The 66,330-nt window shown below is 42.6% G+C and overlaps 3 protein-coding genes across 4 annotated transcripts; 1 reads left to right on the forward strand and 2 right to left on the reverse strand.

The window, feature by feature from the left end:
- The first annotated feature begins 5,377 nt into the window (after positions 1-5,377).
- On the forward strand, positions 5,378-22,638 carry LOC138771170 (Fc receptor-like protein 6). 2 transcript variants are annotated; one of them, XM_069950703.1, is made up of 6 exons: positions 5,378-5,446; positions 14,045-14,323; positions 15,574-15,852; positions 17,998-18,276; positions 20,724-21,002; positions 22,280-22,638. In XM_069950703.1, exons 2-6 carry the CDS (start codon positions 14,065-14,067, stop codon positions 22,294-22,296), a joined length of 1,113 nt encoding a protein of 370 aa, XP_069806804.1. In that variant the 5' UTR covers positions 5,378-5,446; positions 14,045-14,064; the 3' UTR covers positions 22,297-22,638. The 2 variants fall into 2 exon arrangements, with proteins under 2 accessions (XP_069806804.1, XP_069806805.1); XM_069950704.1 differs by lacking the exon at positions 22,280-22,638 and adding an exon at positions 21,270-21,352.
- Positions 22,639-35,132: 12,494 nt separating this feature from the next.
- On the reverse strand, positions 35,133-43,702 carry LOC138770943 (SLAM family member 5-like). The gene is made up of 7 exons (XM_069950273.1): positions 43,633-43,702; positions 41,700-42,011; positions 40,786-41,034; positions 39,831-39,945; positions 38,446-38,542; positions 36,981-37,058; positions 35,133-36,792 (listed from the first exon to the last, which is right to left on the reverse strand). The coding sequence occupies exons 1-6, from the start codon at positions 43,679-43,681 to the stop codon at positions 36,987-36,989; spliced, it is 894 nt and encodes a 297-aa protein (XP_069806374.1). The 5' UTR covers positions 43,682-43,702; the 3' UTR covers positions 35,133-36,792; positions 36,981-36,986.
- Positions 43,703-51,585: 7,883 nt separating this feature from the next.
- LOC138770876 (SLAM family member 5-like) lies at positions 51,586-57,501 on the reverse strand. The gene is made up of 5 exons (XM_069950158.1): positions 57,423-57,501; positions 56,653-56,958; positions 53,970-54,227; positions 52,754-52,873; positions 51,586-51,679 (listed from the first exon to the last, which is right to left on the reverse strand). The coding sequence occupies exons 1-5, from the start codon at positions 57,484-57,486 to the stop codon at positions 51,624-51,626; spliced, it is 804 nt and encodes a 267-aa protein (XP_069806259.1). The 5' UTR covers positions 57,487-57,501; the 3' UTR covers positions 51,586-51,623.
- Between the last annotated feature and the right edge of the window lie 8,829 nt (positions 57,502-66,330).

Below are 66,330 nucleotides of genomic sequence, written 5' to 3' on the forward strand. Positions count from 1 at the left end.
ATGTGATATTATTATAAGTTACTGTACAGTAATGGAGAGGATGGGAAACACAAGGGCGGACAGAGACTGCAGGGAGCATGAAGGAATGAGCAGGACAGATGTGGGCACATACATGCAGCACTCTGTCCGGGGAGAGAGGGGTTACAGCTATGGAGAGATTACCCCCCCACACACAGTCCTGTCCCCTGATGCAAGCCCCAGCCTGAGATGGATCTGCTATGATTTAGAAGGTGAGGGAGACTTCCTGGGTCAGAGTACAGGGCCGTAGACCCCGCTATGCAGACCATGCCCCTCCCCCACTCCCCTCCTACCCAGTACAGGGAGCTCTTAAACAAAGTAACAATTTTGAAAAACTGTGAGCTCTTAAACCAAAACGCTCTCAATCCAAGTTACTCTTAAACCAAGGTTTCATGATATATATCTATGACAGCATGTATTAGCTTCCTGTCAGTATACTCTATCCTGTCTCTCTGTCTTCAAATTTTGTAGCCTTCAGCCTGAGTTCTAACAAACAATAACCTTGTCCTGTGTATTTGTTCTTTGTGTTTTCTAGCACCCATTCCAATGATTCTTGTGAATCATCTGACTGTATTTGAAGGGGATGCCTTACAGTTTTCATGTACCTACATATCCTACAGAGCCCCATTCTTACAGTTTGCCTTCTACAAATTTTCACGTTCCCTAAGACCATTCCGTCGTTTTAATGAATTCACAATTTCCTCTGCCAGTCTGATGGATTCTGGAGATTATCACTGTGAAGTCTGTGAATGTTTTCCATTTTGTACTGGGACAATACAAAGCTATGTGCAACATGTCCAAGTTCATGGTAAGTTCAAGTACCATCTGAAACTCATATTACAAATGTTTACCTGATTCTTGTCTAATGTTTTTATTCAGCCTTTTAACCCCTAGTTACACACACAGGTTTGGGATAAGGGAACGGGGTAATCTAACAACTTCAGCTGCAGTACCACCCTGCACCACCAGATGTCACCTTATCAATAAAAACAACCCACACTAAATTTTATTCAAACAAACACTGGGCTTAGTTCATAAAAAATATATACAGTTTTTATTATCTATAAATAGGTACCAAATACATATTACATTTCATCTGAATAAAGTAAAAAAATGACCACAATAATTTAAAAAAACTGTATAAAAAGATGGTGTCAGCAGCTATAGTTCATCATGGATGCTGCAGTTATAATAATGTCTTATGTCTTAACCTCTATCTTAATCTGATGTAAAGGATATATGTATATATCAGAGAGCTCAGAAGTCTCCCACTAACCCCTATACTCCCATTCAGTTACAAAAAGACTATTACTATCGTTGCGGTACAGTACTGTTGCACCCACCCATGCAACCCCTAGACAACCCTGGACGTACCTGTACGCCCTGGCCGCCTGTCACCAGACGACCCTGGGTGTACAGGTACATCCAGGGCACATATCCTGCTGGGAAGTACTCTCAGGGGGCCGGCTGCAAGCAGCTTTTGTCACTTACCAATCGGGACCCCCGCAGTGTAATTGCGGGGGTTGCAATCACTTTCCTGGAGTTCTTTTACGTTCCTTTGAACGGTCCGGCTGGCATTCTGCTCATAGAGTCTGCCACAGGCAGACTCTAAGTGCAGAGCGCCAATAATACTAATCAATGCTATGCTTATGGCATAGCATTGAACAGTGTATGCAATTTATTGATTGCATGTAAAAGTCACCCAGGGGGCACATATAAAGTGTAAAGAAAAATATCCTGAAGCCCCTCCTCCAATAAAAAAAAATAAATCACCCCCATCCCATTATACAAATAAAACATACAAAAATAATTAAATAAACATATCATATACCGTAGCGTGCGTAATTGTCCGATCTATTAAAATATAATAACAGGGATTCTGTACGGTGAACGGCGTAAACAGAAAAAGGGAAAAAAGCGCCAGGATTGCTGATCTACACAAATATTGTATAAATAAAAACAAGAGATCACGGCACCAAAACTGACACCCCATACAGCTCCAACCAGTAGTTAAAAAATAAAACTGTTATAAGAGTCACAATAGGGCAATTTTACTAATAGCTATTTGCAAAAAAAAAAAAAAAAACTTTAGAAAATCTGTGTAAACTTGCATATCATTGTGTTCGGACTGACCTATAGAATAACAGTACCATGTCACTTTTTAAAATCTATTACGTAGACACAGGAACTCGCCAAAGCTTACAATATTGCATTTCTTTTTCTAATTTCAACAAATTTCCATAAATAATATTTTGGGGGTTCTGTCATTCATGGTTTGGTAGACTGAAAGAAGCCATTACAAAGTACACCTATTCCTGAAAAAAAACAGGCCATTACATGGCTCTGTAGATAGTGTAGATAGCTCTGTAAAATGAAAGTGCTAGAGCGGGGAGGAGGAAAAAACCGAAGCACAAAAATGAAAATTGGCGCCTGGTCATATGGGTCATTTTGGGCATTTTCCACTTGGTGTTCTATGGAAGGCCAGTCCTCAGAATAGGTAGTTAATATCTGATCAGTAGGCATTTAACACCAAAATGAATAGAAATCCTGACTGGGGGCGTTCCTAGTGAGGGGAAGAACTGAAATCTTTGTCTTCCTAAGTCATATCATTGAATCTGATTGATGAAGGGCCCCGAACCTGGGGAATATTACGTCGAACTAGAATAATAGTGCAATGTATTATATGGGCGACCAAAAGATTGCATGGAAAAGAACAATATAGGTCATATTTAATATTGCCATGTCCCTACCAACCCAAGCTATAAAATGATTTTTTATCTCACATGGTAAATGCTGTATAAAAAAACAAACCAAAAAAAACAAAAAACATTTTTATTGTGTCGAACTAGTAAAATTAAAAATAAACAAAAAAAGCTATATAGATTTTGTGTCGTTGTTATTGTACTAACAAAGAGAATAAAATTCCTTTTTTAAGGTCCCCCTAGAAATTAATAAAATCTACTTAGTTATGTATGTTGGAAAAAAAAGCCCTCATATGTCTATGCCAACACAAAAAAAAAAAAAAAGTTGCAGCTCTTAGAATGTGATTATGATTTATAAAAAATGGTCAGTTAGGGTTACAAAAATTTCATGATTTCTTTTTTTGCAACAATAAATAATAATAATAATAATAATAAATACTATGAAAATAAAATAACAAAAATGTCTTTTGTTTATGAATTTTTGGTTTCCATTAGAGCTTTTCTCTACACCAGAATTGAAGGTGACCCCATATCCGGTAGTAGAAGGAGATTTTGTGACCCTGTTATGTGACACAAGACGATACAGAAGGGATATGGAATTACAGTTCCTCTTCTCCAGAGATGGGAGAGGAACGCATAGACCAACATTATTTGCAGAATCTATACTTCCAATGGCTCATCTGAGTGATTCTGGGACTTATACGTGTGAGGCTTCATCAGGAAATGGTGTAAGAAAGTCAAGTCAGGAGAATTACATCCAGGTTGAAGGTGACAACAAAGATCAGATTTCCTACCTAATCTGCATACTTCCTATCTAAACTTTTCTAAAGTGTTCTTACTCTGCACTAGCCCTCTACCTACCTGAGATATTCTCCATACTACTTGTGGACCATAACCCCACAATCTATAAGACCTTATTCATGATCGCAGATTCACTCTGACGGACAACTTTAGGGTCCAACATTAAACACTTTCTATTCAGACATTTTGCGCCATGATCCGTCCCGCGATCTGTCCCAGTTTATTGGTATGGACTGCTCAATAGAAGTCTATGGGCTCTGTATTTTTCATGGATTCCACGGATGTGGCGTCCGTGGAATCCATTAAAACTACAGATCCCATGTCATTTAGATCCCCAAAAACATACATTGCAACCCCGCCCCAGAACCCCCCACCCCCAAGGCCATTTTACCATTACCATTGAGAAGCTTCCCCCAGACTTGGCAGCATCTTTGCAGAGAAGCGCCATCCTATTCCCCTCTACCTGGACCTTGCATCATCATTACAGAGAAACGACACCCCAGCCCTGGCAGCACATCTCAGGCGAACTCAGGTCTAAGGTCAACCAGCGTAGTCCTCCACTGCTTCCTTCTCCCGGCCGCTCGATTGACGGCACTTATGCACTGGGAAGTAGCGAGAATAAATGCTGGGGGACTATGCCAGAGATCTGAGGAAGCAGTGGAGGACTGTGCCGGTTGACCTGAGACCTGAGTTCGCCTGCGGTAATGTGCAGCTGCCCTGGGGTGTTGCTTCTCTATAATGATGGTACCAGGTCCAGGGCTGGGATGTAACGTCTTTGGGGAGGTACTGTTGCTTCTCTGTAATGATGATGACAGGTCTGAGGGGGGGGGGGGGGGAGTTGTGGGGACTTGTGGCATGCATCAGTGAAAAACACGGACACAGATTTAAAGACGGATGCAATTACGGATAGTTTTCCATGGATTACAGATCTAGCTAGCAGGTCTAAATCACGGTCCTTAAAAACCACTAAACATTTGAATGAGGCCTAAGGCCATGTTCCCACGTTGTAAGTTACCGGGCGTTCCGGAACAGCCGGTGTCGGAGATGATCTTCACTTCACTGCTGTAGACGAAGGGGAACTCAAACTACACCCACCGGTAACTGACATTGTGTGTGTATAACATGGAGCGCTCCGCTGCGGAATCCCGTCTTCCTCAGTGTCAGTGTGTCTATGGTAGGGCTTATGCGCCTCTGCTCTCCGTTTAAAGAATTGACATGCCAATTCTTTGAGCAGAGAACGGAGGAGAGCAGAGGCGCACGAACCCTCCCATAGACACACTGTTTGACACTGAGACACTGAATTTTCTCAGTGTGAACATACCCTAAAGATTCAAAGTGAAAGCAAATACTAAGCTTAATTTTACTTTTCTTCATCTTTCCTATTTTTCGATCTTTGACTTTCAAGGGCTCCTCTTTTAAGTGTTCAGTCCGATGTCCGTAGGAAAACACTGCGACAGGTTTCCTTTTAAAATTTTTAAAAAAGGAAAAACATTGGGATTTTACTGTGCTAAAATAGTAAAAAGTAAAAAATAAAAGCCTATAAAAATATATAAACAAAGAGAATAAAATTATTTTTTTATTGTCTTCCTTAGAACAATTGAATCAGTTACTTACTGTATATAAACCCTAAAAATGGTTCTACTGAAAAGGAGAACTTGTCTCTCCAAAAAAACAAAAAGCCCTCATGTGACTATGCCAACAGGGGTTACATTGAAGGATTACAAATATTTTCAGTTTTTTTTCTTTCAATAGTAAATAATAATAATAATAATAACAAACAAAAATAATAATGTCTTTTGTTAATGATTTTTTTGGTTTCCATTAGAGCTTTTCTCTACACCAGAAGTGAAGGTGACCTCATATCAGAGAATAGAAGGGGAGTACCTGTCCCTGACATGTGACACAAGTCGAAGCCAATACAGAAGGTATATGGAATTAAAGTTCACCTTCTATAGAGATGGGAGGAGAATTCAAGGACCAGGATTATCTAACAAATATGAACTTGGAGTGGCTCGTTTGAGTGATTCTGGGACTTATATGTGTCGGGTTTCATCAAGAAGTGGTGTGACCAAGGCAAGCCTGGAGAAATACATCCAGATTAAGGGTAAGATCAAACATTAAGTGACTGACCTAATCTGTATATTTCCTAGCCAAACTTTACTACAGTGTCCTGCACCTGCTCCCTATATACTTTTATGATGTTTTGGTACATGTGGTCACATCCTCTGCATTTGATGCATCTGCATTGTATAAAACGTGGTAAGACAAACATTGTAATGGCGAGACACCAGGATTAGACTCTTTAGGGGAGATTTATCAAACATGGTGTAAAGTAAAACTGGCTCAGTTGCCCCTAGCAACCAATCAGATTCCACCTTTCATTCCTCACAGACTCTTTGAAAAATGAAAGGTGGAATCTGATTGGTTGCTAGGGGCAACTGCAGGGGCACAACTAGAAATGACTGGGCCCCATAGCAAACTTTTGATTGGGGCCCCCCTCCTCTGACCGACCACTACACCATCAACATACCCAGCTCTACATAGGCTCTGTACACCAAATACATTACAGTGCAGTTATATCAGGCGACTCAGAGGGGACGTCTTCTCTCATCAGAGTTCTTCCCTTTTCATCCTCTTCACCATCTGCCCTGGGCCATTATTAGAACTTCTCTGAGCCACGAATCCACAGAATCTGCCAGACAGACATATTAGGCTCCACACTCTGGCACCATCCTCATCTCTATACACACTGCACATCTGTATTGGCTCCTTTAAGCCTATTTTGGTGGGTAGCCCTGACTCTTTTTAGCGTGTGTGTGTGTGTGTGTGTGTGTGTGTGTGTGTGTATATATATATATATATAAATATATATATAAATAGATATCCCTTATAGTATATGCCCCGCTCTGTGTAGACACCTTATAGATGGTCCCTTGTTTAGTCTTCCCATAGATGGCCCCATGTGCATCTACTATAGTAGAGAGCCCCCGAGTGTAGTCCCTTTATAGTAGATGACAACCTCTGTGCACCCCATACACCAGGGGTAGGAGACCTCAGCTCTCCAGCTGTTGCAAAACTACAACTCCCATCATGTGTGGACAGTCAAAGCTAAAGCTGTAGTTTTGCAATAGCTGGAGAGTCAAGGTTCCATATCTCTGCCCTATAGTAGTGTAGTCCCCTTATAGTTGACCCCTCTGTGTAGTTAAAGGACAACTCCCACAAAAATTTTTTTTTGCTCATTTAACACACATTACAAAGTTATATAACTTTGTAATGTGGTTAAATACCCGGCCAGGCCCCCTTCCCCCACTTTCGGACCCCCGACCCCCCACCCCGGAAGTTAAGGAATGTATACATTACCTATTACGATCGTCACGGTCCTCTTCTCCGGGGCGGCATCTGGTGACGACGACGTCAGAGCCGAGGGGCGGTCCGGGTCTTCTTCCTCCTCGGCGTCTTCATGCAAAGTGAATGGGGATGAAAAGGCTGCTGGTGCACATGCGCACCAGCAGCCTTTTCATTGGCTGGAGCGCATCACATGGCTTCCAGCTTGCTCAGCCCTGATTGGCTGAGCTTGCTGGAAGCCATGTGATGCGCTCCAGCCAATGAAAAGGCTGCCGGTGCGCAAGCGCACTGGCAGCCTTTTCCATCCCCTGGACCCGGAAGTTGGAGACATCGCTGGATGGCGGAAGGCGGCGACGGAGAGGCGGACGGCGGGCGAATCGAGTGGCGATCGTCACCGGAGAGATGGTGAGTATGGTGTCTGTGTGTGTCTGTGTTTTTTTTTTTTTTGGGGGTCCCGCGGGAGTTGTCCTTTAACTATAGTAGATGCCCCCCTCTGTGCATTGTATACATACCCCCAGTGTAGTTCCCCTTATAATGCCCCCTAGTCCCCTTCATAGACGGTCCCTCTGTATAGTTCCCCTTTTAGATGCCTCCTCTATGTTGTCCTCCTTATAGATTGCCCCCCTTTGTTGCCCCCCTTATAGATGACCCCCGTGTTTTCCCCCTTACAAATGGCCCCCTTGTGTTATCCACCGCCCATATAGATAGCCCCCTTATATTGCCCATTCCTCATATAGATAGCCCCCAGTGTTCTCCATCCCCCTATAGGTAGCCCCCAGTGTTGTCCATTCCCCTATAGGTAGCCCCCAGTGTTGTCTATGCCCCTATAGGCAGCCCCAGTGTTGTCCATCCCCCTATAGGCAGCCCCCAGTGTTATGCATCCCCCTATAGGCAGCCCCAGTGTTGTCCATCCTCCCTATAGGCAGCCCCCAGTCTTGTGCATTCCATTCCCCATATAGCCCCCAGGGTTGTTCCTCCCCCATATAGCCCCCAGCGTTCCCCTCTGATAAAAAGATGAGCTGCTCCCTGGTCAAGTCCCATGCGGCATGACCACTGAGCTCAGTGTGCGCGGCGGCGGCTGGGACTTCCGGACTGTTTATACAGCATGTTTATTTCGGATTGAGCACCACCACATACCGGACCCAGCCTTAGACAGAGTGCCATCTAGTGGAGAGCCAGGCAGTGCCATCACTTTTTGTCTCTCTTGTTGGACTAAAAGACTTGAGATTTTTAAATAGAAGTAAATTACACATCTATATAACTTTCTGAAACCAGTGTATTTGAAAGAAAAAGTTTTTTTCCAGGAGTTTTAAATGTTTTTATATGCAGTTTGGATCATTGTACACCCCCCATTGCTTAGACCATCATGCTTGAATGTGTTCCAACATCTGACTTGTTACAGCTGTGGTGGCATCCCACACATTCCTCCCGATCCTCAGTGTCGACTGATGCCAGAGCCCATGTGCTAGGGTTCGGCACCGTCTCTCCTTCGGCCTAGCACAGCGTCTTACCTATCCGCACTCCTGCTTCCTGCACCTCTGTGCAGTGCGTGCATCCCTGCCTCCTTGTGCACATCAGCTCTCTGTAATTTAAAGGGGCAGTGCGCCTCTAATTGGTTAGCTGCACCAACACCTGCATATAAATTCCTGCCCCGTCCTGACCCCAACTTTGGAGTCTCTGCATGCTATCCCTTGCATGTGGTCCTATCTCTTCTTACTGCCTTGTGTGACTGTTGTTCTAGTTCCAGCTGTCATTCCTGCTGCAATCCAGCATGCCCGCCTTTGTGTTCCCTGCAGCAGCTCACCCACCTCCGCTAGCAAGCCAAGCCAGGGGTAGCGGCCTGAGAGTTTCCTGCCGCAGCAAATCCGACCCCCCTTGTGGTGGGCGCTGGTGAAAAGTAGCGGCCCCTTAGACGCTGCTCCCTGGTGCAGCTTACACCATCGCTAGAAACGGTTTAGCAGATCCACGACTACTGCTGTTACAACACTTGTCTCCATTTCCTCATCAAGGTTTTCTAAACTCTAATATTCATGTATTTCTATATCGGCTATCTTCACACTGTGTAAAAATCATGACTGGCTTTCATAACAACAGCCATCATTGCGCACATAGTTTTTTTACGTTATTTGCCAGTTTCATAACAACAGTCGTCATTTTTAAGAAAAAAATTAGCCCAGATGAGTATATACAAATCCAAGGTGAGTTTCAGTAAATAGCAAATTAGGTTAAAGGAGGATAATATATTATTACAGAAGAGCAGAATATAATATTATAGAGGGATTTGGAGAAGCTGGGGGCTTGGGCAGATAAATGGCAAATGACGTTAATGTGGATAAATGTAAGGTTATGCACTTAGGCTGTAGTAACAATAAGTACAGTTATGGCTAAATAAGAACACACTGGGTAACACTGCTGCCAAAAAAAGGACCTGGGGGGTATTGGTGGACAGTAAACTCATCTATAGTGCAGCAGCTGCCAAGCCTAAAAATATAATGGGAGGCATCAAAAGAGGGCAAGATGCTTAAGAGGAGAACATAGTTTTGCCTCTTTATAAATCACTGGTCAGGCCTTTACAAGTGGGCGTAGCAGACTTCCTGAGACCTCCCAGGACAGCTATGCGCACATCAGTAAGATACTTCAGCTTTTTCCAGCACTTTGTCTTACTGCAGTCAGTTCCTTGCTTTGGTAACTGTCCTGACTTGTAACGAAGGATCCCTGGTGTGGACAAGGTGTACCCTGCAGGATTTTGACCCCTCCTGTAGGCTTTAGAAGTGCATCTTTAGGGAGGCTGTTCCCATAGAAAATCTCTCTTGGCTCTTTCTGTGTCTCTAGTACTTGACAACACCAACCAACTACCACAAAGGACCTCCCACTAGGAACTAACTGGGTTTGAATAGGGGTGACCGGATCTATCTCTTATTCATAGGTCTGTGTGGAGAAAGGGGAGGAAAGAAGTGTAATTATCTAAGAGCCGTGTGCGGCACCTGCACCTGTGATTGTTCAGAAACTGTGAACAACAGTAGAACAAGTTAACCCATTCCCTTCAGCTGTGCTCATACAGACAGTTTTAGCTAGGGGGAAAGTGAGACACCTAGTGGGGAAAACACAAATAACACCTTCATCCCCTCTTGTGGGACACCTGACTTTACCCAGGTGGTAAAAAGACTTTGTGGACCACCGGTACTGGGACACTACAAATGTAGTAACTGAGACAATACCAGTAACATAGCCAAGGTCCAAACACAGATGGTAGCATGATCAGTCTGAAGCGTTGGGCCTCTCATGATTGGTCCAACTCTCCAGAGCCCCTGATTGACGGTTAGGCCGCCGCACCACTGTCTCTGGTTAGCCTACCACACCCCTTGTTTGTGATTGGTTGTGAGGTTTGAAGCCTGGTTTGGTGCCAGGTTGTTATTATTCAAGATGAATGTGGCCAATCATTACTATAAGCCTTTCATAAATAACCATGTACAGCCTTGATTTTTCTCTTATAAAAATAAGTGACCCTATTCATTCATATGGGCCTTCGGAAGTTGCTCAAGGCTATACTTGGTATTTTCTGAAGGCCCATAGGAAAGAATGGGACAAACATCACTATGACGCCAGACCCTGTAGAAGGGGATCAGATGGCCTTGACTTGAGACATGATCCTTAATCCATATAGACCAACCACAGATTTAATGTTTGCCTTCTACAAAAATGGGAAGGTGGTCCAACAATTTGATTCATCTTATACATATGAAATCCAGTCTGTTCAGGCTGTGAATTCTGGACAATATTCCTATAAAGTTTCGGCAGCCAATACTGCGAAGAAAGACAGCTAAAAGAAATGTGTTCAAGTTCAGGGTAAATACAAACACCAAAATAATAGATACAGTATTGTGAAAGAAACTATAGTTGTATATAATCTGTACAGATGCTGCATACTGTAAGGAGCGGCACAACTGTCAAATTCATTAAAATCTTGACTTGTGGATGTCTATTTTTAGTGAAATAGTCAACAAGGAGTGTGGTTTCATCAGCAGATGAAGCACAGTTACAGTCTGGCTCCCAAGGGTTTAAGTGGGGATGCATAGCCTCATCACTTAACCTCCTTGGGGCCAGACAGTAAGCAGCTATCTGTATACTGTATATGCTGCATCCTGTAAAGGAGCAGAACACCTGTCAAAGTGATGTGTTCTGCTCCTGCCTTTTTTGTAAGGGAATCTGTCGCCTCCAAAACATCAGTAGATTATACATCAGTAGAGTATACAATGCTGATTCTATATCTGCAATTTGTATCTCTCTATGTTCTTGCATTCCTTTTCTATAATCCACAAATAAAGGAGTCTAAGTAGTCCTCTCTATTCATCAACATGACCAGTTTGTAGGCTTACAGAGGGGAAATAGAAGGGGTAGAAATTTGTAATCCGCATCCTTTATCCTACTTATAGATTAATTTAATTTAGGGTTTTAAGGGGGGTGGGTTGGAGGTAACAGAGTCCCTCTTTTAAAGGAAACCTGTCACCCCCCGTGCCGCGGTGACAGGCTCCCGACCCCTTTGGATCCCCCTATACTTACCTCATCGCACTGGGTCCTGCTTCCTGAGCCGGTTGGGTGACTGAGATTTCAGCGCTCGAAGCCCGGCGCACGCGCTCACAGGAGACTCCGATGCCCATAGAGAATGACAGAGCATTGGACTCCCCATTCATTCTCTATGGGCATCTGACTCTCCTGTAAGCGTGCGCGCCAGGCTTCGGGCGCTGAAATCTCAGTCACCCGACCGGCTCAGGAAGCGGGACCCGGTGCGATGAGGTAAGTATAGGGGGATCTAACAGGGGGTCTGGAGCCTGTCACCCTGGTACAGGGGGGTGACAGGTCCTCTTTAAGTATCTTGAGTACTATGTCAGATTCGGTGGACTACAACATTGACCAGCAGTTTTTTATTTGTAATAAAATGGTAAAGGAGGGGTGTGGGGGTGTCTGTATTTGAATTAAAAAAAAATAAAAAAAAACTTAGTAGTGGAAGCCGTCTAATAGATGGTATCCATTACTAATCCAGGACTAATCCACGAATAAAGAGCATAACATGTTGATTCCACACTGTTGAAGGATATAGCATTATCGCATGCTGTCCTCAGTCCTCCTACAAAACATATGCATTTCAGTCTTTACCAGACAAATCACCATTGGTTGCACCACCATCAAATGAGGTCGGCTATTCACTGAGTGTAGCTAGTGGCATAGGGAATCCCTTGCCTCCAGCAATAGATTTTTATTTTTATTTTTTTTCCAGGAATTCTAAACTTTTGACATAGAGGCAGTCCATTCTAACTAGAAATGACTGGGCCCCATAGCAAATTTAATGTCTCCTGCTGTGCTTCCAAATAGTAATAATGCCTCCTGCTGTGCCCCATATAGTAATAATGCCCCCTGCTATGTCTTCATATAATAATAATGTCCCCTGCATTGCCCCACATATACTAATAAAGTCTCCCTGCATTGCCACACATATAGTAATAATGCCCTCTGCTATGTCTTCATATAATAATAATAATGATGTCCCTTTGCTGTGCCCCACATATAGTAATAATGTCCCCCTGAATTGTCCCACATACAGTAATAATAATATCCCCCTGCATTGTCCCATATACTACTAATAATGTCCCCTTGCATTGCCCCATATACTTATAATAATGTCCCCCTGCATTGCCCCCTTATATTTATAATGTCCCCCTACATTGCCTCATATACTTATAATGTCCCCCTGCATTGCCCCCATATACTTATAATGTCCCCCTGCATTGCCCCATATATTTAAAATGTCCCCCTGCATTGCCCCCATATATTTAAAATGTCCCACTGCATTGCCTTATATACTGATAATGTCCCCCTGTATTGCCTCATATACTTATAATGTCCCCATGCATTGTCCCCATATACTTATTATGTCCCCCTGCATTGCCCCAATATACTTATATTAATGTCCCCCTGCATTGTCCCCATATAGTAATAATGTTCCCCCTGCATTGCCCCCATATAGTAATAATGTGCCCCCTGCATTGTTCCCCATATAGTAATAATGTGCCCCCTGCATTGTCCCCCATATAGTAATAATGTTCCCCCTGCATTGTCCCCATATAGTAATAATGTGCCCCCTGCATTGTCCCCCATATAGTAATAATGTGCCCCCTGCATTGTCCCCATATAGTAATAATGTGCCCCCTGCATTGTCCCCCATATAGTAATAATGTGCCCCCTGCATTGTCCCCCATATACTTATAATAATGTCCCCTGCATTGTCCCCCATATACTTATAATAATGTCCCCTGCATTGTCCCCCATATAGTAATAATGTGCCCCCCTGAATTGTCCCCCATATAGTAATAATGTGTCCCCCTACATTGTCCCCCATATAGTAATAATGTGCCCCCTGTATTGTCCCCCCCAAAAAACAAAACAAACAAATAATACTCACCTAATCCTGTTCTGGATCCGGTCTTCCTTTCTTCTGGCCTCTTCTCTCCTCTTCAGCCTGTCAGTTGCCAGAGGGATCCCCCAGCAGGCGCGATGACGTCATCACTGCGTCTGCTGGAGGATCCCTCAGAGATGTGCATGGGTGATCTGTGCGGTGCAGAGGAGGGTGGCACAGACATGTGAGTAAGAAAGGTCCAGGGTCCGTCCATTACACCGCCCTCCGCCGGGGGGGGGGGGGGGCAGGGAGGGGGTTAACCGACCGCGGACCCCGGAGCTGTCTCACTCACATGTCTGCGCCAACTTCCCTCCTCAGCGCCGCACAGATCACCAATGCACATCTCCGAGGGCGCCAATGATGCAGTTAATGTGCGGGGGCCCCTAACTGTCGTCTCCCTGTGCGGTGGCCCGGCCCTAGAAACAGTCATGGGCAGGAGTACAGGTAGTGGCAGAGCATAGAACTTCTAAACAGGGAGGCCGGAGGCATCAGTGCAGGTATGGCCTCTGTGATCTCACTCTGATATTGTCCTGATGCCCCGGACCCCAAAGCAGCTGCTATGTCGACTACTGTGATAGTTAGGCCCCTGCATTCTATAATGTTATGGGCCATCTGGGCAATTATACAGCCTCCACTGTATATGTCTGAGACACACACTTCATCACAACTTTACTCTGTACCTAAAAAATCTATCCCAATGTTTTTATCAACTTTCTGGTTTCCCTAGAGCTTTTTGATGTACCAATAATGAAGGTGGATCCAAAAACGGTAGTAGAAGGAGATGTCATGACCCTGACATGTGACACACGTCCAAGCCGCTATAGAATGACTGCAGAACTGAAGTATAGCTTCTACAGAGATGGCAGGAAGGTTCAGGAGCCTGGTTCATCTAGAAAATATAAAGTTCACCATGTAAACCAGGAACTTTCCGGAAATTATAAGTGTGAGGTTTCTACAACAAATGGTGTGAAGAAGCAAAGCAGAGAACAATATATCCCGGTCCAGGGTAAGTAGAAACACCAACCACCTTTCTTGGTATGTCTCATACAATATCTTCTTTCCTAAAACGATTATGATAAAAATCCAAGACCATGATTTTGTTGTTGTTTTATGGTTGGTGCGTTGCATAGTGACATGGTGCTACTTTCAAAGAAACCAGATCCTATATCCTGATGTGATAACAAGTCATGTCCCCGCTATTCTGAAGCATTTTCCTTCGTTATTTAGCATCTTTCACATTGAATTATTTTGAGGCAGCCACTTTTTTTTTTTTTTTTAAGGTTCAGGGGTTTTAAAAGCAAGAACAACACAGAAAAAAATAGAAAACCTGCACAGAAAGAGTTTAATATATATGGACAGAGCTTCAGTGTATTCTGTGTTCTTTCCCTACTTCTACTTTCTTTTATCCTTTACTCTGTTGGCTCCTTATCGACTTAATAGTTTTTTTTATAAATTCTGATCTAAAGTGTAACTTTCACGATGGACCACTGCCGGATCAGCATTAAGTTGCTGGTCCCATACGCTCCATTCTATGGTCACGCGGATTCCGCCATCGGCCCAAAGAATGGACATATCCATTCTTTGGGCAGACACAGGAATCCGACTGACCATAGAATGGAGTCTACAGTACAGGCGGTGAGTGGAGTGGGAGCGCGAGGACAAGTAACAGAATCTGCGTGATTATCATAGTGTGCATATACACTTAGGCTCCGTGTACACAGAGCAAAACTGGCAGAATTCCGTGGTGGAATTGTCCACTGTGAAATCCCACCAGCTTCCATGTCATAATGACAGTCGATGGGAAGCTTGCGTGTCTCCTCTCTCCGTGCTGAAGAATGACCATGTTCCTTCTTCAAAGTGGAGAGATGCTGAGAGAGGAGGCGCGCAAGCCTCCCATAGACTGACATAGAGCCCGCCGACCCCCTGGTGCAGCCCCCGGATACTTACCCTTTCCGGCGAGTCCCACTCCTGGAGCTGGTCCTGGGACAAAGATATGCCGTGCGCTCGCGCCGCAGAGATGAATCCGATGCCCGTAGAGAATGACGGGCACTGATATCTTCGTCCCGGGACCGGCTCCAGGAGCGGGACTCGCCGGAAAGGGTAAGTATCCGGGGCTGGATCGGGGGGTCGGGCATGCTCTGTGCCCGCATCCCTGGTGACAGGTTCCCTTTATTTCGAAAGTTTGGGTCTCCATGAATATGGAGACTAAAATGAGACTTTAATCTAAAACGACCAAATATTTTTGTTCCCTTTCAGAGCTCTTCTTTCACCCTAACATCACTACAAAGTCAAACCCAGTGGTGGAGGGTGATCATATGATCTTGTCGTGTAACACAACCCTCAGTTCACATAGACCCACTACAGATCTGAAGTTTGCTTTCTACAGAGATGGAGAAAAGGTCCAGGAATATAATTCATCTAATACATATGGAATCCGGTCTGTTCAGGCTGCAAATTCTGGAGAATATTCTTGTAAAGTTTCGGCAGCCAATACTGTGACGAAACACAGTCAGAAGAAATATATTAACGTTCAAGGTAAATACAAACACCAACATAGACATGTGCGGAATACACCTCATGTAAGGAAAGCAGAGTGGACATAGTGCCATGCAGCAACGCCATTAAATCCCATGGGGCAGCTAAGTTTTTTTTCAAGCGTGATATATGAGCAGTAAGAACTATTATGTTTCCAATCTAAAATATGGCGTGCCAGACAAGCAACGTTATAACCTCTCAAGTTAGGGAAGTTAACCCCTTCTTCTTCCTTCTGTAACATGAGTTTTGTGAGGGCGATTCTAGGTTTCTTTCCACCCCATATGAAACTAGAAAAGGTAGAGTTGAGAGTATTTACATTGCTAGCTGGTCTTATTCAATAAGTCCCCCTGAGTATTTTGACCCATCTCCTGTCTTTGTAGCTGCTGCCATTCCGGAGTTACAAGTTTTTATTAAAGCTGATCCAAATCCAAGATGGCGCAAGCTAGAAAACTACATTTCCCATCATGCATCTCCCTGATTGGTTCATTTGTGTACTCGCCCCCTTAGCTTTCTTTCCTCCCCACTGCTGTCATTACTATTGCACAGTAAACACAGGACTGTTTTTTCACTGATTTTGCATCACATCACCCCAATATGTATTCCATACTAGCTGATGATGTAGCAGAGCTGACGCACGCATGGTGTAGTAGAGCTGACGCACACATGATGGAGCTATGTGCTGCATAACTGGCATCTGTTTACCGGGGGTGGGTGTAGTGTAGGTTTAGATCTCTGCTTACTGAATGAATGAAAACATTCTAGTTCCATCCAAACTCTAAGAACATCTATAACACTTACAATATGCAGAACTGTGACACAAAGACAGGTACATATGCCTGCATTGAAAAAAAAAAAAAAGACAAATTTGGTCAGCTCTCCTAGAACCCCATTCACACTAGGCAGGAGCACGTTGCTATGGCTGAAGTTGCAAACACACAAAAACACAGAAAAATGCAACAGCTCACTGCAATGGCAAGATACAGACCCACTACAGACATGAAAATAGTTAAAAGCAGCCCCCCCCCAACTGCCAAAAAAAACCTTCCATAAAAATAATGAGGCTCTTGGTTACCACTTGAAAATGGTATAAACTGCCCCACTGGCCTCATGCTCGGGACAGTCCTACACTGTACTATGGCCTCTTCATGGCATGAAATACGCCTATGCTCTGGGCATGCAAGATCCGTCTAATACCAGCAAGAGTAATTACACCACCTGGGTGGGACAGGTGGAGTGCACGACCAAGTAGAGGCAGCCACTCCCCCATCTGGAACACAGAAAAAAAAAAAGACAAATAGAGATAGAACCATAACTGTCATATTATAGAAACCTAGACTCAGTGACACATGTATGTCTATGGAAGCAGCACAGGTGCATAGAGATGATGCAGATACATTTTTCTGGAAGTTCAGTTACCAAGTCAATAGACAGCTAACCCAGCCCCCAGAGAGAAGATCACATGTCCTGTGATTACAAAGGGAGGGGGGAAGAGGGAGCTGAGCGTGGTCAGAGTGGACCCAGAGTAGAGTATTTTAGACATTTAGAACGGGTAAATGAGAGGAAAAAAAGGGAAAGGGAGCAAGATTATACATGGTTATACCTGTACGTATATTAGACATAGGGTGGTATTGGGAAAGCAGATTGTTTAAAATATTAATTCCCAAATATTTAATGTGAGATTTAGCTAGAGGAATTCCATGTAGAGCAAGACCTTTTAGATACTCCAAGGAGCTATTATGAAAAAATAACAAGTAACAAGATTTGGAAATTTTATATCCTGAGTATATTTCAAAAATGCGTAACGTCCGAATTATGTTTGGGATATAATTCATAGGATCCGATAAGAATAAGATTATGTCAGAGCGTCCTGTGCCTCCCCCCCACCAATCGATCAATTCTTCTATTTAAATTTTGTTGTTTTACATTGTATTTTGAGTATCTGAAAATAGGTTCTAAATGTCTTGCGTGTTGAGTCCAAAACTGTTCTACTGAATCTTCAGGGATACTTGGAGTTCTGGTTTAAATCAAAAGGTTGCATCATGGTCTAGGGTTGTTTTTTTTTTTTTTTCCCCTATTACTCTCAGGTATTATGGTGTAATTAAGAAATCAACCTAATGTTATTACCAATGTTCTGCTTTCCTCTAGAGCTTTTCACTGTTCCACAAATGCAGGTGGAGCCAGATCCGGTAGTAGAAGGAGATACTATGACCCTGACCTGTAACGTAACTCTAAGCCCATACAGAGCGACTACAGAACTGCGGTATACCTTCTACAGAGACGGGAGGACGGTTCAGGAAACCAATTCATCCAGAGAATATAAAGTGCAGCCTGTAAAGCTGAGAGATTCTGGGAATTATAAGTGTGAGGTTTCCACAACAAATGGTGTGAAGAAGCAAAGTCAGGAGCGACACATCCTGGTCAAAGGTGAGATCAAATACCGAGTGTGTCCCTTGATGCTTCTCAAGCTACCGTATTTTCCGGCATATAAGGCGACTGGGCGTATAAGACGACCCCTGACTTTTAAAGAGATTGTCAGGGATTCGCCTTATACGGTGGAAAATGGTAACCCCTGCCTAACCGCAGCCTTGCTGCAGTCAGGCAGGGGTTAACTGCAGCTAAATTAATAAAACAACAAACAGTTAACTCACCTGGGCCCGTTCCCGCCTCCGCACGTCTTCTTCTCCGGTCCCGTTCCCCGGCTCAGGCAATGTGACGTACACTGACTGCGCCGGAGATGCCCGAAGCTCTACCGAGCAGCCGAATGTGTCTAATTGGAGACGCTTGGCTGCTCGGGAGAGCTTCGGCATCCCCAGTGCAGTCAGTGTACGTCACACTGCCTGCGCCGGGGAACGGGACCGGAGAAGAAGACGCGCGGAGGCGGGAACGGGCCCAGGTGAGTTAACTGTTTTTTTTTTTAAATGGTCCCCCCATACGGTGGGGATGCGGCCATTTTTGAGCCCCCCCCATCCCCGGCGTATAAGACAACCACCGACTTCTGACAAGATTTTTCGGGGTTAAAAAGTTGTGTTATACGACGGAAAATATGGTACATAGATTTGTACTTTACTTCCACTTAAAAATCTCCACCCTTCCAGTACTTATCAGTTGCTTTATGTCCTGCAGGAAGTGTTGTTGTGGCAAAGCAGTCTGGGTTGCCTTTGGTGGGGTAGCTTTGGCGGTGTTGTGGCTGCTAGGTAGGTGCAGGGTCACTTGGGCACTTGTCATGGTAGCCTGGACTGGCATTGGAACGCACCCCTGGTTAGACAGGCATTGCTTCCACAGGTTTGGATAACCCAAGTGTAACCTGGTGTGTAGGTGCAGAATGATAGACATCCAGAGTCCAGTAGCTTAACCAGAATAACACAAAACAAAACAAGGCTTTCATAACTGCAGGTGCAGATGAGAGATAGAAAAGGTTGTAACAGCAAAAAGCAAGAGTAGAGGATCATCTTGAGGGCCCTGTCAGAGGAACTGTGTACCCATGCCATAAGCAAGCCCTGCAGCAACGCAGTATGTGGAAAGGCACGTGACCAGGGGAGAATAGCGTAGCTAAGGGGTTGGTTTAAGCTCAGCAGAGGCTAGAGCAGGAAAATAGTAGGAGGAGTTTGGGGGAGCGGGCGGAAGTGATATATGTTTGGGTTGTTGTCACGGCGGCAAAGATGGGAGGGGGATTTGGAGGCACCCTTCGAGCAGTTGGACACGAGCAAAAAGTTACATTTAGTTAACATTGGTGGCATGAGGGAAATAATCCCTCCAAAGTTAAAGATAGTGGTTGGAAGCTGGGGCGCTACCCAGCTTTGCTAAGTTATTCCTGTGGTGGTGGAGGGGGTCATGGCAAGCTTATATGTCCCTCAGTCAATGGTAGTACGAGGCCCCAGGTAGTACGAGGCAGAAGAATATGTAAACTAGTTGGAGCTTTGTTCTACTGGGGTCAGTGCCTAACTGGGTATAGGTCACTGCCCTGTACTGTGCTGAGAATATTCGAGGCGTGGACAAGGTGATCCTCAGGGGACGTCCTTTCCTCCTGAAGAGTCTAGCACTGCATGCTAGCAACATTTCTTGCATAAAGAAATAAGTTAAGTCTCTTGGTCCCTGACAAGGGACCTGGCCTAAGCCAGGCCCTGGCTTCACTGCAGCAGAAACTGTCTCTGTATTGCTTTCTCTCTAGTGACTGTAACTAGAAGGACCCCTCCCACCAGGAACTAACCTCCTTTTATAGAGGTAACTAAGTCTCCTCGGTGGGGCTGTGTATGCAAAAGGAAGAAAGAAGGAGATATGACAGAAAAAAGAGGGAAACAGGACTGCACTTTTGACTGGACATGAGAATAACATGTGCCAGAAAACAGTTTAACCCAGTGTTTCTTTAAGCTGTGCATGATACAAGGCATACAAAGAACACAGTAGTGACACCTAGTGGGGAATACATAGAATACATCCGACCATATCCCACTGTGGGAACCTGACACAAGTTACTTTGCCCAGGTGCTATAGAAAGCTAGTGGCACACCTGTGCTGGGACACTACAGTGTATTCTTTCCAGTCTGACACAGTGCTCTCTGCTGCCACCTCTGTCCATGTCAGGAACTGTCCAGAGCAGTAACAAAGCCCTATAGAAAACCTCTCCTGTTCTGGACAGTTCCTGACATGGGCAGAGGTGGCAGTAGAGAGCACTGTGTCAAGATTGGAAAGAATACTGATAAGTACTGGAAGACTTGAGATTTTTAAATAGAAGTAAATTACAAATCTCTATAACTTTCTGATTTGTTGATTTTAGAACATTCACTGACATGCACTAAAGAATCACCCAGTCACCATACTGTACCTAAACATGTACCCCAATATTATGAACGACTTTCTGTTTTTGTTCATAGACCTTTTCTCTACTCCGGAAATACACGTAAATCCACATTTGGTAGTAGAAGGAAATCGCATGACTCTGACGTGTAACGCAAGTCTAAGCCGAGGTAGAAAAACTACAGATCTGCGGTATACCTTCTACAGAGACGGGAGGACGGTCCAGGAGCTCGGTTTGTTTACAGAATATAAAGTGCAGCCTGTAAAGCCGAGAGATTCCGGGAACTATAAGTGTGCGGTTTCTACAACAAATGGTGTGAAGAAGATCAGTCAGGAGCAACACATTCTAGTCCAAGGTGAGATCCCGGTCCAAGGTGTTTACGGCTGATGTAAACAAGTCTCTGGCAGGCTTTATCTGCAACATTGTAGCTTCTTTGTAATGCTGGGAGGGTTAATCTGAGGTCAAGTTGTTAATAAGCTCACTGTGGTTATCGTTCCAGCATTACACAGTTGCCACAATGTTGCAGATAAGGACTTGTTTACATCAGCTGTCTCAGAAGGGAGGGGGGAGCAGGGGGAGAAAGAGAGAAAGGCTCACTCAAAGATTTCTGTGTCTTCAGCAGAAAGCAGCAGCTGAGAACTGGGGGAAGGAGACTGAATAGATAACAAGTTTGGAAGGAACTGTTATTCTCACCATGGGCAGCCACATATCAAAAGTTATGTATGAGTGGGATACCCCTTTAATATGCTGTATTTAAACAGAGACTTAGAGGGGCCTTTATTAACTCAAGCCCCACCCCCATTCAATCTGCCAAATATAAGGGGTGCATACTTCTTAGTACAACCAGTGGCATCTGCTGCTGGTTTCAGAAAATTATATAGATTTGTAAATTACTTCTATTTAACCCCTAGCTGCACCAGGACGTTACTGAACATCCTGGTGCCACTAGCAGAGTTCTATCATCCCGTTTTTTTATGTGGAGAATTCAGTATGACACGTTACGATACAAGTTGCTCCACCCATTTGTCTCACTCCACATTTGATGATGTGGAGCTCTTCTTCCATTGTTTCTATCACTTAAGTTATTCATTTGCTCAGGAATGTTCTGGATACTGAGAATTTTTAGCCACCTCTAGAGTTTAGCAGCTGTGACACTGTGGTCAGTTTATGAGTTCTGTAATGGAGATTGGGTATAAAAGCTGGGTATCGTTGGAGATACGTTGGATGCAGTTAGCTCACATGGCCACTAGGTGTCAGTAGTACTCTTTGTAGTAGAAGTAGTAGTACACACCTAGAACAAAAACTATACTGAGAGCATATATAGGTGCGTCTAGTCAATACAGAACTTCCCTACAGGTTGTAAATGGTGTAATGTCAAGCCTATTCTAGTTGAATAACATCATCTAACATTTTCCCTCTTTGTAACCCCCCCTCTTTGTAATTTTCCCTAAACCCCCACTCCCTAGCTGGTAAATACAGGTTAAAGTGTCCCCTATTGGCTAAACAAAAGGTGTCAAGTCCCTTCTAAATGCCTTAGCATGTTTTTTACAACTTTTATGACTCACCTTTCCTCTTGAAAAGTTATATACTTTTCTACAATGCCCTGTGATGATCTCCTGTCTTTTTTTTCAGGTTATCAAGCTGTATAAACCTTCTAATGAAGACTAGAACCGACACCTCTAAACAGGTCAACATACTGGACTTTCCTCCTAAATACCAGCGTTTTACATTGCTTGCACTTACATCAATATCTGATAAGAGGAAAAGGAGGCATTTTTCTCTGATAAGAATTATTATAACGGTTTATATATTTATTTGTGCGACTGATTTATGCAAAGTTTATAGAAAGTAAAATGATAAATAAATTGCCAGTATAACCAGATAAAGTAAGTTTAGCCCTGGAATAACTTATTCTGCTTACAATAAAGATTTCCTCCTGTATATTCAGCATACTAATAAATGACCGAAAAGTCCTAGCATATCTTGTTTTCCTATTATTATTATTATTATTATTATTATTATTATTATTATACATGAGTATTTCTTCACCATTTATTGTGCCCAAAAATTCCCAATACCTTAAAACTTGATCTTTACACAACTGTTTATGTCTACAACTGCTCAGAGCGCCCCTATAATGTATACAGCCTGCTGGGCACAGGTACCAATTACTGAGTAAAGGTAAAAGGTGACCTTACAACTTATAGTAGAGTCGGCTCAACCCACGGCTACCAGGGTGATAAAGTTTGCGTGGCGAAACACAGCGTTGGGTGAGTGGTATTACCAGGCAGATCATCTTTATATTAGGAGGTTCAAGTATATACTTTTCATTGCATATTTTTCATTCTTTTTTCTTTTTTTGCAGCTATATGTACCTTTTTTTTACTGCACTTTTGAGTATTTCTCTACCTGTATATATACACCTTTTGTACTTCCCCTGGTTGATTGATATACCATCAACTTGTACCTATTATGCTGACTATACATTATTTATGATCACCTGTATGTACTGTATTGTTTTATTCTTTCTCTTTTTTAAATGTTTAAAAAAAAAAAAAATATATATATATATATATATATATATATATATATATACATATTATATACTGTATGTATATATATATATATATATATATATTAATAATAAAGCATTATTTGATTTATTAATTCAATAGTATTGCCCAGCATTGTCTTGTTTGTAGGATATATATATATATATATATATATATATATATATATATATATATATATATATTTTCTATTGCATATGGATATTGGGTACTAAGAGTCCTTCTTAGGTCACTTAAATTTTAGTGTTATATACATGTATTATATACATATCAACGCCAGATGTCAGCAAACAGGTAAAAAAAAATGTTAACAGACAATAAATAAAAGACATCACAATAAAATCTATTAAATTAATTAAAACAATACTAAAAATAAATAAATGACAATAATCTGCATGTATACTATGTGTTAGGTATATAGTATATACCATTCAACTGGGTCACAATAGTAAATAACACATAAATATCATGAGTTGCATGAACACAAACAATCAATGTATAGTATCGGGAAAATATAGTGTCAGATAATAAGAAAAAAAGAGACATAAGAATATAAAAGAATATGAGAATACAGAGGTCAACATAATAAAATGCAGTAGCAGAGGGAACAAACATGGTGAATGGGTATAGTGAGGAAACAAACAGCTGAAACTGCAAAACATGTCGGCCGGTGAAGAGCAAAGCTAAGCAAAGAGGAGTGGGTGGGAGATCAAGAGCCTAGCTAAGAGGAACAAGAGGATATAGCGACAGGATGCCTGATACAGCAGAGAAAGACAACAGAAGCATATGACATAGAAACATGAAGCATAAAGGAAAACAAGAACTAAATACTACTAAAGTACATAAATAGCTGATATAGAAGGAACATCTGATTAGATCCAGATGGAATGAGGGTGGCGAGATCTATGAACTGGAAATACTATGGATATATCTGCAAATACTATGAAGCATAAACCCGGATTTCATTTTTGATGTATGAGTATAACTAAATAACAAACTGGGAATTACAATCCGTATACTGTACATCTTCATGTGGAGTGTTTTCCCAGATGTGTTGCATACGACAATAGTTCTCCCATCAGTTATAAATTGGCTACATAGACATCACCAATGGCTTTGTTAATATATGAGAACACTGTGTTATAAAGTTGTGTTTATACTTGTAATAAAGTTGTGTTTAATACTTAAAATGTGTGTCTATTCTTACTTTAAAGGGGTATTCCACTTAAACATAACTTTTGATATGTTGCTGCCCATGTTGAGACTAACAATTCCTTCCATACTTGTTATTATCTATTCAGTCTCCTTCCCCCAGTTCTCAGCTGCTGATTTCTGCTCAAGACCCACAATCTGTGTGTGAGCTTTTCTCTCTGTCTCCCCTCCTCCCCCTTTCTGAGGTGGCTGATGTAAAAAAGTCCCTATCTGCAACTTTGTAGCGATTCTGTAATACTAGAGGGGTAATCACATTGAGTTCATCACCAACTTGTCCTCAGATTAACTCTCCGAGCATTACAAAGTTGCAGATACAGCCTGCCAGGGACTTGATTACATCAGCTGTTTCAGTACGGAGAGGACAAGAGGGGGAGATGGAGAGACTTTATCAAAGGCATCTCTAAGTATAGTGAGCCCTAGTAAAGTCCAAAAAGTTGTTCATGATTACTGTTAGGGATGAGCGAGCTTTTAAAAAATTCGGTTCGGTTCGATCCGGCGACATTTCGTGAAGTTCGAACCTAAAACGAACTTTGCAATAACGGCTGAATAATTGCAGCTACAATAGTGGGAGTCTGATAGGGTATAGTTTAGTTTAGTTGCAGGTGCTATTACAATGAAAAAAGTGGAAAACATCAAAGTGCAAAAATAGTGAAAAAATTAGCCAAGGTGTAAGTGATTACACGGGACATAGGACACAAAGTTCCTTGGACCCAGTAGGGTGGAAAACAGACATTTGAAAGTGGAACCAGCAGCAGTAATAGTACTGTATTGGACCCAGTGTGGAGGAGGGGGAGAAGGAGGCAGTAGCACTCAGCCCAGTATAGTTGAAAAGAGACTAAAGGAGGAGGAGGCAGTACCTGTTTGCACTCAGGCTAGTACTATTGAGAACAGACTAGTCATGGAGCAGGAGGATGTTCAGCCTTGGAGTGGAGGCCTGGGAATCCTCGCTGATGATGTTGGTTACCGCACTTTCCAGAATACGCACGATTGTCCTTGATGCCGGCTCACAGAGTCGCGTCCTCAAAAGGGATCAACAATTGGCAGGACATGTTCAAAGATAACTGTGCACTATGAGGTTTATCACATGTGCCATACAAAGTGTATGACTCCCTGCTGCACTGCAGAGAAAAGGTTCCCCCCTTTGTGGGCTACAACACTTCCCACCATTAGTTGACGTGGGGTCAGCCATTCATATATCTCCTTCTCCTCCCTGATGGTCCGGAGGAGCTCCTGCCCACTGTGGCTTTGTTCACCAAGGCTCACAAAATGGAGGACAGCCTGAGAGCGCCGGGCCTGACATCGTTGGTAAGACACCAGGGCAGGTTGGACTGCAGTCAAAGCGGTGGATGGTTGCAAGCTGATGGAGCCAGGACTTGTGCAGAACTGGCCCCCTAAAGCATCGGGGAGGTGACAGTGGCAAGAATGGGCTAACTTTCTGGTGGTCTTCTGGGGGAATATTGACCCAATGGGCAGTAACAGACATGTACTGCCCTTGCCCATAATTAAAGGACCAGACACTGGGGTACACGGTCTTGGACACCAAGAATCCCACCAAGAGTCACCAACATTTTTCTACACAACTGTGCAGTGATGGGACAGCTGAAAGGACTTTTTTTGGACTATTTTTGTTTCTAGGACCGTGATGGGACTTTTTTTTTTGTTTCTGGGACCGTGATGGGACTTTTTTTTGGACTTTTTTTTTAACTTTTTATTGTTGCAGCTAAACGGGGTTCTTCTATTTTTTTGAACCTGATTTTAAAGATATGAACTGATTTTACCTTAATAAATTCGATAAGTTTGAACATTGAAGTTGCTTTCATGTGTCTTGGTTAATACTCACAGACAGCTGTCAAATTACATTTTTAATTAGGCATCACCCAGGTATATCTGAGGAGACTAATTTAAGGTCTCACCCTAACAGGGGTGACGTCACACATCTTGATATTCACAGAAAACCAGGATACAAGGGATTATAGGTGTAATAATCCCTTGTATCCTGGTCTATTCTGTGAAAAAAGGACAGTTTTGCGACACCGTTGTTATTTTTAACAGATTTGTAACGAACTTTTTGCAAAATTCGTAACGGTTAGGTTCGCTCATCCCTAATTACTGTGTTAAAAAAAGGTCACTGTTACATACTCTATTTTAGTTTTAGAATAGTTTGCAGTCAGCTGGTTCCCCAGTTGTCCTCATTAAAAGAATGAATAAATCCCAGAAGTAACCGGCCAGATCAAAAATAAGTCATCAATGTATCTTATAGGATGGATTATTACTAATACACAAAATCTCACATTTCTCCAGGAAGTGGTTGGCATAGCTCAGTGCAAAATGAGTCCCCATGGCTGTGCTCTATTTTTTATATCATACAATGTCCTGAAATGTAGAAAAAAATGAAATGTAAAATGAACGCAATGCTCTGTAAGATAAACTACCTCCGGGGTAGTGGAAGGCAGAATTTCTTATAATACAGACCCGATGGTATGTATCCCATGGTCATGGTAGATGTTCCATGTAATATAGAGCTGTGACATGAAGAGTAACAAGAGATGCCAAGAGATGAATTTTAGTTTCCTAATAAAATCAGAAGACTCCATAAAGTGTACCTGTCGTTATAAAAAAACTTTTTACGTCATATAGACTTGTCAAAAGTTTTGATGTACCTTCTCCATGGAGCGGAGACTAAGGAACCCCCATTTTCCACTGCGGGAAATTCCCAGGTCTCTGCCCTCAGAGAAGGTCCCCAGTGACCACCGACTAAAGAAATGAAGGAGTACTGGAACCAGGACTAGATGCTATTCTTCTGTGGTCAAACCCCAAAATGCATTGGTGATCGTGGCATTGGGCATCCTGATGACCTGGAGGACCACTGTGGTATTGTGTGTTGGGATAGGGGCAGCCAGGATGGGTAGTGTGTGGGGGTGGAGGACAGCCAGTAATGTGGTGGCATGGTTTGCTTTTTGGGGGCCCTGGCAAATTCTTTGCTCAGGGGCCCTATGCAGTCTGTGTCCGCCCCTGCGCTAGTACATTAAACTGTACGGCACCTGATGCACCAAAATGTAAATACACAATATATTATCAGCCCACAATTTTATTACACCTCATAGTAAAAGTAAATGTACCCGGTCTGGTTGGCAGTATACGTGACTCACTGTATTTTTATGTGGTTTTGGCTTTTTTTTATCGCATGTTAGATGTAGCACATATAGATTTATAGCTTCTGCTCTTAGACAAGAAAACCAATGTTCATTGCCCACGTCCGGAGCCAACGTGTGAAGTATGCGTTAAAATTGTGCAGACACTGCAGAGTACTTTGTATATGGCCTATTATATGTTGTCTGTATGGCTTTGTTCTGTAGGTACTCTTTTATCATGTATAGTACAGAGTACTCAGGGCAAAGGCTAACTTTTATGCGGTCCGGGGAGAAAATTGTCCCCCCCCCCCTTGCCCTAAGAAGGGTTTGTATACAGAAAAAATACTGTATACCACTATATAATAGTCATAAAAAATTACTGCATTCCCAGTCCTGACTAAGCATAGGGTCAATGGATGACATGATTTATGGCCACTCCATGCACTTTGCCTTCCTCGCTCTGGTATGATGGGTGCCATTTTCGACCATCACCACTTGAAGTCTCACTCTCCCCTTTTCTAACTGCACAGCTGAAGGTCTGAAGGGTTCTCTCTTAGTTTATACTGTACAATCAATGGCTTGGGTGCCTCACACTTCCTTACCTATCACACTCTCACACTTTACCCTTTCTAGCACTTTCCCCACCAATGGGAGGTTAGTCCCGATCACCCCAAGTTAGAATAGCTAGTTCGTTGTTGGAGGGTCTTCTTGTCTTTGTCTCCTAGTATTCTGTTAGTTGGAGAGAGAGAGAGAGAGAGAGTTAGTTTTTGGTTGGAGTAGTGTGAGAATAAGTATGCAGTGCCAAACCCAAAGGTGGGGTAACTGTCACCTTGTATAAACCTTGCCTATGCCAGGGATAACCATATTGGGTCTAGTCAGGATAATCCAGAAAAAGGGATTACTCTGCATTGGAGCATAGTGCAGAAGATGACAAACTCCATTGATTCCTGCTTGACCTACTCGGGGAACCTTGAGGGGTTAGCTACACCCAGTTTTTCAACCCTGTGACTCGTACTACAAGACCTGAAACTTGGTGGGCTCTTCTGGCAAAAGGCGGCCTTCTTCTTTCTTTTCAGTCTTAACCATGATAACGAGATTCTTCACAATTCATACACACAGTACAAGTTGTACCAGTAGAGTACTGTACTTATTGGGCAAGGCTCCAAGACAGTCCCTTAACCTATTCTACTGAAGTAACTTTTTCTATCCACACTACAAGCAACCGAGTCAAGGCCTCTGTGTTGACATCAATAGAAAGGACATTGTTTTGCGATTATCTTTTGTGCACTTTTACCTTTTCAAGTCTACCATTGTATTGCATTGAATACATTGAAGATTTGCATTGAAGATTTCTTAAAGGGGTACTCCAGCGGGGGGGGGGGGGGGCATTTTCTTGCTGGAACCGGGGAGGAGGTGGCTGAGGGAAAAGACTTCCACTCACCTCCCTGGTTCCAGCGGCGGGTCCCGCATCGCGGCGCTCCGGTGCCCGGTTCCCGGCCGCTTCCGGGTGTCTGACGCGGGCCCGTATCGTCTTGGGCCCACTTCAGACATCAGGAAGCGTCTCTGTCCTCAGCCTCTTGAAAATGCCCCATGATAACACCCTTTGGGGTGAAACATGTTGGGAAGACAGAAAATTATACTTTCAAACAGGCAGGCTGTAGCAATAGAGTGCTAATTTGATGGTTCAATGTAATACTATTGCATTACATTGAATCCTATAAATAATCAAGCAGTTGCTTATAAAAGTTCCCTATGTGGACTAAACAAGTATAAAAGTGAAAATATATTGCATTTTTCAAAATAATGAATAAACATATTTAGTATTGCCACGTACAGAATTCTTAAATTTATTAAAATACAGTAAACAGCATATATAGGGAAAGTTATAATGGTACTAATAAAAGTGACAGGTCAATGGAAAAAAAATTAGCTCCCTAGTTGTAAAAGTAAAAGATTGGAAGGACAATTGTAAAATTATTATTAAAAAAATATATATTTTTTTAATTTTTTAAAACTAGTACTTTACCCCCCCCCCCCCCCCCAAACCACTTGTACCTTCGGATAGCTGCTTTTAATCCAAGATCTGTCCTGGGGTCCGTTCGGCAGGTGATGCAGTTATTGTCCAAAAAAACAACATTTAAACTGGCAGCCCGTGCCTAACGGCCGGGGCTTAGATTGTGTATGCATTAGGCTGGCACAACCTCTCTGTCCCTCCTCCCCACCCTCCTCTCCAGGCAGATTGTCTCCTATTCCCCACCTGTGTGAATAGTGAACATGGGCTGGATCATTAGGGCACCTGTGCAATGTTCAGACAGGAGAAAATGTTCCAGTGGCATTCCTAATGATGAAGAAGAAGGAGAGGAGGGTAGAGGCGTGGTGCAAAGTTAGGACACAGATTCTCTAAGCCCTGGCCGTTGGGCATGGGGCTGCAAGTTAAAAGTTGTTTTTTAGGACAATAACTGCACCCCCTGCCAAACGGACCCCAGGACAGATCTTGGATTAAAAGCAGCTATCCGAAGGTACAAGTGGTTTAGGGGGGGACAGATTGTGGGTACAGAGTCACTTTAATGGTCGGTCATCCCCAGTGTAAAACGTCCGCTGAATCCGTCCCCGGCAGGTCTATTTTTATATGAACTTGGATGGTGACTCATACATGAACAAGTTCTTCTAATCATAAGGCTGATCTGCAGTACACAGAAACACCAGTCATAGCTGTGTCCTCAGTATCATCATCACCGCATCCGACCTGGTCACTTCCTTGTGCTTGGTAGATTAACCCCATAAATGTCACATGTACAGAGATGCCGTTTTACCTATAAGCTTTTAGGTGATATCACCGATGCCGAAGAGTTTTCATGGAAGCCAGCGGCCCTGTGAAGGCTCCCATGGGTGTCTGAGTACCTGACCAAGGTTCCCATGGGCATCCAATAATCTGCCCAAGGCTACAGCATAATATAGTAACTAAAAATGTATTTGTATAGCGCCAACATATTCTGCAGCAATTTCCAATTCTTGAGATACATACGTAGCTCAAACATGAGAAGTTAGAGAAAGAATATGGTGAATTCTGCTGCACCGAAGTAGTAAAAAAAAAAAACACAGACCCAGAGGAGAAATCAAAGCTATAATGTTATTTTTGCTGTACGGTAAAAAGCATAAATTTAAAATGTAAAGGAGTTAACAAAAATGAACACCTGAGGACAGGGTTGGCGCCATTTTCACAATAAATTAGTTGGGTCTTTTTCTAATCCTGTAAAAACTCTTTAACATTAACCCCTTCAAGACAGAGCCCTTTGATGCAAAAAAAAGTCTGGGTCAGATTAATGCAATGTTCCTCCCCGCCTTCTAAGAGCCATAGCGCTTTTATTTTTTCACCTACAGGGCTGGTTGCGGTGTAATTTTCTGCGCTATGATCTCTAGTTTTTATTAATATCATATTGGTGTAACAGAAAAATTTTGATTGCTTTTTATTAATTTTGTGTGATATATAATTTAATAAAATCAGCAATCCCGGTGCGTTTTTTTTTTATTACATTTATTTACGCCGTTCACCGTGCGGGAACAATAATGTTATATTTTAATAAATCGGACAATTCCACACGCTATGATATGTAATATGCTTATTTATTTATTTATATTTTTATTTTTATAATGGGTAAGGGGGTCTTTTAAACTTTTATGGGTGGGAGGTTATAAGGCTTTTTTTATTACACTTTTATTTACTGTAAAAGATGCAATCATTAGATTGCATATACAGATCTATGCTATGCCATAACATAGACAGGACGGAGGTAAGAAGCTTACCCCCACCTGTCAGCACATGCGATCGGGACCCCCGCAGCCCGATCACTTAGTGACAGATGCTTGATCTGTCACTGAGTACCTTCAACGCCACGATCATTGTAGATCACAGACACTGATGTGAGCAGGATCCCTCTCACTGCAGCGCTCCCACTCACATCAGTGACCCTGTCAGTACAGGAACGTATATATACATTCCTACTGAACAGGGTATGTGCAGTAGGAACATATATATATATATATATATATATATATATATATATATATATATATAAATATATTACAGATTACTGACGGGAATGGGTTAAAAAAGAACTCACAGAAATAAAAAAAAAAATGTGTCGGCAGGGGGGTGAGGGGACATAATAAAGAAGCTATACTTAACTATCAAGATGCCCCAGCAGTGCTGCCTTAATGCTCACGGACACCCGCCAGCCCTCAATTTCCCCCCCACTTACGTCATCACGAGCTGTCAGGAACTCTCCGCAGGTATTGCTCAGCCAGGTCATTAGGTCACAGGACCTGGAGGTTGGCAGGTGGGTCAATGATTGGTTTAGTAAGACAGCACTTTGGGGGCACCTGGATAGGTAAGTATAGGTTTTTTATTACGTCCCCCCAAGCCACCCCCCGCCACCTCCCGCCCTTTTTATTTTTGTTGGGTTCTCCTTTAAACTCAGTAAGAGGAATCAGCTCAAATCTAAATAAACAAGTGATGTGAAAGCGGTCATTGTTCCAGTATTTATTAAAGTTACTGAAGGGAGTTTCCAAAAATCAAGGCATTTCTGATAAATACATAAAAATTCAATAACGGGAATAGAAAAATAATAGACAAATGTTTTCGTTTGGTTGAGGACCCCATTAAAGAATCACAGTCAAATGTATTATATGGTTTCAATGAAGTGTCTTCAGTATTGACATCATATAAATTAGTTATATGAAATAGTCATGTGACCACAGTGCCCTATGTATGTGGTGGAACAAGAGAAGGCTCCTTTTTTCCAAAATGGGGTGTGATGGACAGGCTCAGGGGGGTGATCCTTAGCCATACCTCATAGTGTATCCAGTAGTATTCACACTCCTTGATAATTTAGGGCAAAAGGGAACCTGTGAACTCTATTTCATGGTCAAGTGTTAAGATAGAATTGCTGAGCCACAGCATGCATGCCTTCTCCCACCCCTATTTCTCTCTTCCCACCATGACTGATGTGGAAGACTTTGGGGGACACTTACGAAGTGAACGCCAGAGGCGTACACCAGGGAGAAGGTGCGGATTTGCCCCTTCTCCCTAGCGTACGCCTCCCGTACGCCCGGCTTGCCCGATGGGCGGGCTGGCGGAGCTTGGGGGGAGTGATAGGGAGGGGAGGAGGCGTGGTCTCCTCTTGTGCCTCATTTATCATGATTTACACCTCCTTGCAGGGAAAAATCATGACGCAAATCTAGGTTTGGTACGCCGGGCAAAGATTTGTGCGCCCGGCGGGCCGGATTCACTAAGAGTTGTAGTGTGGATGAGGGTAGAACATTGATGTTATTGATATGTGCAATTTTTCTTTTTTAATTTTGTAAGCTGAATTGGTTGAAAGAATAAAAAGTAAACAATGAAAAAAAGAAAAAAAAAACGACTACTTGGTCAGGCTGCTGGGGCTGCAGGGGACATGTCCGTCTAAGCTAAGCGGCCATTTCCGGAGGGAGTGGGATGTCAATGTATGTCATAAAAACACAGCAGTGGTGCACTGTTGGTACCTCAGGATCTGGTAGTGACAGGCAATGGGACAGGTAAGTATATATCATAGACATGTCCCCCACAGCCAAGCCAAGTATTTATTTTTCCCAGACAACCCCTATAATGCTGACATCTGCTTTTACTGGTTCTCTATTCCAGTTCTGCCCTTCACTTTCAATTTTGGTCCATCAGTTTGATCAGGCTATGTTCACACTGCGTATCTTTCCGTCCATAGTGCGAACCGTGAATATACGCACGTAGTTTTGAGGTTGGTGCTTTCGCTTGAAAGTATACGATATGCGCCCGCACAATGCACATTACGTATGAGCTTACGGCCGGATCGTATACGGCGCCGTGAAAAATGAACAAGACCATTGTTTGAGGACGGAAATGTTCCAACTCACGGCCGTGGATTTCCATGCGGTCCGGTACGAAGTACTTATTTCAGCCAAATTGAACTTGATTTTTCGATTCAAAAGGTTCTGTGAGTTTTATTGGGCTGGGCAAAGATTTCCAAGTAAATAACCTGTTTCAGATCGCTTCGAATCAAGCTAGGGAAGCATAACTCTACTGCGGGCGTATGTTCGCGGTTCGTATGCATCCGGCTGCATGTTTATTTTTCCCACGCCCGTAGTTTCAGCCGCACATGTACGGCGGCATACGAATTACAGACGGAATCATACGCAGTGTGAACGTAGCCTGACATTGGATCTTTGCTTGGCCTTCTGGTAAACATCTCTAGTATCTCTGTTATTCTTGTTGTTGTTGTTGTGATTCCAACCATAGACCCCATGACCATTATGATTATTGCTGTGCAGTTTCAGTTCCTAGTCTGACATGTGGCTATATACAGTATATGACTTAGTAATTCAGAACCTGAAAGCTACCATTGATTTTAGATTCTTCTCAAAATTGAAAACCGTTGAAACCAGGGAATGATCAGATGCCATGCTGTAGTGTAACCTGTGATCATTGCGCTGGCAATTCAATGTCAAGTTGGGTAATGTTCGATAGTCACGAGTAGAGATGATCGAACAGCGGAAAATCTTAGGTTCTATAGACCTCGAACCTTGTTGAACCTTCCGCATTTGATTCCCGATACCTTCCTGGTCCGTGGGGAAGGAGGAGACAGCCGGTTTACCACCTGGAATTCCGGGATTCAGCCTAGGTACTAGGCTGCATCCCGGAATTCCAGGTGGTACTCGGACTGTCTCCTACTTCCCCACGGACCGCGAAGGCATTGGGAATCAAATGTGGAAGGTTCGACAAGGTTCGAGGTCTATAGAACCTAAGATTTTCCGCTGTTCGATCATCTCTAGTCAGGAGCTGTACCCCTGGTGCAATAAATGTTGGACATGTAATACGGCAGTCAGAATACTGGACTCTGACACTGCCACTTTTTAAGAACATAATTTGGTTAGAACCCTGGACAAAAACTGGATTTTTTTTTAGTTTTTAAGAAATGGGAAAGACATTGCTCCACAGGTCACACATCTGGTGAGTGGTGACTTTTCCATATGTTTCCCAGTTCCTCAATAATAGCCATGTGCTTTGTTTATTACATTTACAGCTTCCCCTTTTGTAATGGTATATTCACTCTGAGCTCCTACAAAGGATTAGGTTGAAGTCTAACATCACACTTAAATGGGTGACCTACTGTATTAGCCAGATAACTATATGATCATCTCTAAAGAGCCCCATACACTTTATATAAAAGTTACTGATACTGATGGCAGGATCAGCCATCAGTATAAAGTATATGGAGGCCTCCCGACTCTCCAACAGCAGATGATGTTGGTGGAGATAAGTATCAGATAAATTTGTCTGACCCATTTGTTCTTAGAGGGATAAGCCGGCAATAAGACAGCATGGTGGCTTATCCCTCCCTACATGCCTGTTCTCTAGAAAAATGGGAGTCTCACCGGTAGGATATCCATATCATACAGCTATGACATAGTCTATGGAAAACCCTTTTAAGAAATACAGTAGATAACGAAGAAAAAAGTTACAAAATAATTTCTGCTAGAAATAAGCAGATTGTGAGCCCATCATAACAAAAATACTTTATTACAGTCAAAGCCATCATTCATTATTATACAGTGTTTTACTGAACACAGTCACATAGAGGGTGCAATGTTAGCAATAATTTGGCACTCTCACCTTTATAGACAGGTCATGCACCAAGAATTTAGTCTACCCTGACACCTCCTGCTGCCTTCCCTTCAAAAAAAATTCCAGAATCCGCTCGTTTCTCACCCCTGACCTATAAAAACTGCTGGTACATGCTCTCAGTATTTCCTGCTTGAACTACTGTAACATCCTCCTCTCTGGTCTACCATCTAACACCCTCACTCCCCTCCAGTCTATCCTTAACTCTGCTGCCCGACAAATGAACCTCTCCCCTTGTTCTGCCTCTCCCCTCTGCCAATCCCTTCACTGGTTCCCCATTGCCCAACGTATTCACTTTAAATTGTTGACCATGACGTACAAGGCCGTCCACAACCTGTCCCCTCCGAACATCTCTGGCCTGATATCCCGCTACCGTCCCTCACACAACCTTCGATCTTCCAGTGACCTCTTGTGCTCCCCCCTTGTTCAGACCTCACACAACCGCCTCCAAGACTTTCCTGAGCCTCCCCCATACTCTGGAACTCGCTACCCCGACACATCGGGCTCTCATCCACCATCAAGACCTTTAAAAGTAACCTGAAAACCCATCTCTTCAAACTAGGCTACAACCTACAATAACTCTGCATCACACCTGACTGGCTGCACTTTACCTCCTGTTTATCTCCCCGTACCTTATAGATTGTAAGCCCTCGCGGGCAGGGTCCTCTTCCCCATGTACCAGTCTGCCATTTACCTTCATGTAATGTGTTTTTGATTTTGTAAGGCTTCTGTTTGTTACCCCTATGGCTTGTATATCGCTCCGGAATTAAGGGCGCTCTATAAAAAAATTATAATAATACATTCTAGTAGGAGGTTCCCTCTTTAGGCTCTTCATCTCTTAGCCAAAATGGCGAGTAGTTACAAAGAGGGTCTTTTGCCACTGGCATCATATTATAGAGCAGGAAGAGCTGAGCAGATTGATATATAACTTTGTGGGAAAAAAATCTGTATGACATCTAACATGTTCATTGAAATCCCTGCTCATTCTGTGGTAAGGAGTCCAGTGGGCGGTGTCACTTAATGGACTGGACTCTTTAGCCTGAACACATCAGAGATTTCAATCAATAAATTATATGTTACACTGAATCTTTTCCCTTAAAGATATATATTGATCTGCTCATATGAGGTCATAAAAAAGTCCTGGTGTGATGTGGTAATCTATATGCAGTGGGTTCCCCCTAGCATCAGCTACAGATATGACACTGTCATGGCCAGCAGGGGAAGGAGTTGAGTGCTAGATCCCTTCCCCCAATGATGTAAAACAGCATTGTCCATATTGTAATCAGTAGTCCCCTCTGGCCAGCTGAGAGAGTTCAGGAGGCACTGATGCAGGTCACATGACCCCTCTTGTCCAATCAGTTTTGTTGTAGCCTCATTGGGCACACCCACTACTTTTCTTTTCTGACAGGTTGATCTATCACCATAGAGGATGTCCATTGTGTACAGGGTATTGCTGTTTTTTTTTCTCGTGCAAACAGCAATTCAATTCAGGATTCACTTCTCTATTGTAGGTTAGAACTGAAAGCGCCTGTTTATTGGACCCTAAAAAATGAGAAAAATCATAGTGAAACATTCACTATGCAACAACATTATTACAGAGCACAGAGTCCCCTTAAAGGGAAAATCTATAGTTTTTAAAGGGTAATTGTAAAACTTCTGACATGTCATTGCAGAATACACGGAATTACGAGGGGGCTCTCAGATCAGAATGTCAGAATACAGTATATTACCTTAGGCTAGAAGGCTGCTTTGGCGTATATGGTGTTTAGCTTCATCATTTCTTCCCCCTCCTTGTCCTTATTGCCAACCTAAAGGGATTAGATTACAAACAATTACTATTGCCATCCAAGGACCAAGACACATTTACCATTATACATTCTCCACCCATTCACAATAGATCCATGTAGCCAACACCACAGACCACCAACCCTACAACTATGGCAGGAGGTCTGGAGATAAAGAAGCACCCTTTCTTACCTAATATACTCCAAACTTCCTTCCTATGTCATTTTAAAAGTACATCAAATCTAATGCATATGAAGCATGGCTTTCTGGGAAGGGGTGTGTTTCCCTGTAAGCAGGGGTGTGTCAAAACAAAGCTGGGGTGGGGCTAAGGTGATTTTTTGTTTTGCAGAGAAAGATAGAGAAGTGTAGTTATTACTGTTTCTCCTTTATATAGGAGATGTTCAATAAATACCCACCCACCCCCTGGACATTGTATCTATATTCTATGCATTAATGCCCAACCCTCAGTTTCCCCTTCCTGCACCAAATGCCTTAATTTGCCCTAGTGGCTTTTAACAGGACCCAATATTAAAGTAGAAGTCCGGCAGGAGGGGCCGAAAATCATTACGGGCAGGGGGTGGGGGGGAAATAAAAAAGACACTAAGCTTACTTGTTCCCGTGTACATATTGTGCCGCATGACTGGGCCCATACTCCGCCGGTTGTCATTTTCTCCCTGGTTCCAGGTATGTCACAACCCGGCTGAAACATCAAAAGAGGGTGGGATTTAGCCTGCTCAGCCAATCAGTGACTGCAGTGGTGTTCCACCCTGACGTGCTAAGCAGGGCATTCGTCAGTTTGCTTGTGACGTAGCTGGAGGGGAGCTGAGAAGACAGCTAGCTGGGGTCCAGGAGCAGGACATGGCGCTGTGCGGACGCCAGGACAGGTGAGTATGACTATAAGAGAAATATATTGCTGATCTCAGGGAGACCAGCCAAATGATAACACTGCCGGCTGCCATTTAAAGCACTCAACGCAGTGAAATCCTAGGTGCATTGCTCCCTGGGAAACATGAATATGCAAAAGAAGACCCCGTGGAGGCTCATTTAAGAGTCTCAAAACACAGGATTAGCCAGATGTCCCTCCAGGAAGACCCAGCCAAGGGGTGGCTCCTGTAGGGAAACCACCAAAACCACCATAGTAAGTGGCCCTATAAGTCAATGTAATGACAAGGGAAAAACCAAGGCCAAGGCCCGGAGGAATATTTGGCTAGTCCTGTGGTTTAAGACTCTTAAATGAGGCTCCACGGGCTCTTCTTTTGCATATTCAGATGAGTATGACATCTTTTTAATGTTCCACCACCCCGAAAAAATTTTTTTGCCTCTCCCCAGACTTCTTTAATTTACTTCACCAGTCACCTGCAGGGATAATAGACCATCATTCAGGGTACCCATACATTGTATTGTACGTACTGTCTCATAAGCAGGATCTTCTTTCATAATAATTTCATAATATGGATTTGCGTCCTGTAAATCCTCATTCGGTGGTACATTTTTTGGTTTTGTTCCACTGAAAAACAAAAAAAAAACATTTTCTTTAAATGATTAAGAAATCAACACAAAGTCGGAAGCTTGTGAAATCCTGGAAGACCTCTTGGCCCACTGAGAGACTCTGAGAGGAGGCGCATCATCGGACGGAGAGAACTGCTGTAATCTAAGCTTTTCTGATGAAGCTGCTAGGGGGTGTTGGGAACAGTGGATAAGTGAGGTCACACAAGCTTCAGGCGGTCCGGAGAGACCACCACTAGAGAAGTTGTCTGATCCACCAACATGCATGAACAATGACAAGCAATCCTTGGTTTCCTTGTCCACCATTCAGACACAGGTGACCCCCTCACCATACTCCTGTCTCTGCCTCCACTATTTCAATGCACTTATCAGAAGAAAATTTGGTATCATAATGCCCATTAGATGCCCTCACAGCAGTCATCGCTATCTTCAGGTCATGGTGTCTCCTCCTCTTTAGTGATTAATCCAGTTTCAACATTTGTGGGCAAATGTAGATTTTTTTATAGTTTTTTTTTTAATTTAACAAAGGGAGGGATGCCCATAGATGGATATCTACATAGGGGAAATACATTTACTAGGGGTGCAAACTAGCCCAGGGACTACCTATGATGGGGGTTAGCTACAGCGGCATTACCTACTTAGGAATTATTAATTATTTGGGGGCCAACCCTACCATAGGGGGAATATTTACAGTGTGTGTGTGTGGGGGGGGTACCTACAAGGGAATTACCTACAAGGGGGATAAATGCCCCCTGTGAGTTACTGGATGTGATGTTACTGGCAGAGCCTGTGGAGTGCTGATATCTACCAATATCTGGGGACTATAAATTGGGATGTTGGTCTTATTATAATATAGGATTCTATTCAGTAATAGTATGGTGGTATTGGTAGTAGTCATGGTGTGGTGGTATTATTTGTTTCTTGTATTATTGGTAATACTGGTCTTGGTATATGGTAGAATACTGGATAAAAATATAACAAATGTCATCCACATAATGTGAGTAAAACCCACAGTACAACGTGATCTACATTACAGAAGGCCTGGTGCAATTACAGCTGGTGCCCAGACAGTATAAAAGGGGTCTCTTTTTGAAGGTTTTGTAAATTATTCTGAAAAAGGGGCCAACAAGAGCCCTATTACTCAAAGCCATAATCGGACAATTATCACTTGGTGTATTAGAGACTATGATCAGTCGATGAAACTATCATCAGCTGATCGTTTCTTTAGGCCCAGTCCTAAAATAATCGTCCGCCAACCATACATGTTATAGCAACATTATTGCCCTCACCAGATAGAGCATTGTGTTGTCATATTCTTCTTCAGGAAGCAGGCAATGGCCACCACCAATAATAGGAAAATGCAACAGCCCACAAATATCATTATCATGTTCCTGTCTTTCGTCCCTGAAATGGAAAGACAATTCTATTATTTTTTTGCACAAGTTGGTCAGGGCAATAACAATTATAGGACTTTATAAAAATGCCATTACTGTTTCGCCCCTTAAGGGTGGAGCCAATTTTCATTTTCGCACTTTCAACGGCCACGCAATTTTTTTGTGCTTACACCGTTTGCCGTGTGAGATTAGGAATGTAAAACCTTAATAGTTAGGGCAACTACGCACGATATGTTTATTTTTTATTAATTATTTTTATTAATACAATGGGAAAAGGGGGTGAATCAAACTTTTATTAGGGGAGGTGGTTCTTTATTAATATTTTTTCTTAAATTAATTAGAACTGTCCCTGGGGATACAACTATACTGATCTATCATAGTGATCAGTGTAGTAAACATTTTACAGCACTTATCTATTAGATCAGTGCTGTATTACTTTGGCCTACTGCAGCCCAGATCTATGGATTCCCAAGCTGAGGCCTCGCCGGATAAGAAGAAGGGATCTCCCCTCCACGACTGCATTGCGGTGGGGGCGGGGGGGGGGGATAACCATCCACTAAACACCAGAGATGGGGCTGAGCAGGGCATTTAACTGTCCTAATTAGCAGGTGCGGCAATCATCCCTTGCCCGCTAATAGCCACAGTCCCTGGCTGCAGGTAGCAGCTTGGAGCGTGGCAGTTCCTAGTGGCGCCATGACAAACCAGATAGGGCCCTGGATGCCAAGGGGGTCTGCCCAAGCCCTTGAACTTCAAGCAACATTATCTTTATAGAAAAAGTGACATATCAAAACCTATAAGAAGAAATGATAAAAGGGAAACAATCGTGAATGGTAACAATCCATGAAATTACCGTCATAACACAGTGTCCATGGCTCAATGATTTTGGAGGCATTGATGACTTTGTTGTCCACATTGCACACCCAAGTGAGGTTCATTCTAGTATTATTGAGGCGGAGGGTGGGGGTCCTCTCTGTGTAACTGGAATTTACAATGCTCCAAATTGTTGTCACATCTGGCTTCCCGACTACACACGTTAAGAAGCAGCTCCCATCTCCGCTGACATTATGGTGGACCTGCAGGTCGTGATCTGAAAAAGAACCTAAAAAAAGGTAAAAACATTCAAAAGTCCCTATATTTTTAAAGAGTCCCTGCAAAACCCTATGGTGATGAAAATTGCTGTATAAACAACCGTATATACATCAGATGTATAACTTATACAAGCTGTACATATATAATTATATACAGGAGATCCCCAGGTTATACCAGCTGTACATATATAATTATATACAGGAGATCCCCAGGTTATACCAGCTGTACATATATAATTATATACAGGGGATCCCCAGGTTATACCATCTGTACATATATAATTATATACAGGAGATCCCCAGGTTATACCAGCTGTACATATATAATTATATACAGTAGATACCAGGTTATACCAGCTGTACATATATAATTATATATAGGAGATCCCCAGGTTATACCATCTGTACATATATAATTATATACAAGAGATACCCAGGTTATACCAGCTGTACATATATAATTATATACAGGAGATACCCAGGTTATACCAGCTGTACATATATAATTATATACAGGAGATGCCCAGGTTATACCAGTTGTACATATATAATTACAGTATATGCAGTGTATACCCAGGTTATACCAGCATGCTCCTTGTTACTATATAGTATATGCAGTAATACCATGCAGTATATAACCCATTGGTCATTCATGTATAGGTTTGATATCACTTACTGTGGACGGTGAGATTATACATCTGCTTACACTCCTCTTCTTCCTTAAAAACACTGGCCATAAACATTCCACTATCCTCCATGGTTATTGGTCGTATTCCCAGTGAGCAGCTCGGGTCAGTGTGGAGCCTGGATCTGTCGTTACGACGTTTGATGTTTATAAAGTTTTGGGGTTTAGTTGTTGCAATATGAAAACCTTTGAAAACCCAGGAGATTTCTGTAATCTCTTTCTCGTCCGCTTGTAGAATCACGTCCGCTCCCTCTACGGCCGAGAGATTTCTCATCGCTCCACATAGTTTGTGAAAGGAAACACCTGACAATAGAAAGATGATAGAAAAAGATATATATATATATATATATATATATAGAGAGAGAGAGAGAGAGAGAGATATGCAGGGAACTACTCAAAGCCTTGTTTGATGGATTGTCCTTAGGTTATGTTCACACATAATGCAAACAACGGCCGCCATTTGCAGTGGAAATTGCTTTGAAATCAATGCAAAACGGACGAAAATTATTGACATGCTCATTATTTTGACGGCCAAATCAAACAACGGCCCTTGTTCAATACATTGTGTGAACAACGGCAGTTGTTTGCATTGACTTCAGTGCGACCCATTTCACTAGAATAAGAACGACCGTTCTTGTCATAAAAAGTATGTTGTGTGAACATAACCTAAAGGGATCCTTCAGGGAAAAAAAATGGTTTTAAAATAAACTGGTGTCAGAAAGTTATATAGATTGGTCAATTACTTCTATTTAACGCCTTCCAGTACTTATCAGCTGCTTTATGCCATGCAGGAAGTGGTGTATTCTTTCTAATCTGACACAGTGCTCTCTGCTGCCACCTCTGTCCATGTCAGGAACTGTCCAGAGCAGGAGAGGTTTTCTATGGGGATTTACTATGGTTCTAATATAATAATAATAATAATAATAATAATAATAATAATAATAATAATATATAATTTATTACAAGGGTGCAAGATGTCATGTGATGGTCTCTAAGTCAAAGACAGCTGGGTCAGCCTAACCCTGTGGAGAGCGATCTGCCACTAATCCTAGGACTGTGCATAGTCCTGGCTGCATCATATCTACACTAAAGAGAGGAAGTTGTTTTTTTTGTTTGTTTGTTTTCTGTAGTGCACTTCACTGTGAGGGGGCAGTCAGAGAGAGCAAATAAAAAAAATCCCTGCCCCCTCCTGTTCCCCCGACATCACACATGTACTACAGATAGGTAGTGTCTGTAGAACAGCATTGATCTTTTTTTTAAAATTAATCAATACATAAGAGGGAGTTGCCTGGCAGTGATGGGGCCCTTTCCTTTTTTTTAATTTGGCCCCTGACTGCAGTACTGCCAGTACTACCCTAATTGATAGCAGCCTTGGCAATACCTTAATGTCAGTCCACATTTGTACTTTTTCTGCCTGTTCAGGAGCGTAGAGAGAGGCCAATCGGTCTAGCACTGGGTACCTTAGGAATTACCAAGCAGTCACCTTAAAGTGTTAATGTCATATAATTTTACTTTTGATATGGTGCACAGACATACAGTATACTGTAAGACCAGTCAGGGTCTCTGTGCTGAGACCCCCTCCAATAGTTAGTTATAGCTGGGAGAAGCTCATAGCTGAGCGCTTCACTCCCCATTTGGCCAACTGAATGCAGAAGATAAGTTCTACTATAAGTCTTTGGCGCCTGTCTCTTCACTGAGATCCCGACTGATTTAAACGTCTGCCATGTCTGTGCCACCTGTCAAAAGGAAACTTAGAGGAAAATGAGACTTTACATCAAGTTTTCCAAGAGGTCAGTGTCAGAAATCCTAGAAACATGGGAGCTATGGGTTCCACAGTCTAATAAGCACACAGAGTTTGTAAGATGGTCCTGTATGGACAGCCCCTTTAAGTGATAACCCAAAGAAAATAGTGTAAAAAACTTACATTTATGAAGAGAAAGGAGCAGGAGCAGGTGGCAGTACGTGGACATCATTGTCTACAGCAGAATATCTGGACGAAGCATTTCATATGTTTGCTTGTAGTTGAGTTGTAGAAAAGTACTTCCTGTTTTTTTTTTAAAAAAAGGACCATTTGCTGACTATGGGTTCCTGGCACAAGACCAGCATACCTACCTTACAATGTATATGTATTTCTGCTGAAAATAAATGTATCCACCCTTGTATAGGAGGCAGTGTCCTTATGGTGAGAGCTTCTACTAACTCTTTTATAGAGTTGTTAATTGTATATGTGTTTCCTATGGAGCATTGCCTAAGAACGTCTCCATACAGGCTCTGTGCAGTGAGAATCAGTATCCACCCTGAGCAGGAGCGGACATAGACTGCATAGGGTCCCCCTCTAAGCAAACCAATGCTTCTGAAACTGCTAAGGGGAAGTAAGTACGGCTGCAGATACACACGGACGTCCGCGGGGGTATGAGACATCACTCTGCCTCATGTTATCCTGTATGTATGTCCCCGCTTGTTTCCAAAATTCTTGCTGGCTGCCTGGCTGTGCCCATGTTAAGCTAGGTCACAGTTTTCCAGCCTTTTCCACCTCTGGCCACCCTGACCATGTAATGTTCTTCAAAATCCAAAAGAAAACTTCATTCAGTGACTCACAGATGACGTCTTCTTTGATCTGAGGCATCATTTCTCTTTTCCTCTCCATCTGGCCCAGACAACTATGGTGATTTAGTAATAAAGCCCCCTGTTGTGCACCTCCATATAATAATAATTTCCCCTGCTGTTCCTCCATATAGTAATAATGTCTGTTGTGCTTTCATAGTAATAATGTCCCCTGCTGTGTCCCCATAGTAATAATGCCCCCTGCTGTGTCCCCATATAGTAATAATGCCTCCAGTTGTGCCCTCCATATAATTATAATGCCCCTGCTGGGTCCCTTTATAGTAATAATGCCTCCAACTGTACCCTCCATACAGTAATAATGCCCTCTGCTGTGTCCCCATATAGTAATAATGCCCTCTGCTGTGTCCCTATATAGTAATAATGCCCCTGCTTTGTCCCTATATAGTAATAATGTCCCCTGCTGTGTCCGCATATAGTAATAATGTCCCCTGCTGTGTCCTCTATATATTAATAATATCCCCTACTGTGCCCCCATATGGTAATAATGCCCCCAGCTGTACCCTCCCTACAGTAATAATGCCCCTACTGGGTCCCCATATAGTAATAATGCCCCTGCTGTGCCTCCATATAGTAATAATGTCTCCTGCTGTGCCCTCCATATAGTAATAATGCCCTTTGCTGTGTCCCCATATAGTAATAATGCCCCTGCTTTGTCCCCATATAGTAATAATGCCCCTGCTTTGTCCCCATATAGAAATAATGTCCCCTGCTGTGTCCCCATATAGTAATAATGTCTCCTGCTGTGTCCTCTATATAGTAATAATATCCCCAACTGTGCCCCCATATAGTAATAATGTCTCCTGTTGTACCCTCCATATAGTAATAACGCTCCTTGCTGTGCTCCATATAGTTATAATGTCCCCTGATGAGCCCTCCATATAGTACTAATGTCCTCTGCTGGGGCCCCCATATAGTAATAATGCCCCTATTTTACCCCAATTAGTAATAATGTCTCATGCTATCCTCTCCATATAGTAATGTCCCCTGATGTGCCCCCATATAGTAATAATGCCTCCTGCTGTGCCTCCATATAGTAATAATGCCCCCTGCTGTGCCCTCCATATAGTAAAAATGCCTCCCTATGTGCCCTCATATAGTAATAAAGTCTCCTGATATGCCCTCCATATAGTAATCATGTCCCCTGCTGTGCCCCATATAGTAATAATGCCTCCTGATGTGCCCTCCATATAGTAATTATGTCCCCTGCTGTGCTTCATATAGTAATAATTCCTCCTGTTGTACCCTACATATAGTAATAATGCCCCCTGCTGTGCCCTATATATGAATAATGTCCCCTGCTGTGCACTCCATATAGTAAGAAGGTTCCCTGCTGGGCCCCCCATATACTAAAAATGCCTCCCTATGTGCCCTCATATAGTAATAATGTCTCCTGCTGTGCCCCCATATAGTAATAGCCCACAGTAATGATGCCCCTGCTATGCACTCCCCACCCATAATAATAATGCCCCCTGTTATGCACAGCCCCCCACCCACAATAATAATGCCCCCTGTTTAGTACCCCCCCCCCCCCCCCAACATTAATAATGTCTCCACTGTGCACATTACCCCACCCATAGTAATGATGAGCCCCCTGTTGTGCTCCAACATGAAAAAAAAAAACAAAGAAACAAACACAGTACCTATTCCAGGCATGGAGCAAGTCTCTCCATCTTCTGGCTCCAACCTGTGAGCCACGGGGACAGATCCTTCAGCAAGCGTGACAACGTCATTTCATTGTGCTTGCTAAATAGTCATGACCCTGCCTCTTATACAGGATCTCATCCAGTAGAACCTTCCACTAGAGTAAAACGTAGCTTTTATTGGCTCTCTACTAAAATATAACCAAAGTAATTGTTGTGTTCGTTAAAAACCCACTGCTACTGATAGTCATCTAAAGTGGACGGTTCAACATACACATAGTGATAGTAGCTGCAGTCTACTCACTAGCTCAAGGTAATGACTATCTAACTGGACTAATAGTGCAGTGAAGGTTAAAATACAGCCACAAGCCCCTCAACTAGTTTCACCCATACATGGGCTTCATCAGGAGGAGCCAATAGCAATTTATCATGTTATTTATAATAGTGCACAGCACTGGGAGGCTCACACCACTGACAGTGCCAGGAACACCGCACGTTACTCTGACATTGCCAGCACCGCCGAATTCAATAATTATCAAAGTTGGCCCGCGACTTGTCCAATTTTTTAATTTTGGCCCACTGTGAATTAAAGTTTGACACCCCTGCCCTAGATTAACACAGTATAGTTTCTCCAGGTTGAACTTGATGGACTCTTGTCTTCTTTCAACCTTATTAACCATGTTACTATATTACTATGAATGCTTCAGCATTCAGCTCAGAGGCGTTAGATGGCCCCATAGAGAATGAATGGAGCACAGGTCCCGGAGGTGTGGTGAGCACTCCATTCACAGTGATGCAACAGTGTTCTTGTTCCCAGGATTATGGGGTCTGAGTGGTTGGACCCCCATTGATTGTCTTGTTATCTTATATGAATTAATATGTAAATGAAGCAGTTTAGTATTGAGGTTGCCCCATCGGCCACTGCAGAGGGGCGGCCTTAATATTCATTAGGTGCATTGCTTGTAGATCGGGGGGGCCATATGGATGCAACAAGAGGTAAAGGTCCGCCCCCAGTGCACCAAACATCCTCATTTCCATATTGTTTAAGAAGTTAAAAAGGCACACCGGGTGCCTCTATGTAAGGTTTGCTATAATAATCTATGAGCAGGTTAGGATGCTCAAACCTGATCATAGATTCCCTTTAAGTCTTTCTTGTTCTTTTGCTTGAGACCATCCACCATTTTTGTAGCTGTCTTTGGACCCGTTCTATTTTATCAATATATTTTTGTAGGTGAGGTCTCAGGAAATGAACACAGTATTTAAAATGTGATATCACTAGAGATCTATACAGCTGGATCACAAGGATTTCTAACAGTTGAACTTTGAAGTGAAGGGAAGCTACCTCTTGTAGTTGCCAATTAAATTATTTTCTTTCTAAAAATAAGCTAGTTTGCATACTATTTTCCCCATCATGCACTGCAAGGCTTACAGGCTCCCGACCCCCAGCTAGATCCTCTTATACTGACTTTATCTCGCCGAGTCCCGCTCCCGGAGCCGGTCCCGGGACGGAGATATCCCGGTCAGAAGCCGGCGCGTGCGGTGTGGCGATAGGTCGGGCGTCCATAGAGAATGAATGCAGCCGGACTCATCTCTGCGGTCAGGATAAGGGGATCTAGCTGGGGGTGGGGAGCCTCTTTAAGGGGTGACAGGTCCTCTTTAAGGCAAAACTCTACCGTTACTGTTCCTCTTGAAACTCATCAATAATTCACCTTCCTCTTCCGTGAAGTATGAAGTACATTCTGTTTGTGACTTTGGAGATGCTCTCGTGTATAAGCAACAGTGGGTGACAACCGCACTACAGTGGTCTAAGGTGTTAGGACTTTCCGCCACTTCTGCTTTCACACCTTTTTGGAAATTTTAAGTTGTTTTATCTTTGAATCAGGAAGCTGAGGGTGAGCAAGCTATCACACTAGGAGCCTCAGCGCGTTTTGAACATAGTTCTTTTTCGTGGGAATAGCCCTATGAATAAGAACTACATTCAAAGTGCGTTAGAATGTCCCATTCGGAAGCCAAGACTAAGTGCAAATGTATTTTAAAGTGTATCTGTCATTTGGAAAAACTTTTGACATAGAGACAAGTCAAAAGTTTTGATCGTAAGAACAAGCGGGGAGAGGATCATGTTGCAGTGCGGTCTGCTCCCAGTTCTGTGTCAGTGAAGGTGACATGCACTATATGCTTGCATTGGGAGCCTGTTGTTTGTTAAAATTGAGCATAACCCTTTCTTATGAGTCATGCATAGACAGCTGTCAGTCACTGATTAGGACCTCCCACTGGACTCCAAAGGTCAGAAAGGGCAGAGGTTTAAAGCGACTCTGTACCCACAATCTGACCCCCCCCAAACCACTTGTACCTTCGGATAGCTGCTTTTAATCCAAGATCTGTCCTGGGGTCCGTTCGGCAGGTGATGCAGTTATTGTCCTAAAAACATCTTTTAATCCGGCAGCGCTGTGTCTAACGGCCGGGGCTTACATTTGTATATGCATTAGGCTGGCACACCCTCTCTGTTCTTCCTCCCCGCCCTCCTCAGCATTAGGAATGATCCAGGAACATTTACTGCTGTTTGAGCTTTGCCCATGTGCCAGCTGCCACAGGTGGGGAATAGGAAGCAATCTGCCTGGAGCATTCCTAATGATGAGGAGGGTGGGGAGGAAGGACAGAGAGGGTGTGCCAGCCTAATGCATATACTAATGTAAGTCCCGGCCAATAGACACAGCGCAGCAGGATTAAAATTCGTTTTTAAAACAATAACTGCATCCCCTGCCGAACGGACCCGAGGACAGATCTTGAATTAAAAGCAGCTACCTGAAGGTACAAGTGGTTTGGGGGGGGACAGATTGTGGGTACAGAGTCACTTTGAATAACTTATGGCCCTATTCCACGGAACGATTATCGTTCGTTTTCGGACGATATCGACCGCTACGGACGATAATCGTTCCGTGGAATAGAGTGCAACGATCAGCCGACATCGTTCATGTCGGCTGATCGTTGCAGTCGCTTGTTTTTCAACATGTTGAAAAACAAGCGACTGATATAGCAGCGATCTGCTGCCGTCGCTCCGTTGAATAGGAGCATCGGCAGCAGACGCTGCTATATCCTATGGGCTGCCCGGACGATCAGCGATCCTCCGAGCAGCCCCCCCGCAGCTCCCCGCCGCCCCTCCCGCACTCACCCGCTCGCTGCTGCCGCGTTGAATAGCGGCGGCAGCGAGCGGCGAACGAGGAGCAAACGAGCGCTAATAGCGCTCGTTTGCTCCTCTAAAACGACCCGTGGAATAGGGCCATAACTTACAAGCTATGCCAAATCTATACAGAAAACTATGGGGGAGATTTATCAAACATGGTGTAAAGTGAAACTGGCTCAGTTGCCCCTAGCAACCAATCAGATTCCACCTTTCATTCCTCACAGACTCTTTGGAAAATGAAAGGTGGAATCTGATTGGTTGCTAGGGGCAACTGAGCCAGTTTCACTTTACACCAGTTTGATAAATCTCCTCCTGTATGTCAACAAGAGTCATAAAAGAGGCTTGGGCCATGACAAGGATGGGTAATCTGGTGGCTTTGTCTGCCAAAAGGTACAGTATGCTGATGGGGACCAACTTCTAGTGTTACAGCATTATATCTAGTTGCCATTATTTGAAACCTTTTACACCAGACACTTCAACTTTACCATAAAATGTGTGGTTTATTGTGGGTGTGGTTTGTGGGAAGTGACCTGTTGTGGGTGTGTCTTGTAGGGAGTGGCCTGTTGTGGGTGTGGTTGGTGGGGAGTGGCCTGTTGTGGGTGTGGTTTGTGGGGAGGGGCCTGTTGTGGGGAGTAGCCTGTTGTGGGTGTGGTTTGTGGGGAGTGGTCTGTTGTTGTTGTGGTTTATGGGGAGGGGCCTGTTGTGGGGAGTAGCCTGTTGTGGGTGTGGTTTGTGGGTGTAGCTCTCCAAGTAAATTTTTGTTACAGAGTTTTCTTTACATATTGTCCTCATGTGAACAGCATGAAAAACCATTTTAATCCACACCAGATCTGCATAATGCAGACCCCAGATACATACCCCAATATCAAGCAAACAATTTGTTATATACCCTAGTATCAGGCCTCCTGCATAACACAGACCCCAGAATAAGACCCCAGTATTAGGCCCCCAGCATAATACAGACCCCAGAATAAGGCCCCCGGCACATTACAGACCTCAGAATCAGCCCCCAAACATAATACATACCCCACAATCAGGCCCCCAGCAGAACAAAGACCCAAGAATAAGATCCCACTATCAGGGCCGCAGCATTTACAGACCCCATAATAAGACACCAGTGTCAGTCCGACAACATCATACAGGCCCCACTGACCCTTCTCTCCCAATAATTCTAGCCCGCTGCCACTCCAGACCAGGAGTGCCATTTTTTGAAGCTACGGGACTGACGATACTCAGCTCTTCTCAGTACCTCTGTAGTGGTGGGTACTGGGATAATGGTGTTAACCATTTTACCGATTAACATTAAGCTTAAAGCGTAACTGTCATATTTTTTTTTTTATTGCAGAAATCAGTAGTATAAGCGATTTTAAGAAACTCTGTAATAGGTTTTATTAGCCAAAAAGCCTCCTTCTGTACTCAAGAAGCAATTTCCCAGCCTCCCCCCCTGACTTATTATCTGTGCATTATCAGGCAAACACGTCCTCATTACAGAGAAGCCAGTGAAGACGGGCTCTGCTCTCTCCATTCTATCCTTAAAGAGGGGGGAGGGGCCGAGGGAGATGAGGGAGCAGGAAGAGGTGACATGAAGGTCAGCTGTTTGTAGATTCTCTGGGCACCTAAACCGCAGGATTCTGGGGTCAGAAAGGTCAGTGCTTATCTATGAACTTACTGAGAGAAGATTGCAGGGTGTTGTGCTTTGCAGGAGTGCTCCGTGCTCAGTCACTTCTAACAGTTCCTCCCCTCTCCATAGCCACATAATGGAGACAGAAATCCTGCTTCTTCTGAAGTGAGGGGGGAGGCTGGGAGATTGCTTTTTCAGTACAGAAGGAAACTCTTTTGGTTTATAACACCTATTACAAAGTTTCTTAAAATCGCTTGAACTGTTGATATTTAATGTTTTAAAAAAAAATGACCCTGAAATGACCCATCAAAGTGGGCGCTCAATGCTGCAAGTTTACTTCTTACCTGTAGTTCACAGCTGCTGTGTGCCCAGATTGTGTTTTAGACATGAATGCATGTATATAGCAACAGATAGGGGGAAATTTACTATGACTGCACCCTCAGAAGCAGGTGTAGATTTCTGAGTCCACTGTATGGCAGGTGCAGGTCAGGCTAAATTCACTAAAAGATGTACACCCCATAGTGAATCCAGCAGGACAATGGGGGTGGGGTCTAACTTAAGACTAACGTACAAGTATGCCAGCCTTCATGAATGTCCCCTTTAGTGTTACTGGAACAACCATATCAGTTTGACAAATTTACGTAATACGTAATAAAAGTAAATTATGAATACAACCTAATACTCACCCTTCCCCACTCCTCTCTGTATGGCCTCTTCCCCCACACTGCAGCCTCTAGTGATCATCATATTTTTAGTCATAAGAGGAGTAAAATAACCAATGAAAAAAGCATGATAAAAATAAATGCCTTTATTTACAACTTTCTTATAAGTCTAGCACACAATATATACTATACAACAGAGAGAGAGGTAGCAGACGAGTCGCTCTTTGTCTTTCTTAGAAAACCTGAAGTAGAAGGGTAAAAAAAAGTCCACATTAAAAGACACAATATTTGTCTTCGTTTTGTTTTTCAATTTTTCTATCCATTTTATGTTTTTACTATAGAAGATAATGGAGAACCGGATACAGATAAATGGTAATTCATCGCAGTTAGCAGCTGTTTTTCATTGTATTTCACAGAACCGAAAAATATTAAAAAAATATATTAAAAAAAACACCTGTTTTACATGTCATACGACAGCCAAAAATACTGTGGTGAACATAGCCTTAGAGTTCCTCCTGCTTTTGCAGACTCTGGTTACATTTTACCATTTGTACCAATGGTAAAGTAGGCATCTGGAGGCATGAAGGTTTCACCGTCACCTTAGATGAGGTGTGATGGGCAGCACATGTGGACCCACTGTGCTACTGAACCAGTTTGGCTTTGGAACCAGGAAGGAGAGTCTAAGTGCCCTCTAGGGTTTTACCCTTTACCCCAATGGACTTCTGCTGCTAGAGGTTGCGCCACAAGGCAGGTCATTAACAAGAGAATTGGCGTGGTACAAGGGATCAGATGGAAACGGAGTCAATCAGGCACAGGTTCAGGGCAGGCAGCATTAGATACAAGTCAGACATTCTAAGTCGGTACAAATGATACAGAAAGGGTCAGACAGGAAAGCACAGGAACAGGTCAGGATACGGGGAATAGCTATAAAATAGAAGACACAGCAACACACATTCACTAAGGATAACAAGGATCCAACAATGCTTAGGCAAGGAGGAACTCTAAATAGGTATAGGTAGAACCGGATTAGTGGAGGCAGAATACGGTGGAGACACGTTGTTTTTTTTTGTTTTTTTTTACAGCTTATTGGAGTTTGTCTCACCAAAGCTTAACCTGGCCATCCATTTACCATGCATCATCTGGAAAGATACAATAGGATGGCTGCAATTCCTAAAAGTTCTTCTAATCCAAGTATCTTTGCTGTCCACTGGAGTCATGGCTCACATAGTGGTTTAAAGTTCTGGATCATAGAGGGTGATCCTAAACAGGTGCCCACTTCTATGAAGTCCCTGAACCCCTTTATTATTACTACTTACCTGAGATTTGAGTCTTTTTTTTAATGAGAACAAAGGCTAAAAGAATTATCAGGACAACAATGAATATTGGAATCCAGGAGGAATTGGATCCATTCTGATGAGGTTGACTGATCGCTGTCTCTATGAAAAAATATTGAGAGTTTTTTTATTTTATTTTGCATACATTGAGTTGTAGCAGATACATGATAGATAGATAGATAGATAGATAGATAGATAGATAGATAGATAGATAGATAGGAGATAGATAGGAGATAGATAGATAGATAGATAGATAGGAGATAGATAGATAGGAGATAGATAGGAGATAGATAGATAGATAGATAGATAGATAGATAGATAGATAGATAGGAGATAGATAGATAGATAGATAGATAGATAGATAGATAGATAGGAGATAGATAGATAGATAGATAGGAGATAGATAGATGATAGATAGATAGATAGGAGATAGATAGATAGATAATAGATAGATAGATGATAGATAGGAGATAGATAGGAGATAGGAGATAGATAGATAGATAGATAGGAGATAGATAGATAGATAGATAGATAGATAGATAGATAGATAGATAGATGATAGATAGATAGATAGATAGGAGATAGATAGATAGATAATAGATAGATAGATAGATAATAGATAGGAGATAGATAGGAGATAGATAATAGATAGATAGATAGATAGATAGATAGATAGATAGATAGATAGATAGAAATGAGATACTGTAGACAGATAAGGGATAGTTTGGTAGATATCATTACTATTACGTGTGTAACAGCACGACCTATGGATAATTGTACTAGCACCAGTTTTACTGTAGACTTCATTATCAAGCTGTATATAACGTAGGTTCCCAAAGACTAAAATAAGGGAATAAAATAGGTGAAAATAAGTTTCCCTCTGTACACACAGTGGGGGAGAGTTATCAAACTGGTGTAAAGTAGAATTGTCTCAGTTGGCCCTCAAAACCAATCAGATTCCACCTTTCATTTTTCAAAGACTCTGTGAGGAATGAAAGGTGAAATCTGATTGGTTGCTAGGGGCAACTAAGACAATTCTACTTTACACCAGTTTGATAAATCTCCCCCATTGTGATAATTATTATTATTTTTTTTTACAATGTGTACACGGGTGTGTGTATTTCCGTCATAGTGTTACACTGCAATACGGTGCATACTACTATACTAATAATCCCAGAAAAGGGCTTCATCTTCTTACCTCCTTCCCAGCACGCACTCCAGGGCTGTATTGATCTGGAGATCCTGGTTAGAGGGTTCTCAGCAGTACAGGTGTAGTTGCTATTAGGATCAGTATTGTCCAATATAAGTGTGTAATGATCTGTGACAATTGTGTTATTTCCGCTCTCATTAGTCCAAAAGATTTTGGTTTTTTTTTTGTTCACTACACAAGTCAAATTGCAGCTCCCACTTTCAGACAGCTGTGTGCTAATGTCAATGTCCTTGGGCAATAATTTTGCTGTTAAAAAAAAAAAAAAGTTGAAAAAAACTAGTACTCTAGTATAACTAGTATAATAGATGATTTAGTTGTCCCATAAAATAGGTCTCAATTGATGCATAAATTCGGTTTACACGTAAAATGTTCTGTTTGAAAGATATAGACTGACTAATCACATCTGATCACAACTTACCGAGAAGGAAAGGGTGGGGGGTATAATCAAAACATTAAAATATATCAAATGGATGAATACAGTTACGGAGTTCTTCCTTCTAGTTCCTTTCTTTCTATACTTTTAGTTTCTTTCTTTTTTCATTCTTTTCCTTTCTCTTTTTTTTCCTCTTTCCTTCTTACATTACTTCTGATGAGCAAAAGTCCAGCAGGCTCAGGTCCATAGGCTGTATCCATGTTTTCCATGGGCTGCATCCAACTTCTTCAGCCACCGGTAATACAATGCTTCATACTTGGATTGGGACAGACCCCACCATGCTCGACTTTTGCTTATCCCTAATTTTTTTTGTATATTTAATCTTTTTTTTTTCATTCTCTTCCTTCCTCCTTTCTTTCTACCCTTCTCCCTCTTCCCCATTTTCCCTTCTTGCTTATATCTTTCCTTTCTTCCATTCTTTATTGCCTCTTTTTTCTACCCTTCTCCCTCTTCCCCTCTTTTCCCTTCTTCCCTCTCTCTTTCCTTTCTTCCATCCACTTCTTATCCATTTTCCCCTCCATTTTCTTCCTGGTCTCCTTTCTTTCTACCCTTCTCCCTCTTCCCCCCTTTTCCCTTCTTGCTTATATCTTTCCTTTCTTCCATCCCCTTCTCATCCATTTTCCCATCCATTTTCTTTATTGCCTCTTTTTTCTACCCTTCTCCCTCTTCCACTCTTTTCCCTTCTTCCCTCTCTCTTTCCTTTCTTCCATCCACTTCTTATCCATTTTCCCCTCCATTTTCTTCCTTGTCTCCTTTCTTTCTACCCTTCTCCCTCTTCCCCCCTTTTCCTTCTTCCCTCTCTCTTTCATTTCTTCCATCCCCTTCTCATCCATTTTCCCCTCCATTTTCTTCCTTGCCTCTTTTTATCTCTACCCTTCTCCCTCTTCCAGGGGCGTAGCTAGGATTCATGGGGCCCCATAGCAAAAAACTGTATGGGGCCCCATAGATCCTGTACGCCCCCCCCCCCTCGCCAAACACAGACATTGACGCACATATACACACACAGAGGCACCATTAACATGTATACACCATGAATAGACTGTACACAGGGAAATCATCTGATTGTAATACTTAACCAGAAATAAAAGAAAATGCAGCAGATATTAATGGTGGTTTCTTTTATTAGAGCCCAGCATTAATAGAAACTGCTGCAGAACATCTTTTGGAGCAAACACATATACACCAGTGCTACAGACATTGCTGACATACACACACACATATACATATAGCCACAGATACATACACATACTGACATATAAATATATACACAGATACATATGTACACACACTGACATATACATATACCCACAGATACATATATATACACTCACTGACATATACATATACACACAGATACATATATATACACTCACTGACACACATACACAGCACTTACAGCTCCCAGGCTTCCCCCTCCTCCTCCTGTAGTCCGGGCTGATCTTCACATAGAAGTATTGAGGACCTTTGGGTCATGTGACCCAAAGGTCCTTCATCCCTCTCCTGTCCTGTCTGTCAGGTCCTGCTCCTCTGTTCAGCCTGCTCACCCGGCACTACAGTGAGGGGGCTGAACAGTGCAGTGGGGGTCCCTCTTCCTCTCTGGACCCCTAGGGGAGCGGGGTACCTACCATGAAGGCAGGGCAGGCTTACTCGGGCCCCCTTCATGCAGGGGCCCCATAGCAGTCGCCTTCCCTGCCTTCATTGTAGCTACACCACTGCCCTCTTCCCCCCTTTTCCCTTCTCTCTTTCCTTTCTTCCATCCCCTTCTCATCCATTTTCCCCTCCATTCTCTTCTTTCTCTCTTTTTATCTCTACCCTTCTCCCTCTTCCCCCCTTTTCCCTTCTTCCTTCTCTCTTTCCTTTCTTCCATCCCCTTCTCATCCATTTTCCCCTCCATTTTCTTCCTTTTCTCGTTTTATCTCTACCCTTCTCCCTCTTCCCCCCTTTTCCCTTCTTCCTTCTCTCTTTCCTTTCTTCCATCCCCTTCCCATGCATTTTTGCCTCCATTTGCCAACAGTTTCCATTTTTCCTTCTTCTCTCCTTCGTATGCCCCTCGCCCACTTTTTCATTTTTACCATGTTTCTTCTTTATACTTTTTTCTCTCTACTTCTACTTCTTTCTTTTTCCTCTCCTCCTTCTCCCTTCCCCTTAGATTGCCGTATTCTATAGTGCCCTTCGCAGTATACCATTGTGTCCTTTGCCGCATCCCCTTCCCCAACTCCACATGATTCTTCAACTTACGATAAACTTTAAGTCCAAACAACTGGATACAGTCCTTCTCCTCCTTGAGCACAGATGCAGTATATTCCCCTTGGTCCTTCATACGGACATGTGTGATCATTAAGGATCCTTGATCTGTGCTGTTCAAGCGACCGCGCAGTTTGGCAGTCTTAACAATAAGAGTACCCCTTACAACTGAGGCAATATGGAATCCATTTTGTAGCCAGGAGATTTCTTTTACTTCAGTCTCATTTATCTGTAGAGTCACATTTTTTCCTTCTGCCACAAATATATCTTTTCTACCGGAGCAGACACGGCTACACAGCGCTGTGTACAGACAATAGTTATATGTAAGTATATACAGAATATATAGGCATATATAGATGTAAGCATATATATAAAAAAAATACTGCTATATACATGGCTGTATACAGGGCATGGATACCATACCAGGGCATGGATACCATGCAGAGGCGGATTAACTTTACCATAGGCCCCGGGCTGTTCACCAAGCTTGGACCCCCCCACCTCACTGTAACTATGGCAGAACTAGCCTGGCGTTCATAGTACAGGACAGATAATGTCATGATGTCCTGATTTGTGCAAAATTGCCATAAAAAAACAGTGAATCATGCAAATCATGGCGGAACTGTAGCCAGGAGACAGTACACCACTGAAAGTATAAGTATTTTTGGGTGGTCATGGGCCCCCCAGGAGCTCAGGGCCCCGGGCTTCCGCCCGAAACGCCCCTATTATAATCCACTACTGATACCATGCGGTAAGTTACTTACTTGGTTCAATACATAAAACAACGACCAAGACCAAGACCGTGAAGGGAACCTTCAGTAATCTCATATTCTTTTATGAAGTTCAAGGATGTGGATAACTTAAAAAAAAATACTGCTTTATGTAGAATAAGAAGCAGGAAGCAAAAAGCCTCCCACTTCCTGTTTATAAGGTTTCAGTTTAAACAGCTGCCAGGGTGTTTTTTTTTTAAGTTGGCACTGTGGTAACCGAGGGGCTGCAGATGTTGCGGCACTTGTCAAACGGGTCTCTGAGTGGGAGTAGCTCTCCCTGGGAACCAACACATGGACGTTAAGGTGTTCCTATTACCCCCTTCCTACGGTGTAATGGTGCATAAATGTATTATGAATAACTTTACCGAAGTGTGGGCCAGGCTCCTGGTTCCGGAAAATGTACCATCTTGGGTGAGCAACTAGCGACAAAGTACAGCGCGATGACGTCACTTCCGTCCGAGCACCCAATTGCTGCCAACCCAAACATGGCCGCTCTGTAACTTAGAGAGCATGCGCAGGTGCCAAAAGCAGGCGCCTGCGCATGATAGTAATAGAAACAAGTGACTTAGCGGAGAAATGTCCTAATCACTGATTGTACCAGGAAACGCCGGCCCACACATAGGCAAAGGACCTACCACGGACATACAAATAAAACAAAAATTATGTAGGGGTTATCTGTATTATATCAATAGCATATCTAGATGGGCTACATAAGGTTAGTAAAATGGTTAGTAAAGTTAGTAAAATTGAAAGCAGAACCATAAGGTCAAGAGAGAAATAACTAGAGAGAAATAAGAAAAAGGAAGAAAGAAGAAAAGAATAGAAAAAGAGAAAAGGGAAGAAAGAAAAAAGAAGATTAAGAAAAGGAAGAAGAAGAAACCAAAAAGGGGAGGAATAAAAAACAAACAACAAAAAAACAAAGTTAGACAAAACACGCAGGTAAGTCCTTAAAATGAATGATATTATTACAGATATTGTCGGATTACAACCCGACAAATAATAACCCTCTCTCCACTGTCGTGGAAGAATTTTATTGCTTGTTGGCTAAAACTAGGCCTATACATGACAGATAAAACTAAATTTTATTGCATATATTAAAAACGAGCACTGTTAAAAAAAAAAAATACATAAAATGCTAGAAATCAAAAATGACATAAAAATTATAATTATACCCTCATCAAATACAAGGGTCTATAGTTAAACCCAATACCATACATCTACAGATAGGAAAAAGGCAAAAAAAAAAGTGTGTTTAACAACAGGAAATATTGTCAGCTACTAGGGGCTTATGTCACCCTCGTAGGAAGGGTACCCCAACACTGCAGGGCAGAAGGTGGCTCTAGCGACAAAGGTCAAGTATTCTTCTTTTCTCAAGTATGTCTTCTTCAAGTCTTCTTACAAAGTTCCGGCAGAGAACATTACTAAACTGGGTTGGGGTTCTCCCGACAAACTCTTCTCCACTCTTCTGAACTCTCTACTCTACTCAACTAAACCAGCACTGTTATGCTACCTCACCAGCATCTCTCAGCACAGATTCAGTGAAACTCAAGTCTAGAGTCTCGAGCCAAGAGATTTATCAGTGATAAAGATCATGTTATTTATTCTACTGGGACTCGGTGATAACTGCACCAGCACCCATACAAACAGGCCACACCATCCTTGGGTCACTTTCCACTTTCTGTGGGTGGCGGTACCGACAGTCCGGGTCAGTCATCTCTCCACTCGTGACCACCATGATAGAAGCCCAAGGGACCCTTCACAATCCGGAAGGTCACCGACCATTGGGGACCAATATTGCCAGCCAGATAAAACTAAAAGCAGGTCTACCATCACACCTGTGTGCTAAACCAGCACTGGCATCACGACCACATCCTAACCAGTTGAGCTATATTCCACTGACCAACCACCATAGCAGTGGTGTCACCCGGAACAACATAGCAGGTGACAAGTCGCAGCACCACACAAGTAGTACAAAGGTTACTTAAAATGTGCAGTTTGACTTGTCAGTTTGTCCCTTGTAAGGTGCTTAAGATCACTGCATTAGCGGGTACACTGAGTTTTGAAAAGGTCAGGGTGCAAAGTCTCTTTAGAGTGTTCTTAGTAGATTGTGTCTTGGGAGACAAGGTGGACTATTTAAAGGGGACTTGTCCAATCAGCACAGTACTGCCAGGGGTTCTAACCACTTTGGACTTGGTGGCATATGATTTAGGAAAAAAAAGACATACACGCTGCTATGACTGATCTGTTGAATGCTGCGCGAGGACACAGAGTGGCACATCCAGTAGGTAGTATTAGCTTTATGTGCTGGAGAGTTGCAGCGGGGCACATCGGCAAATAGCTCTTTTCTGACTTCTGTCTGCTGACTAAAAGTCACTGCGGACTACAGGGCTCGGAAAACTTGCCTAGCCCCCTCAACGTGACAAGCTCTTTATCCCTTATTGGTGGTAGTCTCACCCGAAGTGTTTTAGCTAGCCACAGCTGGATAGACAGGAAAGCAGAAATAAGCCTGGATAAGCATACACTTCAGGGATCCAGTATCAGGCACTGGCCAGAGGGCAAGGCATCATGTAAACACTTTCTGGCCCTGTAACTAGCTGCACACTTTTAGCAGGAACATAGACTGAAACTAAAACTGAATCAGTTAATAGCACATGGCCCTCTCCACCAGTGTTGAACTGGGGTATCTAGGGCTCACCAGAGAAAATGATCCTGGTGTCCCACCAATGAAGAACCAGTGAGAAACGACGACATGTCAGTCACTGTTAGTGCATGTTTCGAAGCTGGGGGCCCACCTGTGGATCCTCCGGTCCTCTGGTGGGCCAGTCCAACACTGCTCTCCACCCCTACTTATAGACTTTGGGGCTGTTTGCATTGGTGGAGAAGAGCCTGAGGAGACAGCAAGACTGAGCCCTGATAGGCTGGGCAGAGAAAAGTATCTTTTGCTGGGGGACCTTTGCATAGATTGGGTAGGAGAACATGTGCTGAATCACATACATCATTAACCCTTAGGGTATGTTCACACTATGTATCTGTGCGGCTGTAGTTTTTACGCGGCTGGAAATGTGCGGCTGACACTACGGCCGTGGGAAAAAATAGACATGCGGCTGAAAACATACGGTCATTTACTTGGAAATCTGGTTCAACTAAAAATAACAAATAAAATCTTTAGAAAGTGATGCAAACACCTCTGGATGCATCTGGGAAAGCAGGGAAACAGTTTACAGGAATCGCTATTACCGGGGTTTGCGATCCTCTGCAGTAATGCCGACGCCTCTCATGGTTAATATATTGAATTAATAAAACACATTTTCGTTGTAATAAAGTCCCTTTCGTTGTTCAATAATTAAATTTAAACGAATCCATCATTTTGCAATTAAATATACTGTTAAAATAAATATATATATAAATAAATGTATATTTATATATATATATTTATTTTTTGACAGTATATTTAATTGCACAATGATGGATTTGTTAGAATTAAATTATTTAACAACGAAACTGATTTTATTACAACAAAAATGTGTTTTATTAATTAAATATTAATTAGTACAGGAAGCTCCATTAAGCCGTTAATTCATATTCCCGATAAAAAGAGCATTCTGTACTAATCAACACTTTACTTTAATTAAAACATCTAATGTTTCTTCTAATTATGTTATCACAATAGCATTATTAGAAGAAACATTTTGAATTATATGTGCGCTCAGCTGATTGGCTGATCGGCTGAGCGCACTTATAAAGAGCCGGTCCGCAGTACAGTCACTTCATTGTGCTGCGGACCAGCGAAGAGGACACATCGGGGTGAGTATACAGCTCTCCCCACCCCCTCACCAGCACTGCACCCATCCCAGTAAGGAAGGGGGGTCACTTAACCCCTTCCTTGCTGGGATGGGTGCAGTCTGACATTAGTCTGGCCCCCAAGGGGTTAAGGGGGATGCAATTCATCCTCCCTTAACCCCTTGGGGGCCAGACTGTAAGCAGCGATTTGTAAAGATGCTGCATACTGTAAGATGCACAACACCGCTCACAATGATGGGTGTTGTGCTCCTGTTTGTGTGTTTTTTGTGTGTTTCTTCCTTTTTGTTTTTCAGATATCAGTATCCTGGGGATTACGTCGGATTCCATGGACTACGTCGATGACCAGCGGTTGTTTGGTGTTTTTTTTTATAAAATGGTCAATGAGGGGTGTGGGGGTGTTTTTATTTGAATAAAAAAAAAATTCACTTGTGTCTTGTCTTTATTTCTTTACTTTATAAACTTAGTAGTGGAAGCCGTCTAATAGACGGAATCCATTACTAAGTTGGGGCCTAGTGTTAGCCGGTATAAAATGGCTAACACTAACCCCCCATTATTACCCCAGTACCCAATGCCACCAGAGGTACTGGGAAGAGCCGGGTGCCAGTGGTCCCGGAGCGTCAAAATTGGCGCTCCCGAACTGGGGCGGCAGCAGGCTGGTAAGATTTAGGCTGGGGAGGGCCTAAACCAATGGCTCTTCCCACCCTGGTGTTACCAGGCTGCTGTCGCTTGGTTTTTAACCCGGCTAGTTATAAAAATAGGGGGGACCCTATGTGTTTTCTTTTAAATAAATAAATAATTAAAAAAAAAAAAACGCATAGGGTCCCCCCTATTTTTATAACCAGCCGGGTTAAAAACCAAGCGACAGCAGCCTGGTAACACCAGGGTGGGAAGAGCCATTGGTTTAGGCCCTCCCCAGCCTAAATCTTACCAGCCTGTTGCCGCCCGGTCCAGGAGCGCCAATTTTGACGCTCCGGGACCACTGGCACCCGACTCTTCCCAGTACCCCTGGTGGCATTGGGTACTGGGTTAATAATGGGGGGTTAGTGTTAGCCATTTTATACCGGCTAACACTAGGCCCCGACGTCTATTAGACGGCTTCCACTACTAAGTCTATAAAGTAAAGAAATAAAGACAAGACACAAGTGAAATAAAATTTTTGATTCAAATAAAAACACCCCCACACCCCTCATTGACCATTTTATTAAAAAAAACACCAAACATCCACTGGTCATCGTCGTAGTCCATGGAATCCACAGGATACCGATATCTGAAAAACAAAAAGGGAGAAACACACAAAAAACACACAAACAGGAACACAACACCCATCATTGTGAGCGGTGTTGTGCTCCTTACAGTATGCAGCATCTTTACAGATCGCTGCTTACAGTCTGGCCCCCAAGGGGTTAAGGGAGGATGTATTGCATCCCCCTTAACCCTTTGGGGGCCAGACTGATGTCAGACTGCACCCATCCCAGCAAGGAAGGGGTTAAGTGACCCCCCTTCCTTACTGGGAGGGGTGCAGTGCTGGGGAGGGGGTGGGGAGAGCTCTATACTCACCCCGATGTGTCCTCTTCGCTGGTCCGCAGCACAATGAAGTCACTGTGCTGCGGACCCGCTAATTATACGTGCGCTCAGCCGATCAGCCAATCAGCTGAGCGCACATATAATTCAAAATGTTTCTTCTAATAATGCTATTGTGATAACATAATTAGAAGAAACATTTGATGTTTTCATTAAAGTAAAGTGATGATTAGTACAGAAAGCTCTATTGCCGGGAATATGAATTAACGGCTTATGGAGCTTCCTGTACTAATTAATATTTAATTATTAAAACACATTTTTGTTGTAATAAAATCAGTTTCGTTGTTAAATAATTTAATTCTAATGAATCCATCATTGTGCAATTAAATATACTGTCAAAAAATAAATATATATATAAATATACATTTATTTATATATCTATTTATTTTACCAGTATATTTAATTGCACAATGATGGATTCGTTAGAATTAAATTATTGAACAACGAAAGGGACTTTATTACAAAGAAAATGTGTTTTATTAATTTAATATATTAACTACTAGAGGCATCAGCATTCAGCATTATTGCCGGCTATTTTTGAAGTACTCCGTACGGACCGCCTGTCAATCCACGGCCGTGAATTTGCACATTTCCATCCGCAAACAATGGTCTTGTTCATTTTTTACGGGTCCGTTTACGATCGGGCCGTAGGCTCATACATAGTGTGCACTGGGCAGCCGTATATCGTATACTTTCCAGCGAACGCATCAACCGGAAAAATACGGCCGATGATTTACAGCCCGCAATACAGCCGCACAGATACATAGTGTGAACATAGCCTCAAAGGGGAACTATCAGCAGGTTAGATGGGAGATTTTTGTAAATAGAAGTATATTACAAATCTCTATAACTTTTCAAAACCAGTTAATTTGAAAGATTTTTTTTTCTTTTTGCCGGAGTAACCCTTGCCACTTACATACATAACTCGTGTGTCCAAGGAAACACTTAGGGGCTGTGACTGTATGGAGACACTCTTATGGCATCCTTCAGCATGTATGATTAGCATTTCAGGGCAGACGCCTACTATGGGGATCAGGAAGGACAGAGTATTTCATCATTTATAACACAGGTCAACAGCATTTTTGGGGCCAAAGATATTTCAACGAATTTAGGGTAACTTTGGGGTGCTGATTCTGAATATGTCATCAGTTTTGCCAGATTGGCTCAAGTTTTTGAGATTTTTCGTGAAATGTGTAAAAAAAAAAAAAAGACGTAATTTGCTACACGCGCATTAACTTTATTGATATTGTCATGAATACAATAAATTTAACAAAGTAAATGTTGATTTTAGTTTATTTTAACTAGTTTTAGAAAGTAATCTTCAAAAATGAACAAGACATGAAAGACAGGAGACATTTAATCGCTGGAAAAGCGCTTTTTATATGATTTTCTTCTATGTGAGCTATTCGGGCAGTCACGCTGTAGATTCCAGCAGTAATCAGCCATCATATGTCTGTCCCATCTGCCTTGGTACCTTTCCTCCATCACCATAATATCCTAATGAAATCTCTCTCTCTCTCTTTGTCTAATGCCTTTACGAACTGCTTCATTAATCCTAACTTTATGTGAAGTGGTGGTAGAATGATGGTAGAAAAATCAAAATCAAAATAGGTGGTAGAAAAATCAAGCTATGAACAAACTTTTAGAACACTAATTAACAAAAAACTATATTGAGAACTGCTCAGTTCAAGTACTAATCCAAAGAAATTAATGAGATGATGCGTCGCATTTACCAACAAGTGCTATAAATAAGATACCAAAAATCTCAAAAACTTGAGCCAATCTGGCAAAACTGATAGCATATTCAGAATCAGCACCCCAAAAATACCCCAAATTCAGTAAAATATTTTGGACACCAGTAATTTTTTTTTTTTTTTTGTTGACCTGTGTAATTGTAATGTGTAATATAAATATATATATATATATATATATATATATATATATATATATATATATATGTAACTGTACTTAGTGCGCTCTGCTGGAATCAAGAGTAGAGCCAAAAATACATAATTCTATGTTGAGTTTAAGGGACAGAGACCTTTAAAAAATCTAGATTATCTATTTGTCCCACTACCCACTGGTTAACATGGAAGTCACCTGTCCTGTATGACCGTCACATAGTGTTTACCATTGGCTTCATTTTCCTACAGCCATTATTTCCTATGTGTAGGGGAAATTGTGTGCAGTATGTTCCATACATCATGCAAAGTTGGTAAAGTGAGCAGAAAAACACAGAGGGTTGAAAGGACAGGAAGCCAAGCAGGTGCGATCAAAAGCGTACCTCCTACCGTATAACGCAATGGTTCTCTGCCTTCCTACACGTTGACATAACTTCTTTTTTCCCTCTGATATGGCTTTGTTGTGGGACAAGTGTAATATGTAAAATTTCAAAAAGCAGGGGAAAAAAGATAAAAAAAGCAGCATTTACCATAAAGTGTTCCTTAAAGGGGTAGTGGGGCGCTTAACAATTATTCACGAAATAACACACTTTACAAAGTTATACAACTTTGAGCTAGGTTCACACGCTGTAACTGTGCGGCTGTATTTTTTATGCGGCTGTAAATGTGCGGGTGAAACTGCGTCCGTGGGAAAAAATAGACATGCGGCTCAAAACATACGGTCATTTACTTGGAAATCTGGTTCAACTAAAAATAACAAATAAAATCTTAAGAAAGTGATGCAAACACCTCTGGATGCATCTGGGAAAGCAGGGAACACAGTTTACATGAATCGCTATTACCGGGGTTTGCGATCCTCTGCAGTAATGCCGATGTCTCTCATGGTTAATATATTGAATTAATAAAACACATTTTCGTGGAAATAAATTCAGTTTCGGTGTTCAATAATTTAATTCTAATGAATCCATCATTGTGCAATTAAATATACTGTCAAAAAATAAATATATAGATAAATATACATTTATTTATATATCTATTTATTTTAAGAGTATATTTAATTGCAAAATGATGGATTCGTTAGAAATAAATTATTGAACAACGAAAGGGGCTTTATTGCAAAGAAAATGTGTTTGATTAATTTAATATATTAACTATTAGAGGCATCGGCATTCGGCATCATTGCCGGCTATTTTTGAAGTACTCCGTACGGGCCGCCTGTCAATCCGGGGCCGCATGTCCAGCCGCAAACAATGGTCTTGTTCATTTTTTACGGGTCCGTTTAAGATAGGGCCGTAGATTCAGACATAGTGTGCACTGTGCAGCCGTATATCCTATACTTTCCAGCGTTCTCATGAACCACCAAAAATACCGCCGCACAATTACAGCCGCAAATACAGCCGCACAGTTACAGCGTCTTAAGCTGGCCTTGTAATGTATGTTATGTATGTGAATGGCCCCGTTCACCGTGTCCCCTTACTCCCAGAAGTGTGATGCACTATACTCACCTGATACGTGTCGACCCCCGTCCGCCATCTTAGGACAATGATGGCATCTTCGTGCTCCGCCCCATCCGTCCCTCGTGCCAGCCCCCCTCTGCCGCGTCAGCACAGTTATGCTTG

The sequence above is a fragment of the Dendropsophus ebraccatus genome, chromosome 13 (assembly GCF_027789765.1).
Source record: "Dendropsophus ebraccatus isolate aDenEbr1 chromosome 13, aDenEbr1.pat, whole genome shotgun sequence".
Classification (NCBI taxonomy): Eukaryota; Metazoa; Chordata; class Amphibia; order Anura; family Hylidae; genus Dendropsophus; species Dendropsophus ebraccatus.

Coding starts and splice junctions, on each gene's coding strand:
- LOC138771170 (XM_069950703.1), top strand. CDS start 14,065: ATGAAGGTGGATCCAAAAACGGTAGTAGAAGGAGATGTCATGACCCTG. Junction 15,853..17,997: donor GAAATATATTAACGTTCAAG/GTAAATACAAAC, acceptor GCTTTCCTCTAG/AGCTTTTCACTGTTCCACAA. Junction 18,277..20,723: donor GCGACACATCCTGGTCAAAG/GTGAGATCAAAT, acceptor TTTTGTTCATAG/ACCTTTTCTCTACTCCGGAA.
- LOC138770943 (XM_069950273.1), bottom strand. CDS start 43,681: ATGATGTCCACGTACTGCCACCTGCTCCTGCTCCTTTCTCTTCATAAA. Junction 39,946..40,785: donor ATGGACACTGTGTTATGACG/GTAATTTCATGG, acceptor TTTCCATTTCAG/GGACGAAAGACAGGAACATG. Junction 37,059..38,445: donor AAGATCCTGCTTATGAGACA/GTACGTACAATA, acceptor TAATCCCTTTAG/GTTGGCAATAAGGACAAGGA.
- LOC138770876 (XM_069950158.1), bottom strand. CDS start 57,486: ATGAGATTACTGAAGGTTCCCTTCACGGTCTTGGTCTTGGTCGTTGTT. Junction 52,874..53,969: donor GAGTGCGTGCTGGGAAGGAG/GTAAGAAGATGA, acceptor ATTTTTTCATAG/AGACAGCGATCAGTCAACCT. Junction 51,680..52,753: donor AAAAAAGACTCAAATCTCAG/GTAAGTAGTAAT, acceptor CTTCTACTTCAG/GTTTTCTAAGAAAGACAAAG.